The following is a 72,089-nucleotide window of genomic DNA, read 5'->3' on the forward strand; positions in this document are numbered from 1 at the left end:
GTTATTGGAACACACTCATAATCTATTAAGCCTTGTTCCGTTACTGATGAGGAATTGCGATCCCCTGTGGAGGGAGAGGCATTCTGATTTTGAGTATTCTCTGCCTTTTTACGCTGATTTCTTCCCTTCATTATATATTTATCCATCTGTTGTCTTTGTAATTACCGACTTTCTAACTAGGTCTCTGAGCAGACGTCCAACTTGTTGATTCCCAGTGCCGAAGTCTGAGCAATCCACTGCGCCAGCCAAAACAGCGGTGTTAAAATGGATGGTGCTTTTCTGCCCGGGAATCTCCAGACTCTGCACCAAAAACTGGCGCGCTAAGGCACCAGCTAAACTGCCGCGCTGGCCACAAGAGTCGCTCTGGCGACACGTGGGGATCCTCTGCTGGGAATCTCCTGAACCGTGAGCAACAAATATTCGTCTGAAAGTGTGGCGTCCTCTCGTTTTCTGTGCTTTCACTGGGAACTATGAGCCCGAGCTGCTAGTGATCAGCCATCTTGGATCTCTCTCCGACTTACAGTTATTTAAGTCTCCTCCAATAGGATTGTAAGGTCCTTTGTGATAGGGTCTACTCTTATTCATTTCTGTATGCCTTGCAGCATGAGTGTAGTGCTTTCCAGGTGGTAAATGCAAAGTAAATGGTTGAAAAATAAAGACATATAATAAAATTAGAATATGTAAGTCTCATTAATAGGATCAGTGTCTTATTCATTTACCTGCTATATATTAGTGTAATATTTTCCACATAGTGAAATACTTAGTAAATGTTTGAATAGTAAAGATAGAATTTGAGTATCACTTTTCCAATGTATATTTACTGAATTTTATTCTGCAAAATCAGCTGTCATATTGGTTTTTTGTGCTTGATTTTTCTACAATGTATTATTATTATTATTTTTTTTTATGGTGAGAGCAACTACATCTCTGTTAAAGTCAAATACTTTGAGTGCCCACTGTATGCTCTAACTGCTCGAATTCTTCAGGAGACACAAACATGAGGGATAAGATGAATCACTGCTTTCCTTATTTTTTTTCCTTTCACCTGCTCTTTTTGCATTTTGTTGTCTAAAAGAAGAGATATAGCTATTTGGGAAGTAGAGGCAGGAGGATCTCCTGAATCCAGGTTTGAGGCTGCAGCGAGCAATGATCACACCACTGCATTCCAGTCTGGGTGACAGAATGAGACCCTATCTCTAAAAAAAGATAGAGTCTTTTTATATGTTTATCATATATCTTATCATAGCTAGATCAACTACACTGCTTGATGCAAATTCAATCCTGCTGATCTCCAAAACAAGAAGAAAAGAAGAGAGAAGTCAAGTGCATGAGAATTATGAAACACAACACAGGGGAAGAGCTTGGGGAGATGCTCATCTAATGTCCTGGGAGGAGTGCTATGCTAGGTAAGGCATGTATCCAGCTGTGGGAACTCAGGAGGCTTTCTAGAGGGGTGGCATTTGAAATCAATGTGGAAGTATGGCCAGGATTTTGACTGAAGAACTAGGAGACCGTTGGAGAAGACAAGAACATGAGTAGAGATAGAGCAGCAAGATATGTCTAGAGAATGTCAAATGGGTTTTTAAAAATGAGGCTTAATGTACAAATAGCAAATGAGTAGGAGGTAAGTCTTACAAGGTCAAGGTAGATGGAAGACATACTATGAACTCTAGGGAACCTGTACTTAACTTGGAAAGACAGTGGCCAGCCATAACTGTGCGTGAATGTGCATGTGTGTAGTCGGGGGAGAGAAAGATGGGTGGTTGGGTGGGGGTGGGGGGAAGGCTCTGAACCATAGCAGATCATTATAATCACTTGAGGATTTTTGAGAAAGATACTGAATCATCCCAGATCTCTAGAGTGAGAATATCAAGGTGACTTGGGAAACTATACTTAACAAAAATCCCCAAAACTCCTCAGGTAATTTTTTTCCCCCAAGTTTGGGAGTCACTTGTGGATTATAGATTACTACTGGCGAGGAAATTCTGTTCACTCATTTATCAAAAGTCTGTTGAGGCCGGGCACCATGCCTGAAATCCCAGCGCTTTGGGAAGCCGAGGTGGGGCGATCACCTGAGGTCAGGAGTTCCAGACCAACCTGGAAAATATGGAGAAACCCCGCATCTACTAAAAATACAAAAATTAGCTGGGCATAGTGGCAGGCACCTGTAATCCCAGCTACTCTGGAGGCTGAAGCAGGAGAATTGCTTGAACCTGGGAGGCAGAGGTTGTCCTGAGCTGAGACTGTGCCACTGCACTCTAGCCTGATGACAGAGTGAGATTTTGTCTCAAAAAATAAAAATTAACATTAAAAAAATTGTACTGAACACTTACTCTGAGTCAGACATTGCGCGAATTACTGGAAATATGGAAAGGAAGACAACAGGCACCATCACTGATCCCATAGAGCTTACAGCCTAGCAGGATTAACCAACACTAAATGAGTAACTACACAAGTTATAACTGTACTAAGTACTGTTGAGGAGAAGCACAGGGTACCGTGAGGAAACACAATGATGGGCCTGACAATTCTGGTTAGGGGAGATGACGCTGAGGAGGTAAAATTTTAGTCAAGAGCTCAGGGGCTTAGATAGGTGAAAGGTTTGAAAGTCACTGCAAGTGATTCAGAGTGAAATAATGATGACTTGAAATGGGGACAGAGTGATGGGGGAGATGGACGAGCTTCTGTTTCTGTTTGCTTGGTCCAATAAAATCAAGGGGAAAAATGCTTCAAGAAAAACATCAAAAAGTGAAGCAAAACATGAGCTATCCTTTTTGCAGAACTATGGATTTCCCAAGTTTTTAATGAAATTGATGCCATTTCTTTTTCTTTTTCTTTTTCTTTTTTTGAGACAGAGTCTTGGTCGGTCGCCAGGCTGGAGTTCAGTGGCACAATCTCGGCTCACTGCAACCTCCACCTCCTGGGTTCAAGCGATTCTTCGCCTCAGCCTCCCGAGTAGCTGGGACCACAGACGCGTGCCACCATGCCCGGCTAATTTTTGTATTTTTGGTAGAGACGGGGTTTCACATGTTGGCGAGGAAGATCTCGATCTCTTGATCTCGTGATCCGCCCACCTTAGCCTCCCAAAGTGCTGGGATTACAGGCGTGAGCCACCGTGCCCGGCCGATGCCATTTCTTAAGCACTTAATGCTTGGTTTGGGGCTGTGGTCTTTGGAATTGAGTTTTTGTTAACCTCTCCTTCAGTGCCACAGAAAACTATATTTCTGCTGGAATAAGGAATTTAAAGTTTATAGACCTCTCTTGAACATTGCCAATGTACAAAAATACAAAATATATTTTTTCCCAATTTTAGAAAGAAAAGAAATGCCCAAGAGATCTCTTAGCTCTAAAATATTTCTCTAGGTGCAACTCCTCTCTTTATCTATCATTGAGTCTTAGCTGTCTAAGGAAGCAATAAATGTTTCCAGAAACTTCCATTTCTTTTCTTTTACATGTTAGTTAAGCTGCAGAGCTTTCTGGGACTCCTCATTTCTGTGGAAGTGACAAATGCTGCTGTTTAATCTGTGTTCCACCAGAAAGCTTAGATTACGTTTTGAGTTGATTTTCTAATTGAGTTAATTTTCTGATTTGTATAGGGATTTATTTTCCTGGAAATGGCTTAATGATTAGCTCTAGTATTTCCAAAATAACAATAATTTCGTGACCTGCTATTCAGTTTATTTGGTGGGTGGAAGGAAATGGCTGTTTTTGATATTCAATAGACATGCTAGGGTTCTACTATTAGACATTTCAGGGAAAATTCAGATTTCAGAATTGGAAGTGTCTTTCATAAAAACTTTACCTAGATTCACCTGACTTTACTTCTAGCCCACACTTTTCTCTCTCTCTCTCATCATCAAAGAAGTGATAACCCTTTTTAAGTTTCCATTTGGTTCTCAATGGCCCCTAAACTGCATCTGCTCCTGCAGCCTATAGCCTATCTTCCTAAATGTCAGTGAATTCAATGGGATGTCCACCCAGTGTCCGACCACAGTTGATGGGACCATAGCTGGGTCCCATTCAAACCAGCTGGGGTCCTTTTTCTAGGAATATGGAACTAGGACTAAAAATACATCTGTTTCTTCATGTGGTAGGTATCATCATTCCTGGAAAGTAAAAATGTAGGAGGTAGCTTTTGACATAGGAAGCTTGGTCCGAGAAAACTTTGCTCTTGATAATAGAAAAAAAAAAAAAAAAAGAAGCATAAATGGATACGAAAAATATTATGTTTGAAAATTAGAAGGAAAGGGTCACATCCAGCCCAGTGGTGTGGGTTTCCACCCACAAAACATGCCAAGCAGCCCCTGAGCTATAAGCAGCTCCTCCTGCCTCATCATCTCTGTGCACAGTGGGGCTGGTGGTAACCAGCTTTGAGAGGGCGTCATGAACCGTGTTTTGAATAGTTTGAGATACTCTTGTGATACCTAAATGGAAATATCAAATAGGCATTGGACATGGGCATCTGAAACAGTCTTGGATGAAAATGTAAATTAAAGATCATAAACCTAATAAAAGTTTACATAGCCTTGGAAGCCAAAGTAATGGATAAGCGAACCTTAAGTAAGTTTAAAATTTTACCACTTAACTCTTTTTTCCTTACATTGAATCTATGATTTTTTATAATAAGACTTTTTCTGAAATACACCCTTTGTATTGATAGTGAACAGATGGTATCAATTTATGCTTTTCTCAGCAATGTATGACAGTTATTTCTTTGCATCATCGATAGCACTGTGTATTATCTAAAAATCTTTGCTAATTTTAAAGAATGTAAAGAATAATATAACAGTATTTTAATCTGCACTTCTTTGATTATTAAGTTGGATCATTGAAAAATGTATTTATTTATTATTTGTAGTTCTTTTTTGCTAAATTGCCTCTTTATGTCTTCTTGACATTTTCTCTTGGGAATTCAATTTTTATGTTAAAACTTGCGAAAGCTTTTTATATAGCAATGACATTGTTCCTGTGGATGCCATTTATACTGAAACATTATTCCCAGTTGTCATTTTGCTTTTCATTAAATTTTTTGTATTGCTCCTTTGACCTACGTATTTAATTTTTCACAGTTCAATAAATTATTCTGCTATTTCCTGGGTTTGCCTTTGGTGTTTTTGAATAAAGTTCTCCTACTAGATTTTATTTAAATATTTATGTATTTCCTAGCAAATTAATGATTTCATTGAAAAACTTAACCCATCTTGGATATATTTTGATATATGGGTGAGATCTGGTTCTAACTATTTTTTTTAAGTAGCTAAATGTTATTCTATCACAGTACGATTCTGTTATGGATATTTGCTCCTGCTGGCAATGTAAGTCATCTAATAACTTAATATAAGGTAATCCACCTAAATAGGATAACATGCTTCTATTTGTAAATGGTATTAAAATATTTATTAATGACTTGGGAAATATATACTCTAGTTTTTGAGAGAAAAAATGAAGCCACTTAAAGTCTGTTCCTCTCTGACATAACTGCTATTTCTATTTTCTCATAGTTAGGGGATTAGCATCCAAGATGCCCCTGTGAGCAAACTCTAGTAAGTGCACTTGTGATCTGAGCCTTCTAAAGTCTTCAAACACAAGCCCTTTGTTCACCAGTTCACTGTTTTGGTACAAGGTGAGAGTGTGCACATATTTTTAAGACTCTAAGGTTACTCTTTATGAGTTACTTATTTATTGAAAGCAAGATTTTATACAAGAATTGTGTGATGACTTCTCCGTATTTCTTTCAAGCATGTTATACTTCTACTGAAACTTTTTTTATTTTATTCATTTTCTCCTTAGCTTTAAGTCTAGGAACACAGAATCAGCTGTCTTTTGGTAATTGATTAAATACCTACATCCATAGTTCTATTTTGGCAAATTAGAGCAGTCTGGAGTAAGCATAATTATTTACTCATTTATACAGTAGCTATGTCTGTCTATCTATCTCTGTGTACCTACTGAGATTGAAAATTGGCAAATCTATTAAGAGTAATAAGAAAATCTGTGCAGTGTCTCATGAAAATCAGTGGGTAAATAAACATTTGGAGTTTATTATAAATCATGAAGATAATGCTTATAAAATAAATATTTCATTATGATTTCATGGTCTTGGATACAGAGAAAGTAGATGGCTTTTAAAATGATTTTCGTCCTTTATTTACCTGATGATACCTTCCTCACTTAAATTTTCTCTTCTACCCCCTTTTATTTTCATTTGTAATTCTTTATTTATTACCCACTAATTAACAATTCACTAAGGTTTAGGTTTTCTTTTTTTAAAAAATCTTTTTATATCTCTTCTACAGTGAAACCTTATATCAACCCAAAGTAATATTTTTAGAGGAGAAAGAAAAAACTGCTAATTCATGAATGATACCAGAAATATACCATCATTCCATTTCTAGGTACATATTATAAAGGATGAGGTAGAAAAGCAAAATTAAATATTACATTAGGATGTAAGACCCAGAGAGACTTGGAGTCCATTTTTAAGTTTTCAAATAGTTTAGAGCAGGTATCTTTTCCTGAGGTCCAGGAATGACTTTGTGATGGGGAGGGAAGGAAAAGGCTGAGTTCCTAAACATTCTAAGACTCAGTGCAAAATTTTGGCTATATCTGATTATGTAAAAATTTTTTGGTAAGGGAGAGAAGTTTCATAGCTTTAATCACATATTGGTAAGAATCCGCACCACAAAATGGAGAAGGACCACTTACTGGGAGATCCTAGAGTTATAATAAATAGATATCTGCTCTTTCGAGTCACGTAAGGAAATTAAATTTAATGAAGATACTTCTTTTTTTACTTTGCCCTAATTCCTATTATGATGAATTCAATGTATTTGAGTCACTGTGCTAAACCTTACAGAAATGAACAATGTAGAAAATATTTGGATCTACGTGGACTCATGAATCAGCAGAAGGGAGCCGTAGTGATAAGTGTACAGCAGGGTTTTTCCTGAAGGGCAGGTGAAAACACAGAAAACAGCATGGAGTAGAAGCACTCTCTGTCCTTGACCCATGCTGGGCCTCACCAGCTGGCTTATTCTAGATCCTTAGAAGCCCAATAGATGGGGCCTAAAGAAGGTCAGCTGCCAAACATCATGGAAAAAACAGAGAATCCTTGCGGTATGTTTAAATCCTTTACCTAAGTTGACAAAAGATGAGGCCATACAAGAAGAGGGTGAGTCAGCGACACATATGAGTTACACTCTCAGATGATCCAATGCCTAGTCCACATACCTTCTCACAACAGCTGTTTGTATCGGCTACTTCAGAGAAGTTCGTAATGTATCTCATGAGTTACATTGACATTCTGGCAGAGGTAGTAAGGGGAAACGTGCTCCTCAGTTGGTGCCTTAGGGATAAGCTTTGATGGCCATCATGTAATTTTTGTCACATCTTTGCCCTTTCCATAATAGGACTTACAGATTTATATCTAGATGCTAGCATCCATTTTAACCTTCTTAAAAAATATGTGAACCATTAAGTCAAGTGTTTTTCAGATCCTTCCTGTGAAACTTACTTCTAAATTGCTTAATTTATTTTCAGAAAACATTTTTAAATGAACATCTTTTGCAAATGTATTTCACAACTTAAGCTCATATCTCTCTTTCTTTTGAAAAAGAAAAGAAAGCATAATGGTTCTCAAAAAGTTCTCAAAAGGTAATACTCCTTATAGTAGGATATTACCTTTTCTCAGTAGGGTAATTTTGAGAAAAGGTAATACCCTACTGTAAGGAGTATTACCTTTTGAGAACCTTTGATAACTTTATAATGAAAATCCTATCAATACGACTCGTGGAATAATAGGATCCTAACACAGGTATAAGTGTTGGAGGCTTTCTCAATATTTGGCAAATATAGAGTATCATACAAAGCTGGATTCCTTTGCAAAGAAGATATTTTATATTTAGAGGTTGCATATGGGTGTAGAGCTGATGTGTTACTTGACTCCATTGTATTTGTATTTATTTTTTTAAATCAATAAATTCTGGCCAGGAGCAGTAGCTCACGCCTGTAATCCCAGAACTTTGGGAGGTCAAGGCGGGCGGATTGCAAGGTCAGGAGATCGACACCATCTTGGCCAATATGGTGAAATCCTGTCTCTACCAAAAATACAAAAATTAGCCAAGCATGGTGGCACGTGCCTGTAATCCCAGCTACTCAGGAGGCTGAGGCAGGAGAATCACTCAAACCAGGGAGTTGGAGGTTGCAGTGAGCCGAGATCATGCCACTGCACTGCAGCCGGGCAACAGAGAGAGACTCTGTCTTAATAAATAAATTTTTGAATTGGAAAATTCAAAATTTTGGGGAAATTTAGAATTTTTATTTATATTTATTTATTTATAAAACAAATCAATTTTGATAAAAAATAAAATAAAAACAAATAATTTAATGAAGAGGATTCACCTAATTTCTAAGCCCCAAGTCAAGTTATTCAAAAGAAGTCTCTTAGTATGGGATTTAGGTATAAAACAAACACGGCCTTTGCAGAAAGGCTTCCTTAGACCAGTGAAGAATCTGCTTAATGTTTTTTGAGGAATTTTGCTAAAACTTACAGAAATGAACAATTGGACTTTGATCTCTACTACCTCAAATAAGATAACTAAAGTAAATCACAAGATTAAACGCTGGACACAGGATTTGTAGAATTCCCTATGTAGACATGGCTTTAGCAAAAATGGAAGGAATAAGTTCTAGTGTTTTACAGCATAATAGGGTGACTATAATTAACGATAATTTATTGTATATTTTAAAATAGCTAGAGGAGATGATTTTGAATATTCTCAACACAAAGAAATGATAAATATTTAAGGTAATAGATATGCTAATTACCCTGATTTGATCATTACACATTATGTACATGAATCAAAATATCACACTGCTAGCCTGGGCAAGATAGAGAGACCATGTCACTACAAAAAAAATTAAAAAACTAGGCTTGCATGGTGACATGCATCTGTAGTCCCAGCTACCCAAGAGGCTGAGGTAGGAGGATCCCTTGAGCCCAGGAGTTTGAGGCTGCAGTAAGCTATGATCGCACCATCACGTTCCACCCTGGGTGGCAGAGTGAGACCTTGTCTCAAAAAACAAACAAACAAACAAACAAAACACCACACTGTACTCCCTAAATATGTACAATTACTGTGTGTAAATTTAAGATAAAAATAACTAGCATTAGGTGAAGTGCACATCTGACTCATGGATTGCATTATGTTTCTATACGATTCTAAGCACAAAATGACTTCTTTAGCTTTTTTTTTTTTTTTTTTTTTGAGGCAGAGTCTCCCTCTGCTGCCCAGGCTGGAGTGCAGTGGTGCAATCTCACTGAAACATCTGCCTCGCTGGTTCAAGAGATTCTTCTGCCTCCGCCTCCCAAGTAGCTGGGACTACAGGTGTGCGCCACCACACGCGGCTAATTTTTGTATTTTTAGTAGAGATGGAGTTTCACCATATTGGCCAGGCTGGTCTCAAACTCCTGACCTCCTGATCCACCTGCCTCAGCCTCCCAAAGTGCTGGGATTACAGGCAAAAGCCACCAGACCCAGCCTTCTTTAGTATTTTTTAGAAACCATTCACTTGTGACTTCTCTTCCACTTTTAAACTAAAGATTCTCCACACAAACTAACTATTTGTAATAATGGCAGAGAAGCATTGTCCTTGCTAATGTGGGAAGAAGAAGTGAAAGCAATATCCAGAAGCATCATCTTCCTGTATAAAAGATAATCATTTTGATCACAGACAACACAAATGGTAGCAGTGTTGGGCCAGCATAACGATATTAAATCCGGTTGTCATCTCAGCTATATTTTATCTTCAGGAGTAAGCAAATGAATTTCTTAATATTTCATCTCCAGTTGCTCTTAGGTTGTTACATTTGAGGAAAATACTCTTGCAAGTGAAGTATTTAAGATTTTTAAATGTAAATGGAGTAGAAACTTAATGGTTTTAGAAACTGGATGCACAATAGAAAGAAAGAGATAAAATTATTTTATTGGTTCAAATCAACTGAAAAAAATAGACATACAAATCACTTAGCTGTAATTTTAAAGAATTCCACAAACTAAACTTGAATTTAAGCATAAGCTTATGCTTACAGATTACTGTTTTCTAGCTTACTGATTATTATTTGAATTAAGCAGTAAGAACTAAAATTTAAGTTTTTTAGTTTAATAGATTGATTTGAAGGCATGCTGTCTTGCTAATATGGAAATAAATTTATTTCTTAAAAAATTATTATTTTACTGGATTATTTCAGAAGCAGGGCTGTGTTCTTGAGGAAGGACAAGTTTTTTCTCTGACTCATCAAAATGAAGCTGTCACTGTTCTGCCCTTCACAGGTTGGGTTGGGCGGTTGTTGTGCTGAATGGGGACAGGGTTATCTCCTTCAACATTTGATAGAAGACTGCGGAATTGTGCCAGCTGGAAGGATAAAATATTTTAAAAATCAAAAGTTTTAAAGTTAGATAAACCATTTTATTTAGAGTATACTAATGCTCTGATATTTAGAAAACTGAGTTAGAAATTGCCATGATATCACTAATAGGAAGAGAGAAAGCCCCAGATCCTTTACATTCATTCCTTTGAACCAATCATTTTGCTTAAATTGTTGATGACTGGGTTAAAGTATCAACTTTTGTACCAACTATGTTGGGTGAGTGACTTATTAGCTTGGTACCTTAGTTTCCATATAGTACTTACTACACTGCGTTGTTGTGAAGATTAACTGGGTTAATACACGCAAAGCCCTTAGAATGATGCTTGACATATAGCATGTGCTCAATAAATGTCAGTTAGCAACAGGCACTTGCTTGTCCTGTAGGTTTGTTATGAAATTTAGCTAACAAAACATATGTAAGGCACCTAATAAACATATTGACCAATCAATGATACTGTAATCACCATTATAAACAACAGTTAATGAGATATTTTGTTGAATATTTAAAAGTTTAAGCTCCACAAAAATAACACAAATATTTTGCCAACTATCAAGGTATGCCAACTGAGAGCCACAATTCCCCAAAGTCTTCTTGAAATGTCCAGTCACAGTTTTTCCTTTATTCGTGAAACGCTTAAGAAGATATTTAACAAGGTCGGACTTTTCCTTATTAAGGAGGAAAGAATAGTGACAGTTCTGAATCTCATTTTTTTCTCATAAAGGCAAAAAAAGTATTATAATTCATTTTTTGGATAGTTTAGTAGGCCCATGCTTCAAAATTAATATTTTTAAGTTGGGAGGAAAAATGAACTCACAAAGCTAGTTGAAATATAATCTCTCTCTCTGATATTATCAATTAAAGTAATATTCCTGCCACACATAACCAGTTCCCATTCATTCACCTTTGATACTCTACCTGCTCTGAGCTGACACTGATGATCTCCTTACAGATGATCCAGGTTACACTCTCATAAAGAGGAGGATGGGTCAGAGAGCCAAAGTAGGTCCAGAAATCCAGGGATGAAGGAAGAAGAGTAGATGGGTCAAAATTTGTGAATGGGGCTCGTTTGCCCTGGAAGAAAAGTATACATAATTACAACATAATATAAAATGCTTATATGAATATATGTGACACACACACACACACACACACACACACACATGCTATATTATCTTGTTATGCATTATTTAGAGATTTTAGTTAAGAGTCATTGATTATTCTACTATTTAGTATTTCACGAATGATGTGTTTGTGGATACAAACAATAATATCAACAGAAGAAAGAAGATGAAAAATGTGCTACACGTAAGTTTTTGATCATGACATATTCTTCTTCATTTGGTTGCAGATAAGCAAAGTTTCAAAAAAGTATTTTACAATCTATATCTTTAAAAGATACTTGATTTCTAGTGTAAAGCTTTTGTTTTTTTTCTCTAGGAATGATGCCAGATTCTATTTTAGTGGCAAAGATCTTTATTGACATGCATATTGGTCATGTTTTAGTTTTATTCTATTTATTTATATCATTTTTTCTGATTAGTACTGGTGTATAGGAAATGTACTGATATTTATATGTGTATAGGAAATGTACTGATATTTGTATGTTAATCTTTTATGCATTCTATATTTTAGATGATTCTTTTGAAGTTTTCAGGTAGATGTTAATGATAATATCTGCACATAATTATAGTTTCCGTTTTGCTTTTTGAATATCTATCATAATATGTACTCTTTCATTATTTTGTTGCATTGATTAGGACCCTTATTATAATTTTCAATTGTGATGGTCACAGTGGCGCCTTGGTCTTGTCCCTGATTGAAATGAAAATGATTCAAGTGTTCACTATGAAGTTAAATGTTGATACAAGTTTCTAGGTAAGATTCTTTATCAAATTCAAGAAGTTTTCAGACAGTTTTCTTTCATTTTGTTTTCTCCTAAAGAAAGGGCATTAACTTTTATCAAATGGTTTTTAAGCATCTAACAAGTTGATCATGAGGTTTTCTTCATCTTTACTTTGTTAATATAATGAATTACATTAAGAATTTCTAATATTGAATCACTCTTGCATTTTTGGGATTCAACTCTACTGGTTCAGAAACTACTCTTTTAATACACTGTTGAATTTGATTTGTTATAATAGATTTTAGGATTTTCTTTAGCTATATTCCTAAGAAAGATTATCCTACTTTTTTGTTTTGTTTGGTTTATAGTTTTCATACCCAGTTTTGGTATCAGATTCCATTAAATTGATGGGAAGTTTTCTATCTGTTCCTTCATCTGGGCAGTTTAGTTAACACTGGCATATTTGTTCCTTAAAAGTTGAGTAACTGTTTTCCGTGAAATGGTCTGGGCCTAGTCTTTTCTTTTAATAGATACATTTTGAGTATCATTTACTTTTAAGTTCTCAATCTATTTTGGTATTCTAACTCATTTTGAGTCAATTCCCTTACTTCATGTTTTCTTGGAAAATTATCTATTTTATCTAAATTTTCAAATTTACTGATATAATGTTATAAAGAATTTTAACTCTTAAAATTTTCTTCTATAGCTTTAGTTACAACCTATTTATTTTGAATAATATTTTAAATGTATGGCTTTTTTTTCTCTTTATCCAACTTCCCCAAAGTCTGCCTTTTTCATTGTTCTTCCAAAAAATCAACTTTTCAATTTATTGATAAAAATTTCACCCTTTACTTATTTGTCTTATTTATTTATTTATTTGAGATGGAGTCTAACTTGTCACCCAGGCTGGAGTGCAGTGGTATGATTTCAGCTCACTGTAACCTCCGCCTCCTGGGTTCAAGTGACTCTCCTGCCTCAGCCTCCTGAGTAGCTAGGACTGCAGACATGAGCCACCATGCTCAGCTAGTTCTTTGTATTTTTAGTAGAGACAGGGTTGCACCATGTTGGCCAGGCTGGTCTTGGACTCCTGACCTCAAGCAATCTGCCTGCCTTGGCGTGCCAAAGTGTTGGGATCACAGGTATGAGCCACCACACCCAGCCATCATTTTTCTTTCTTATTTTATGCTTTTCTGCTTTTAGCTTCACTAATTATTTTCTTCTATTGTCTTTTCATATATTGTGTTTGATAACTCTTGAGTTGAGGGCTTATTTTTTTTTATCATTCATACCTTATAAGGCACTCATTTAAGTTTAATCTTTTCTAGAATCAGCATAAATCAGATTTATTTTACACAAAAATATGACAGTTCTCCACATTGCAAAAAACAACAAATCTCTGATTTGTGGCTTAACTACTTACCATTAAAACAGTAAAACTAAGGTTGTGTATATAAAACAAGCAATTTCTTTGAGTTGACAAATAGAAAATATGGTTATAAAAGATTGTATATCAATTGTATCTCTAAAGAATATCCTTTACTTTGAATTTTTGTACTGCTAAAAAAATAGAGATACCTTTATTTATCAAATGGAAAATCACAATTTAGATACAGTTTTGCAAGCAAATTTAAATGGCTATGTAATCTGTTTTTCTGCAGACCATATCCTGCTGAAATAAATAAACCATAACTATTAAAAACAAAAACCCCAAACAATTCCCTGCATTCGAGACTTTCTCAGAGGCAGGCAATATTGAATTAGCACCTTAATTTTCAGTTGGTAGCTTTTGCTATGGCCTTCCTACTTCCCAGTTCCAGTACTTTATTAAATAATTTCCATAGATTCTAGAAATTCTTGTCCCGTGATTTAGTGTATTTACCTTGGTTTTAATTGCATGGAGGGCATCAAGTACTTTCTGCAGCTTTGGGTTTGCCTCACCAACCTGGAGATTTTAAAAAAAAGTGTGAGATAAAGATTATTATCAATGGAACACTGCTTAACTAAGTTTTTAATTTTTTTCAATTAACAACTGATGAGAGGTAAGGTATCTTCTCTCTGCTTTAGAAGGAGAAATTTTTCAAGCTGTATGTCTTTGAGGACCTTTGTACTCTATAAATTGTTTATAATATGTACCTACAGATAAAGTAGCAAACAAAAAGCTTGATTTAAGCTTAATCATTAGCAATATGTTGAAAGTTATACGGGGCAAAATGTAGAAATTTAGCAAAACTGCGAGACAAAAACAATCTCTTACTTTTGATCTGTTAAATTAGTTAACATTACTACAGTATTTGGCATATTGTAAATGCTCAGTAAAGATTAAGTAGAAATGCTATAATTTCAGGAGTTACTTAGTTACCCAGGCATACCCAATTTAATAATAGCTTTTTTGTAGAACTTTTAAGGAATTCTTCTATAGAAAATTTGAGCAACATTTGCCATTTAAAAAAATCAATGGAACATTCTTTGTAAGAAAAAAAATCTCTTAATATTTCTTTCCTAATGAGATTTCTGTATCTATGTTTCAGGTTTTCTTATTAATATTTAGCAATATTTCTTCACTGATGAGATATTAAATCAATAAATTTCAGAATCTATAAGGTAGGATGTTTAGAGGAAAGGGAATTTGGAAGAGCTGGAAAATAGAAATTCCTTTTTCTCTGTGAATACCTTTCTGTTTCACTTCCACCTGAAACTCATTTCTCTCTTTAAGAGGGAAAACCAGAGATAAAACCAAGCAATAAAATACTAGGCACTATTTGTTCACCTGTAGCCATTGAATGGGAACTTTCCAATAAGAAATTCTAAAATATATGTTGCCTTAATTCCTCCTATTTTGAGGTCTGATTGGTAAGACAGTGGAAGCAGAGCTGTGTAACTATCTGTAACTCACCTTCAACAAAACAGCAATAATTGCCAAACCATCAGCCTTTGAGATAGCTTCAGCAATGCTAGAGTACTTTGCAGAATTCCAGTGAACTATGTGAAGCTAAAAATGATACTATGGTTAATTAATTATTTATACCAGTGTGAAGACAAAAGATAAATTATAAGTTAGCCTGTTAACATATGATGATGTATCTTGGCTTAGAGAGATAAAACTTATGTGAACCTTTCTCCAATGGGCTAGAAGAGTTATGTTCTCACTCTTAGGAAGGGTTATCTGTGTGCCAAGCAGAGACTGCAAAACCTGGAACCGGTAAGCAAAATTTCTTTTCCTACAATATTTTTATTTAATATCCTTTCAAAGTATCTCTCTTTGTTATGAAAAGATCAGAAAATATGACTAACTAGATTTTGGGAAAAAAATTGAAGTAATTTTCTCTCACATGAGGTATTTTATAGTAAATTTATGAGAAAGGGTTCCTGGAGTACCTGGGAGTCTTGGCCAAGAATAGATTTTTTTCAGGCACATTAGTGTCCTTCTTAGACACCTCTCTAACAAATATCTGCAGTCTAATGTCTCTGTGAACTCTAGATTTGTACATCCAAGTATGTATGTGTTCTTGATATCTCTACATGGATGTCTAATAGATGTCTCAAACTTAATATGGTCAAAATAGAAGTTTAGATTTCCTTCCTGCCAAACCTTCTTAATGTTACCATCTTAGAATAAGGTTTTTTAATTGCTCAATCAATAAGTACAACAATTGTCATTCATTTCTTACTTTCCTCACTGATCAACATTCACATCTTATAGATTATACCTCTCCACATGTTCACAACTTTGAGCCTTTGCATTAGCTTCTAATTTTCTCTGGAATTTCCTTCCTCATGATCTCCCAATGGCAGACTTCTGTCTTGAATTAGGGTTGAACTCAAATGCCGCTTCTTAAATAATTCTTTTCTGATTATCCAGTATAAAGTAACCACCGTAAACCAAAACAATTCTATCCATATCACTTATTTAATCTCTCTTCTCCCTATTTCCCTCTCTCCCTCCCTTCCTCCCTCTCTTCTACCCTTCCCTCCTTTCAGGGTAATTATCTCTCACTTACTAAATTACATTACCTCGCCAGAATATTTGACTCCATCCACTGTGTGTTCTGAACCGTACTCGTTTTTACTGCCCCAGTGAAAATGGAACTGGTGGAGCCTATAGCTGTCGGAGAGAGGACCACCTTTCAGCACTGGAAAAATAAAGGGAACCTATTGTTAGCCTTATGCTCCACAAGCTCTAGCTTATCTTTGCATTTAAGAGAAACCAACACTAAACTGTGTTGAGTAGAAGTGAAAACAAACATTAGTACCTTTCATCTTGGTTCCTCCCCCCACATCCATGAGGATGACAGTCATATGTATGGTGCACCCCTGACTATGGCATTGATGAAATATTCCATGAGTTATATACATTTCCCAGCACATGAGCTATAATTTTACCTATTTCTAACTCCTAGAAGGCATATTGCAAGGTGGGTGAATTATATCATTACAGGTTGTCCTTGAATCTTCTTTAATTTGCAAGTTTATTCCTTCATTCTTTCAACAAAGACAGTATGCATCAAAAATCTTTAGTAGTTTATTTTGAGTAATGAGCCATTCTTCACCTACTCTGTAACTGATGAAGACACAACAGTGTATATTGACAGCTTTGATGAGAATCCCTGGCCAGGGACCAAGAGAGAGTACCAGTGGGGCAGTGGGCCACTTTGAAAACTTTGTCTGGAGAACCTAACCAATGATAATATTAGTTAAATGCACATAATACCAGACCTAATCTAATATTAATAATGGACATAGCCCCAAAGTGCCTAAAATTTAGGCCTCAGAAACTCATAAACAAGTTTAGCATTTTGAATCAGTAGAAATGTTTTATGGAATTGTCATTTAATAAAGTATTCAATAAACCTTCATGAAAAGCTAATTCTGTAGCAAAATTTGTCCCAGATTCTGGAATATAAGGATAATCCAGTCACTGCTTTGTTTCCCTTTTTTCTTTTTTGAGATGGAGTCTTGCTCTGCTGCCCAGGCTGGAGTTCAGTGGCGTGATCTCGGCTCACTGCAACCTACAACTCCTGGGTTCAAGCAATTCTCCTACCTCAGCCTCCTGAGTAGCTGGGATTAAAGGCACACACCACAATGCCCAGATAATTTTTGTGTGTTTTTAGTAGAGATGGGGTTTCACCATGTTGGCCAGGCTGGTCTTCAACTCCTGCCTCAAGCAATCCGCCCTCCTCGGTCTCCTAAAGTGCTGGGATTACAGGCATGAGCCACTGCACCCGGCATTTGTTTATCTTTTCTACTGTGCTCATTCATCCTCATCCCAATTAAAAATATTTGTTATATTTGAATGACTGTTTTACTGGACCTTTCTGGATAAATACTGTTTATTCAGGGAGAGTGAAGTAACCATGCAGATACTAGAATGGCCAGAAGAGATGTGATGGTGACTTTGAAAAGAAAGACTGAAAATACAGAGCTGGGAGTTCCAAAAATTGTCTTTATCACCTGGGCGTTTTCCAGACGTCCAAGATGCCTCAGTAGACTGTAGCAATGCTACAAACAAGCTCAAAAGACTTAGGATGGGTGTCATGTTTCTTAAGCACTATTTAAAATTTCCCCAGTATACTTTAAGGAAAAGAATATCAGAAGGGTCTTTCAGCTCACCTGATTGGTTATTGTTGTCTTCAAAATTTACATGGAAGGAATGTCCCACATTGATAATTTCTTTGGCTGTGGCTGGGTTGTAGGAGACACTAAGAGGTTTCAGAGAGGTGTCATGTTTGGCTTCGCTGGTTTTAATATCAATCGGGGACTGGTTATTTCCATTAGCAATGGGGTACAGCTTGCCCCATTGTTCAGGACCTACCAGGACACACACATGTGTAAAATCAATAGTTTATCAAATGTTTGATTCCAAGTTTTAGGAGTATAGTCACCTGTTTGCTTGTTAGATTAGGGTTTATTTAAGAGTATTAAATGATATTCTGTTAAGATTAATAGAAATTCTGCATTTGAAAATGTCCCTTTTCTTTTCTTTCTTTTTTTTTTAGACAGAGTCTTGCTGTGTCACCCAGGCTGGGGTGCAGTGGTACATTCTTGGCTCACTGCAACATCTGCCTCCTGGGCTCAAGCAATTCTCATGCCTCAGCTTCCTGAGTAGCTGGCATTACAGGCACATCCTATCATGCCTGGCCAATTTTCTTGTATTTTTAGTAGAGGCGGGGTTTCATCATGTTAGCCAGGCTGGTTTCGAATTCCTGACCTCAAGTGATCCACACACCTTGGCCTCCCACTGAACCTGGCCTTCCTTTTTTCTATATTATACTGTAAAATAGTGTATTTGTCAATACTACTAATATAGATGTATACTTATAGTCTACAGGATCAGGCTATACATATTTTACTATTAGAAATAGATTTCTAATACAAGCATATCTCATTTTATTGCCCTTCACTTTATCGTGCTTTGAAGATATTGCATTATTTTTACAAACTGAAGATTTATAGCAACCTCGCATCAAGCAAGCTCATTAGAGGTATATTTTCAACAGCATGCGTTTACTTCACATCTCTGTGTCACGTTTTGGTAATTCTCTCAATATTTTAAACTTTTAAATTCTTCATATATCTATCATGGTGACCTTTGATGTTATTGTTGTGATAGTGTTGTGGTACCATAAACCATGTCCATGTAAGATGATGAACTTCATCTGCAAATGTTGTGTGTGTTTTAACTACTTTACTGACTGACTGCTCCCCATTTCTCTCCCTCTCTATAAGTCTCCCTGTTCCCTGAGACAACAATATTAAAATTAGGCTGATTAATTACCCTGCAATGATCTGTAAGTGTTCCAGTGAAAGGAAGAATCGCATGTTTCTCACTTTAAATCAAAAGTTAGAAATGATTAAGTTTAGTGAGGAAGGCATGTCAAAAGTTGAGACCAGCCAAAAACTAGACCTCTTGTGCCAGTTAGCCAAGCTGTGAATACAAAATAAAAATTCTTGAATAAAATTAAAGGTGCTACACCAGGGCACACACAAATGATAAGTAGAGCAGCAATATTGCTGATATGGAGAAAGTTTGAGTCGTCTAGATAGAAGATCAAACTAACAAACACATTCCCTTAAGCCAAATCCTAGTTAAGAGCAAGGGTGTAGCTCTCTTTAATTCTGTGAAGGCTGAGAGAGGCAAAGAAGCTGCAGAAGAAAAACTGGAAGCTAGCAGAGGTTGGTTCATGAGATTTAAAGAAAGATGCCATCTCCATAACATGAAAGTGCAAGGTGAAGTGGCAAGTGCTGATGCAGAAGCTGCAGACAGTTGTATAGAAGATCTAGCTAAGACAACTGATGAAGGTGACCACACTAAACAACAGATTTTCAGAGTGGGCAAAACAGCCTCCTATTGGAAAAAAAGATAGCATCTAGTACTTTCACAGCTAGAAAGGAGAAGTCAATGCATGGTTTCAAAGTTTTAAAAAACAGCCTGACTCTTTTGTTAGGGTCAAGTGCAACTGTTGACTTTAATATGAAGCCAAAACTCATTTAGCATTCTGAAAATCCTAGGACCCTTAAGAATTATACTTACACTACTCTATCTGTGCTCTATAAAAGGAACAACAAAGCCTGGATGACAGTACATCTGTTTACAGCCCGGTTTACTGAATATTTTGAAGCTCACTGTTGAGCTCTACTCCTCAGTAAAAAAAAAAAAAAAAATTCATTTCAAAATATTACTGCTCATTGACAATGCACATGGTCACCCAGGAGCTCTGATGGAAATGTACAAAAAGATTAATGTTACGTTCATGCCTTCTAACATAGCATCTATTCTTCAGTCCATGGATCAAGGAGTAATTTCAACTTTCAAATCTTACTTAATACATTTTGTAAGGCCATAGTTCCCATAAATAATAATTTTTTATGATGATCTGGGTAAAGGAAATTGAAGTTGTCTGGAAATAATTCACCATTCTGCCTAAAGGTTCGTAATTCATGGGAGAAGGTCAAGTTATCAACATTAACAGGAATTTGGAAGAAGTTGATTCCAAAGTCATGGATGACTTTGAGCCTTCCTAACCTTCAGCAACCACCACCTTGATCAGTCAGCAGTCATCCACATTGAGGCAAGATCCTCCACCATCATAAAGATTAATACGTGCTGAAGGCTTAAATTATCACTAGCATATTTTAGCAATAAAGTATTTTTAATTAAGGTATGTAGATTTTTTAGACATAATGCTATTTATTGCACACTTAATAGACAACAGCATAGTATAAATGTAACTTTTAAATGCCCTGGAAAACTCCAAATTTTATGTGACTTGCTTTCCTGTGGTATTTACTTTATGATAGGGATCTGAAAATGAACCTGCAGTATCTCTGAGATATGCAACGGCCATGCCCCAAAAGACAAGCTAAGAATACATCCAAAGATATTATAATTATTTAAAGCAGGTACTTCAAACAATTAACCTATGGCTCTACAGTTATTTTAAATGCTTAATATCTCTTCTATTGGAAATAAGAACAAGCTATCATTTAATTTGATACAACATTTATATTATATCATATAAACAGAAGAACTCTTACCATTTTTGCCATCATACCCCCAGTCTGTACTTGCCATTATCTTCTACTGAGTTTTCTTTCTGAAAACAAAAATAATACCTGGAATAACTAACTGCAACTGTGCATGCAGGAGATGCCGTATATCCCTGCTTGGGCATTTTTATGGAAACTTATTTGCCCTTAATAGCCCATTATTTCATCATCTCTACTTATCAGAAAGTACACATATCTAAGAAAAAGGTGTTGTAAAAAATTCTACAAGGGCCATGTTAGTTACAATTGCTTTATTTTCTTATATTGTAAAAGAGAATTATAAAATCCTAGATTTTATAAAGCCAAGTCCTGTTTCACTCATGTTAGTAGAAGATATGGCTTAATGTTATCATATATAATTCTTTAGATTTCCTAAATGAAAAAATACTTTGTACACTTAAAATTTCCAGTTCTACCCTTGTTAGTTATTTAAGCAATACAAGCAATTTATCAAGAGAATAATTTGTGTGTTTCCAGACTGATCTGAACTAGTATCATAATGTTAATTAAAAATCAGATAATTAAATTGCTAATCATTTAATAATATTATTTATAATGGTACAGTCTATAGATATACAGGGTAAGAATAAAGTCCATTTTGGAGCAATATTGGAATTCGTAAATGGAGAAGATTTTATTAATGCTAAAGTTAAATATAGCTCAATTTTTTTTTATACATCAAATAGGTCTACTAGAATAAAAGCCTTCTTTTGTAATAGTTCTATACAATTTATAAACTCCTTTCTTATTATTTTATTTCACCATCACACATGCACACAAATCCTATGTAATAAGAATTAGCATTTTGTAATTGAGGTATGTTGAGGTACTTTGCCATAACTAGCAAGAAGCCAAGACTTCAGCCTCCTAATCCAGTTGCCTTCTTCACTATACCTCCACCAAATGCCACACTAAATCTCCTTCTATGCTCACAGTACTCTTAAGTCCAAGTTAAGCCTGGACCAAGATGAGAACTGATGTCCACTGAGTGATGAGAAGGTACACAGGACTTTTCAGGAAGGCAAAGAAAACTGATTAGGATGTGCCAGTTCTACATGTTCAAGGCTCTAAACATGCTCAAAGAAAAGATAAGCAGAAAAGTAAGCTTCAATAGTGATGCTTTTCTCATGCCTTCATAGTCATTCCTCCTTTCATACTGGAAGATTTGTCTGAGCTGCTGCAACCTCTGAAAAAAGAAAGGGATCGGGAGCAATTTTCACTAAGGCTGACTGGAGACACGTTGTTTGCTCCTTTGCAGTTAATGATGGTGCATTGCCTCATATGCAGAGTGGGTTGTGGTCATGAACATCCACAGAGTGGGAAGAGGCCCAAGCTCCCACTCTATGGCTTTAGTGGGCATAAGAAGATATTGTTTAAAGGGAACTCTTTTTTTCAAAGTACTATTTGTTTAAGGCCCATAGGTATCAACTGCCGTGCTAAAAACTTTACATGTATTAACTTATTTAATTCTTATTGTAACAAAATTGGGTATTAAAATCTGTGTTTTAGGTTGATGCGGAAGGATCTCTTGAGCCCAGGAGTTCCAAACCAGCCTGGGCAACATAGTGATGCCCTGTTTCTGGCAAAAAAAAGTGTTTTACATTAAAAAAAAATTGAGGCTTACTGAGGTGAAGACACCTCCTCAGGGTTACAAAGCTTGCAAGTGGCTGCTTATATCCCATAAGCCTAGGGTTTAAACCTAGATCTGTCTAATTCCAAAGCTAATATATTTTCTTCACCTTCCACTGTCAACAACTGTCCACTGACCTCTAACTGATTCTATTTTCTGGAGGATTTGATTAGGTGATGTGGCTTGGTCTGGCTCAAGATGACTGAGTCAGGCTTCTTCCTTGGGCTTACTTCACTCCAGAAGCTCATAGAGTGACAGGAGCAGGCTACCCTTTGCCAGATAATTTGCTCCTAATATTGTATACTTTATAAAAAGTAACTTTAAATTGAACTACTCTGTTAATCAACAGATTTGAAAAACAGCAACCCCCTTTCATTACATGATTATGTGATGATTCATCACACGAATATTTGAACATTCATATGGAATGGTAATTCATTTAAAGGTTTAGGTGCAGAATGAATCTGGTGCCTAACTGTTATCACCTTTTATTTTATTATGTACCCAGGGTGGGTTAGTGTACTGCCTCAGGCAGAAAATTATATAGAGAAAGGATATAAAATTTAATGAGCCTTTATAAGGGCAAACACCCTTTATACCGTTTACCTTTATCCCTCTTTTTCTGCTTACAAACTTTGCTTCTCTCAGCTGAATATCTATGCTAAATCCAAGATGTTTAACTTTGTATTCACTTCACTTTCACCAACAGCCTCCTCCCAGTATACTTTGCCAGGAATGATCTTTGAGCTACTTTTGCCTACCAAGAAAAAGTTTAATCTACTCAGCCTCTGCTCTTCTAAACTAAAAGTTTATTTTCTAAGGCCATCAAATGTGTCAGCACATGTTGAAGGCTTTTTGATTTTTCTGATAATTTATATGTACTTGAAACTGATTCATGAGCAACTAGGCTAATGAAAAATCTACTTTTTAAGAAAGGTAATTCAAAAGTTCAGAAATAATTTTTTATAGAGAATTGCTTAATTATTAACAGAAGTATCAGAAGTGCCATACAATTTATTATTATTGTTAAGGAGAATGATTTCACACTGTATCCTTGCTAGGGGGTGTCAGTATAGGTTGGAAAAAGTCACAGTTTATTGAATGGTTTCCATCTGTTAGGTTCTTTAAAATAACTATCTAATTCAGATCTCACAGCTGACCTAGAGGTTAGGTTAGAATCAACACTTTATGAGAAAAAGTAACTGAGGCTCAGAAAATCCAAGAAGAACCAGAATTTAAATTCATTCCTGGCTACCTCCAAAGCCCATGAGTGCATCCTCTTTTCTATTATACCATATTTATAAGGTTGTCTATAAATAAACATTTACTTCAGATTTATATAATAGGACTGGGCACAGTGGCTCACACCTCTAATCCCAGCACTTTGGCAGGCCAAAGTGAGTGGTTCACCTGAGGTCAGGAGATCGAGACCAGCCTGACCAACTTGGCGAAACTCTCTGTCTCTACTAAAAAAAAAAACAAAAAAATTAGTCAGGCATGGTGGTGCACTCCTGTAATCCTAGCTACTCGGGAGGCTGACGCAGGAGAATCACTTGAACACAGGAGGCAGAGCTGCAGTGAGCCGAGATTGGGCTACTGCTCTCTAGCCTGGGCAACAGAGTGAGACTACATCTCAAAATACATATATATAATAGATTATTACATTTATTTATTGAGTAATACCAATTAATTTCACTGAAAAAATTGTTTAGTACCCTAAAATGTTTTTCAAGAAAGCATTTCTTCAGTGTCTTAAGTATATATTTAAGTCAGTTTTAAATTATATTTAAGAGCCTTAGTATTTCTTATTTTAACTTTTGTTCTTCTTTTTCCTTTGAGATTTTCCTCTAATTTTAATTTTAATATTTTAAAATTATTATGAACTCTTCTGGAAGCAAATAAATTCTGGTGAGTTTCTAATTTGAATTTGTACTTAGAAAATAACTCTCTGGTATAAAAGGAACAAAAAGTGAAGAAGAGTGCCATCCGTGCCTAGTTATGGACAAGATCTGCTAAATGCCACTGAAAGGAAAAATTCACACCTTGGGAGGACCAAATTCCAAAAAGCCATAGCTGTTCTACAATGCTTATTATCCACAACAATAACAGGCTTTCCTGGGAATCATATATTCCCTAAAATGAGAAAATACATATTGTGAAAATAAGTGTCATTTTGACTATTAAATTTGGCATGACTCTCACATTGTTTCCTAAATTCCCTGCCCCTCCAGAAATGGTATCACTTGGGGTGGCAAGATAAATCTTATTTCCAGTGGAGAAGCGGGTCATGGAAAATGGTGATATTAGCTTGGACATTTCTGCATTGAGACAACTAGAAATTCTGATTAATCAACTTAAATGGCAGGATGAGTTATCCGGATTTCACAGCTGTCATTTCCTCTCAGTTAGACTTTCTCATCACTTATAATAAAGATGTGTTGGTAACTTTATTCCTTCCAGTGTCTGTATTTGTCTCCATCCATACTGAGCTTCTTCCCATTTTAGCATCTTTGTGCTTGCTGTCCTGCCGTCTGGGTTGCTCTGTCCCCAGACCTTTGCATAGCCTCAGATATCTCCTGCTTAGATATAACTTTCCTGAACTCCAAATTCACATATCCTCCTTTTCCCAGTCACTCCATTATATTATTCTATCTTATTTCTTTCATAGCATTTGTCGCATCTTGAAATTATTTTGCTTGTATTATGAAATTAATTTATTTGTTTACTTGCACAATGTCTATAACCATCTCTAAAATGGCATCTCTATGATATGATAAGACCTTGATCAAGTTTTTCACCACCATGTTCTCTTCACCTATAACATGCCTGGAAAAAAGTAGTGCTCAATAGACACTTGTAGGGAGAATAATTAAGTGGTCATTTTAAATTTCAACTATTGTATATTTTTAAAGATGGAGAAGAGCAGAATGTTTAGCAGGGACTATACTTACCAAATGCACTGATGTGAACTCAGGTTGTGTGGTACATTGATATTTGGGCATGTGAATGAGCTTTGCTATAGGTAGGCTCATGCTTGTTTTTGGATGAATTTTTGGAAACTTTTAGAAAAACCTTTCCTCTCTTGGTTCTATTAATGGGAGGAATGAAGTGACCCGTCTGTGTCTGTCAGTCATTACTGGGAGAATGAGAACACTGATCTTTCTAAGTGTCAAGGTTTTTGACATTTTGTAAGTGTCAAAATCTAACTCTTCAAATATGGTTTGAACATTTGACATATAAATTTCAAAAATCCATAACTCTTATGGCTTTTATTACTGTAACTTAAGAAAAGTTTCAACGTTTTATTTCCTGTCTTGGAACAATTTATTTTTAATGCAGTTGTTAAATCTACTAATGACTGTTTCTTATTAACAACCAAGTTAACTCTGCATATGTTATCATTTTAATACACAGCATAGAGGCATTCACAATGTCTTACAATTTCATGCTTTTGAAAATATTAAATTTTAAGTTTATGTCGTTGACTGTTATGCTTATTGAAATTACTGGTTAGAAAGACACTGTATATTCAGAGACTGTCTTGTGAACTTTTATGCTAATGGTTAGGGAATGTCTTCTACTGCACGAACCGATAACTTGGGTAGGTTAATAGTACTATCTCCATATTTATTTTTTAAATTGAGAAAACACTATTTGTATCTTATCTTTGTATTGTATCTTATAACTGTTCGGGGAATTAATGAGTCCTTATAGAACAGATGATGACACTATTAAGCAACATTTTTCACCTAAAAAGAAAATAACATGTATTAATGTTTTGTAAATCATAAAATTCTGCTGGGTGCAGTGGCTCACGCCTGTAATCCCAGCACTCTGGGAGGCCAAGGCAGGTGATCACCTGAGGTCAGGAGTTTGAGACCAGCCTGGCTAACATGGTGAAACCCCGTCTCTACTAAAAATATCAAAATTAGCTGGGTGTGGTTGTGGGTGACTGTAATCTCAGCTACTCAGGAGGCTGAGGCAAGAGAATCGCTTGAACCTGGGAGGAAGAGGTTGCTGTGAGCTGAGATTGCGCTGCTGCACTCCAGCCTGGGCAACAAGAGCACAACTCTGTCTAAATAAATAAATAAATAAATAAATAAATAACTCATAAAATTCTGCGCAAATATAAATGATCAACGTAAGCCTCAAAAAAAAAAGTTTGATTTTAACTCTCAGGCAAATAGATGATGATATAAAACAAAATAGTTCAAATGATTTTATGTGGCCTGAAATTAAAACACTTGCTTAACAGATACCTGTTTGCTGTAGATTAAACTAAATCCTACATGTAAATATGAAAAGAGGTAAGTTCTCAAGTGTAAAATATTAAGAAAGGTGAAGGTCAGTTATATTAATCACCTTGTTGTAACATCCTTCATGCTCCTGTTTGGGGGTTCTAGCTACCTAAAATCATTTTAAGATTAAAAAAACATGTCTTCTCATTCCTGAAATCAGCTTTGTTAGCTCTCAAATCCTTTTATCAAAGACTAGATTTCTAAAATACATTTGTAATTAAATGTAGCTACGTCTGAAGAGGGCAGGTCCTGATTAGGACACTATCAAGCATTCCTATTAGACATTAGATTATATGAACAAATGTTATTTATACTGAAGTGATATATAATTATAACACTACTGAATCAAAACCTCTGCTTATAAGACCTGGGAATTTATGTTTTTAACAAACATTTCCAGGTAATATTTTAAAAACGTTATTTGCGGACTTTTACAAATATTTTTAAAGATCCTAGATGCTGTTTTCTTGACATGTTATCACCTTCAGGAAGAATACTGAATTAATATTCACTTCAGCAGCCACTTCAAAAACTACTCACTGTTATTCTAAATTAGATTTCCCTTCATAGATTTCTTAAAATTTTAATGCTTTTACTAGTATCTAACTCCAGCAAAGATATTCTTTTTTTCATTCATTTTTTTGTGATGCGTTTTTAACTATGGAGTCAGTATGTGAAATACAGGGTGGTGGCTGGCTGTGCAGTGGTCTTTAAATCAAATGCTTAAATCAGAGTCATGATTAAGTAAAGACAGTTACAATAACTAGATGCCTTCTAGTACTGGAAATATGAATTATTTCATGCAGGAAGTTGTCATTTTAATTTACTCTTGTCTGATCTTTGTCTTAGTAGATCTATCAAAGAAAAGTGCCAAGAGCACTATTTGAACTAGTGATTTGCAGAATGACTCAGTACTTAAGGGCAGAGTTCACAGAAAAAGTACATTACAGAGGTCCTCTTTACTGATCTTAAAAAAGTAAACAAAGACATATAATGAGGATGAAGTAATATCTACAGCACTCCTTTAGTCTCTAGACTCTCTTTTGCTTCACAGTTATTTTTAAGAATTAGCATTAACTGTAAAAATTTTTTACCTAACCCAATTTCTTTGAGTAATGCTATTTGTTTATGATAAACCTGGGTTAATAAGTATAAAACACCTAAAAATATTTTCTAAATGAAGATTAGCGATAAATGCACAAAGCGGATGCACAGTAAGAGATGGCTTTTATTTTTTACTGAGTGTGCTACTACTAATAGAAAATAGTGTGGGTTACGGTTGAAACTTAAATGTAGCCAGGTGTTAAGGTGTTAAGGACACAAGGCTATGTCTGAGCTTCCAAGGATTTGATGATGTACATTAGCTAATTAGCCTTGAAATCAGGGGACGTAATTCCCTCTTGAGTTTTTCTAATAAATGGATAAGGAATAAATGGAATGATTACAGGTACTTTCTGATTTTAAAAAATCTTTATTTTTATCCTCTACATTAAGGACACAACAGGTACTTTTAAAGAAAGAAATAGAAATAGTTTCTTTTAGAATAGCCCAATAGAATGAGACCATTTGACTCCTGCACATTTTTTTTTACTCAAATGATCTTAATTTATAACTCTTAAAAGTTATAGAGGCTGAGTAAAACAAATATCAGTATTTCCATTTCAAAAGGAAGAAAGAGGCTTTCACAGATGTGAAGGTTAAGCCACTTGTCCAAAGTCAGATGAAAGTGCTAAAAGTGGAATGTCAAGTCTTTAAACTCTGGGTCAAGAATTCTTCCCACTATGATAAATTATAAAACCAAACTAACAATATCTTTTTATCATTACTTTTTTACTTATTTTCACAAAAGAGTTTGGTCATATGGGAAGCTATTACCTCAAAACAGCCGTTGTAGTTTCCCTAAGACAGACTCTTAACTTTGGTTTGATTTTGTCCATGGGCGCTAGTGATGGGTATGGATCACCGTCATCTCTGGAGTGGATGCATGCTTTGGTTTTTGCATCTCCACAGCCAGCCTGCCCAGCCCAGGAAGCTATCACATGCATCCCTACTGAGTTTCTTTCAGAACCTACCATTTCTACATTTCTATGGAGAGACCAAGCTACGTGTGATTTATGCTTCCTGATTCCAGTGTAGCTGGTGAATGCAAATTCTACCTTCCCACAAAAATCTACTTTATTTCTTCCAGTCCTAGATGTAAAGGATCAGCCCGCAGGATGGAACAAAATACGTCCTCCTCCCTTCTATTTCTAGAATGAGAAAGAGAAGAAAACAAAATTATTTATTAGGGTGCCCACAACAAAATTTCAGAAAAGAATTCTGTCGTCTTAGCTAAAGGCAAAATAGCCAAGTTTGAATGAAAGTCCTTCCTGATCTCTCTCCTTTATGCAAAAGATTACTCGGGCAATTAATTTAGCTGGTCGAGGCCATGTGTTATTCTAAATTTCTTATTTTTCTTTCTAAATTTTTTTTTCAAGTTGCTCCAAGCGAATGAGAGTTACCTAAACATATAAAATAAGTGGATTTCTAAGATGGGTTTAGCTCTAAGTAAGTGAAGAATTTTAAGGCCTCATAAAGATCTCTGCTACAGTGTTACTCTTCTATCCATAGTGACTCCTAACTCCCATAGAAAGAGTGCAGGGCAGCTTCTCCTGTGGTTTCTTTTCTTTTCTTTTCTTTTTTTTGAGACGGAGTCTCGCTCTGTCACCCAAGCTGGAGTGCAGTGGCACGATCTCGGCTGACTGCAACCTCAGTCTCCCAGGTTCAATCAATTCTTTTGCCTCAGCCTCCTGAGTAGCTAGGACTACAGGCGCACGCCGCCACGCCTGGCTAATTTTTTGTATTTTTTTTTTTAGTAGAGATGGGTTTCACCGTGTTGCCTAGATTGGTCGCGAACTTCTGAGCTCAGGCAATGCACCCGTCTCGCCCTCCTAAAGTGCTAGGGATTACAGGTGTGAGCCACCGCTCCTGGCCTCTCCTGTGGTTTCTTAAGGCTCTTTTAGCTTCTGGAATCAGAAAACTCTGGAGAGGCTGCTTAGGCAACAGTTTTCAAGTGTGGCTTGAAAGGCTCTGCGTTTCAAAACCCCGAGTGAAAAGGTGTTGAATGAAAGGCTCTTAATTGCATCCCCTTCCACCCAGTTTATCTGGCCCTGTGATGGAGTTCCTTAATATGCAACACTTGGACATTGCAGTAGTCCTAATTCCTTTAAGACTGCCCTGGACTCTGCCTTTAACTAGTTGGTAAAGTTCCACATAAACTTTGTGCAACTGCCTAAGGGTTGCAAAACGAGGGGATGACATGTTGGCAAGTGCCTCAGTTTTCCATCATCACCCAGGAGGCAGCCAGAACCAGTCTGGTGAGAAAGAACTCCAGGAAAAACACCTCCCCAGGTTAGTGGCAATAACGCTTTTAAAATGGAGATTCACATAGTCCAAAGGAGTTCTTATGGGCCTCTGGCTAAAATCCAAGCTCAGTTAGAATGAAGCTTATGAACCTGGACCTCTTAGAACAAATAGGGCTGTGTTTTTTTGCAGTGATTCGACCCGGGGAAGATGAATTCTTGGCAATGTTCTCAATTCCTCCTGTTGGTAATTCCTAGGGGTGCTTGCTAGCCAGGGTTCACGTTCGATGTTCTTACAATGTGGCCTTTGTCGCTCCTGTCTCAGGCTCCAGGAGTCCTCATACAGTCCCCTGCAGAGTTGGACAGGATTTTACTGCATGGTTGCTTGCAGCTGGCAACAGCTGTTGCTACACTTTTTTATCCACATTTATTTTTGTGTGCTAAGATTGTGTTTCTAGTCCTCCCCCAACTTCTGATACTACACAGTGCCAAATTGTTTGCTGATGAACATGATATTATTAGTAAAGGCCAGTAGCTTCTTCCAAGGGAGCATTGACTGTTTATGCAGTGGCTTTATGCAGCCACTTCTGGGTATAGCACTCACTGTGTCGTTTATTTTGGTTAATATAATGTTCTTAAAAGACTCGTTTTAACTTTAAAATCAGAGGTGGCAAATGAAACTTTGCTTAGAGTCACATCCCTAAAATCTAATGTTGGAGTGGTAAGAAGAAAGGGAATCATCTTGTAGCAGCAGCTAGGTATAATGAAGTTTGCAGGAAAGAAAAATAGGGTGTCTTTTATTAGATCCAATATTGATAGCACTGCTCTAGCATGATGGACATGCCTTGTGTATGAGATGAGTATGACATCCACTCAAAAAACAGCCCAGTTGGGAGAGAAATGCCAGCCATATTAGATGTGACCTTTTAGTGCCTTGGCCATTGGCATTGACTGAGGGTAATCCTAGATCACCCATTTTTCCATTTGGATGTAGCTGAGACTGACAGGGCAGGTGTCCTGCCTAAAGCAACTGATTTACTGATTTACGATCAGCTTTCAGTCTCCTTCCTACTTGCCTCTTCCAAAGTGAGCTTGAAAATCCAGTGCTTTTCACTACCTCTGCAGAAAACCTAGAGGCAAGCACAGGATTTATTCCTTGTAACTTGTAAGGCTGCTGTTGAACTAATGCAAAGATCGATGATTCGGTGACATACCATAAAGATTTTAAGTATTGTTATTAATCTCAGTAGGATTAAAGTGCAGCTACTGATGGAAGACTTGATCTGCAGTGTCTAGATGAAGCTAATTCGAGCACAGCTTTATCCCCTCATCATAATATGAAGAAGGAAAAACAAACGGTACCATGGCAGTTGGGCACTGTCTCAAGCACCATAACTTCTAGTTGTTTAAATTAGCTGTGGGTTGATTTTGTAACTCATAGTTACACATTACCATTAATATCACCAACTTGTCTCCTTAAACAACAGGTCTGCAACCAGAGAATTCAACCCAACCCTCCTCCTACCTAGTTTATGGATGGAGAAAAAGTATGTTTTGAACTCAGTGATCCATGGCTTCTTAGGGTGTAAAATTTGGACTAGACAGCACTGAGCATGGGAGGGGAGAGAATCACGTTTGGCCTTGCTACATGTTACAAGTGGCATGTGCAGAATCCTGCTTCCCTCTCTCCATGTTCTCAGTAGGAAAAGTGCTTAAAACCATGTGAGGGGGCATCCCTTAGTTACATCCGGGAATAGACATGTATGAACCTCTTTTCTGGAAGCTAGATTTAGGTTAGCTTGAATGTGCAACCTGTACCTGTGTGCCTGGTTTCCATTTTGTTCTGTGCCATCTGGAGCAACTTGGCTCTCTGGACCTTAGCCCCAGTCTTCCAGTCTAGACTGTGACCTTGCCTCTCACCTGTGGTTGGTCTTCTATCACAGTTACTGACTGCTGCCTGTGTCAGGATGCATGCTTGTGCCCGGCCCATACACTTCCTGCCAGCTCAGCCCTCAGTTCCATTTTTTTTTTTTTTGGAGACATAGTCTCACTCTGTCACCCAGGCTGCAGTGCAGTGGCATTATCTTGGCTCACTGCAAACTCCGCCTCCCGGGTTCAAGCAATTCTCATGCCTCAGCATCCAAGTAGCTGGGACTATAGGTGTGTACCACCATGCCTGGCCAATTTTTGTATTTTTAGTAGAGATGGGGTTTTGCCATGTTGGGCAGACTGGTCACAAACTCAGGCTAGCTTCTAATCCAGGACCCTCTTATCCCACCCTGTTCCATGGCCTGAGGCTGACCACTAGTTGAGTTCAGGTTCAAGTGACTGCTTAGACCAAAGGCTGAGAGCTTAGACCTCGGAAGAATACTGCCAAGGGTCCCAAGTCCTAGAGGGGAGAGTACAGGCTGCTTTGAGCCAGAAACAAAGGGCACTGTGTGCTCTCCAGTGGTCAAAAATCTGAGGAGAAATATCTGGCTCAAGCGGGAGAAAAGTGAAAGCAAGAAGAACATGGGCCATTAATCTTGTGCCACACTAGTAACTAACCTGAGGCTGTAGACTTGCAACTCAGCTCGCTTGGGTAGCATTTGCATCTTGAGTTTCTCACACATTGTGAAAAATCACCCAGGGATATTTTTATTTGTGATCTTAATTTAATTTTGTTGGACGGGTACCATGTACATGTTGCTTCAAATTCAAAGGCATAACAGGGTACAAAATAAAAAAAAGTTCTCCCATTTTCTGACCTAGAGAAAACCAAAGTTATCAATTTATTTCATACATTTAAAAAGATATTTGGTGCTTATACATGGGTAGAACTGCATGTATTATTTTGCTCTTTTCAAATAAATACAAATAAAACATACTGTATACACTTTTTTGTCCCTTACTTTTCCTTCTATGTACATTATCTTGGAATTTGGCCCTATTACTACACAAAGAGCAATTTTTTTTTTCTTTTTGCTTTACAATGTTCAGTTTTACTTTTTCCCCTTAACACATTATCTTGGAATTTGTCCATATTTCTTTTGTTTTTTATTATATTTTAGGTTTTGGGGTACATGTGAAGAACATGCAAAATTGTTGCATAGGTACACACGTGGCAGTGTGATTTGCTGCCTTCCTCCCCTTCACCTATATCTGGCATTTCTCCCCATGCTATCTCTCTCCACCTCCCCACGCCCCGCTGTCCCTCCCCTATTTCCCCGCAACAGACCCCAGTGTGTAGTGCTCACCTCCCTGTGTCCATGTGTTCTCATTGTTCAACACCCGCCTATGAGTGAGAACATGCGGTGTTTGATTTTCTGTTCTTGTTTCAGTTTGCTGAGAATGATGGTTTCCAGGTTCATCCATGTCCCTACAAAGGACACAAACTCATCGTTTTTGATGGCTGCATAGTATTCCATGGTGTATATGTGCCACATTTTCCCTGTCCAGTCTATCATCATGGTTCCAGGTCTTTGCTATTGTAAACTGTGCTGCAATGAACATTCGTGTGCATGTGTCCTTATAGTAGAACAATTTATAATCCTTTGGATATATACCCAGTAATGGGATTGCTGGGTCAAATGGAATTTCTATTTCTAGGTCCTTGAGGAATCACCACACTGTCTTCCACAATGGTTGAACTAATTTACACTCCCACCAACAGTGTAAAAGTGTTCCTATTTCTCCACATCCTCTCCAGCATCTGTTGTCTCCAGATTTTTAAATGATAACCATTCTAACTGGCGTGAGATGGTATCTCAATGTAGTTTTGATTTGCATTTCTCTAATGACCAGTGATGATGAGCATTTTTTCATATGTTTGTTGGCCTCATGTATGTCTTCTTTTGTAAAGTATCTGTTCATATCCTTCGCCCATTTTTGAATGGGCTCGTTTGTTTTTTTCTTGTAAATCTGTTTTAGTTCGTTGTAAATTCTGGATATCAGCCCTTTGTCAGATGGGTAAGCTGCAAAAATTTTTTCCCATTCTATTGGTTGCCGATTCACTCTAATGACTCTTTCTTTTGCTGTGCAGAAGCTGTGGAGTTTGATTAGGTCCCATTTGTCTATTTTGGCTTTTGTTGCCAATGCTTTTGGTGTTTGGGTCATGAAGTCCTTGCCTATGCCTATGTCCTGAATGGTTTTGCCTAGATTTTCTTCTAGGGTTTTTATGGTTTTAGGTTTTATGTTTAAGTCTTTAATCCATCTGGAGTTAATTTTAGTGTAAGGTGTCAGGAAGGGGTCCAGTTTCTGCTTTCTGCACATGGCTAGCCAGTTTTCCCAATACCATTTATTAAACAGGGAATCCTTTCCCCATTGCTTGTTTTTGTCAGGTTTGTCAAAGATCAGATGGTTGTAGATATGTTGTGTTGCCTCTGAGGCCTCTGTTCTGTTCCTTTGGTCTATATCTCTGTTTTGGTACCAGTACCATGCTGTTTTGATTACTGTAGCCTTGTAGTATAGTTTGAAGTCTGGTAGTGTGATGCCTCCCACTTTGTTCTTTTTGCTTAGAATTGACTTGGCTATGCAGGCTCTCTTTTGGTTCCATATGAAGTTTAAGGTGATTTTTTTCCAGTTCTGTGAAGAAGGTCATTGGTAGCTTGATGGGGATAGCATTGAATCTGTAAATTACTTTGGGCAGTATGGCCATTTTCATGATATTGATTCTTCCTAACCATGTACATGGAATGTTTCTCCATCCGTTTGTGTCCTCTCTTATTTCGTTGAGCAGTGGTTTGTAGTTCTCCTTGAAGAGGTCCTTTATGTTCCTTGTTAGTTGTATTCCTAGGTATTTTATTCTGTTTGTAGCAATTGTGAATGGCAGTTCGTTCTTGATTTGGCTCTCTTTAAGCCTGTTATTGGTGTATAGGAATGCTTGTGGTTTTTGCACATTGATTTTGTATCCTGAGACTTTGCTGAAGTTGCTTATCAGTTTCAGGAGATTTTGGGCTGAGATGATGGGGTCTTCTAGATATACAATCGTGTCGTCTGCAAATAGAGACAATTTGACTTCCTCCTTTCCTATTTGAATACACTTTATTTCTTTTTCTTGCCTGATTGCTCTGGCTAGAACTTCCAGTACTATATTGAATAGGAGTGGTGGGAGAGGGCATCCTTGTCTAGTGCCTGATTTCAAAGGGAATGCTTCCAGTTTTTGCCCATTCAGTATGATATTGGCTGTTGGTTTGTCGTAAACAGCTTTTATTATTTTGAGATACGTTCCATCAATACCTAGTTTATTGAGGGTTTTTAGCATAAAGGGCTGTTGAATTTTGTCGAAGGCCTTCTCTGCATCAATTGAGATAATCATGTGGTTTTTGTCTTTGGTTCTGTTTATGTGGTTAATTACGTTTATAGACTTGCGTATGTTGAAGCAGCCTTGCATCCCCGGGATGAATCCTACTTGATCATGGTGGATAAGCTTTTTGATGTGCTATTGCAAAAGACTTGCCAGTATTTTATTGAAGATTTTTGCATCTGTGTTCATCATGGATATTATATATGAATGCAAATATTATATATGAATGCCCTTATCAAGGTCTGGGGGAGCACCTGGTAATTTAACACATTACTGTTTTTGGAGCAAATGTATGAATAGTCATACTGATAGGAATAAATAATGACTATAAATAGCTTCAAGTCAGGTCAGGTTATGCCCACAGATGAGTTCAGGTCAAATCAGGTCAGGTGTTTGCAGGAACATGTTTGGTTTTCAGAAATTTTTGGAATTCAGAGCTGGAGATAAGAGAGGGTGGAGCTGTATTTTTATCCCCCAAGTTGAGTGGGTCAACACAAAGAGAATGAGTCTGGTAGGAAGATCATCATATCCTGACTCAAGTAGGCCTGAACACCTGATCTACCTTTTAATCCTGATAATTATTGTAGAAATTACTTCATCTCTATTAGCCTCTGTTTCCTCATCTGAAAAATGGGGAAAATAATTGTACCTTGCAGAATTGCATTGAGGGTTAATGATAATATAGGCTAGGTGTCTAGTTACCTGGTACTTACAGTATGATTGATAGCTGTGATCATTGTTCATGAGAGGTGATATCTAATGAAATAGAATAAAATCTCTCTTTTTTGTTGTTATTTCAAATTTGAAAGTAGCAGGGAAAAGTGGTAGGAATTTTGTATACGAATCCCGGCAGACTTCCTAAAGGGAAAAGGAGGAAGGCCCCAAAGCTTTGTCTCTGGGACTTAACATTTATTGAAACCCACTAGGCTAGACAGGATAGCAACTGACCTCAGAGCCCCTGAAATGAAGGCCCCAGGATGGTAAAAAGAACTTGCACAGTGGGTCGGTCCCCACTGAGAGACAGGCAAGCATAGTCCATGCCCATGAGGAATTAGACATAGAAATCTGTCTCACCCTGAGCATTCGTGGTCATGCTTTCAACCTGCACAAGTGACTATGTGAATGCATTTATTTATTCATTTAGCAATTGTTTTTGGATGTCCACTAAGTATAGGTCTATGAAAATATCCAAGAAACGTACAGACACAACTCTACCTTCATTAGCATTATAGTTTATGGGGACTTAAACAAGGAAGCAACAGAAAACCACTCCGAATTGTGATGCATTTTTTAAAGGAATAAACTTGCTTGGCAGTAGTAAGGCCAGGAATGGGCTACTTACAAGGAGGAAAGCAGGAGGAGACAGGACAGCCACAACAGAGGTTGAGGTATGGCCAGAACACTCCTCTTCTGTGACACCTCGCCGCTGTGCCTGCTCATCAACAGCTTTTCGACTGAGTGCCATCCCCTCGGAAGGCCTTCCTGACCTCGCTAAACTTCACTTCTCCACTCTCCAGTCACTTTCCACCCATTACCGCAGTTTATTTTTTCGGAGCTGTTATAATCATCTGAAATTATCTTTTCTAGTTTTGCACATATTTATTATGTGCTTGCCCTCTTGAGAAGGAAAGATTCTTGAGAGCTCTGAGCATTTTGTCCAGTGTCTGAGGGTGACTACATATTTATTGAATGATTAAAAGGAGGACTATGCAAAGACCTTAAAGTAGAAAAGAGCCCGATGCATTCGAGGAAATGAAACGAGGCAACTGGATCTCGTTGATGCTAATGGCTTCCAATGAATTCTGCCTCCTGGTATCTACGCCCTTGTGTAGTCCCCTCCAGACTGACTCGGGGCATGGCCACATGACTTTTTTGGCCAATGGGACATCAGCTAGCAACACAAGCAAAGGCTTGATGAATACTTGTTAAGAACACAGATGAGCCACATAGGAAAGTCCTGCCTTGTCTGGTCTCCTTCAAGAGGATATACCACTTGGAGAGCAAGGTGCTGGCATTCCAGCTGTTCCAACTGACATTCAGCCACCCAACTGAAATTCACTCAGTGACTAAGTCTAGTAAAACCAATAGAAGGATCCACCCATCCACCCTATGATAATGAGAAGGAAAAAAAAAGTTGTCATTTTAAGCCACTGAGTTTTTGGGTGGTCTGCTATGTGCACAAAACCTGAAAGAGAGCTGGGGCATAGTGAACTGGTGAAGGTAGTGTGACGTGGTTTAGAAAGGAAAACAATCATTCAGAACCTTACACATGTAAAGTTACTGTATGTTAAATGCAGTGGAAATTAACAGGTTTGAAGGAAGGGAAGAGTTATTATTGAAAAGATCAGTTAGGAGGCTATTCCAGATATCTTTTGCTGCTTTGAGTAATAGAATATGGTGGAAAAGATCCTGCACCAGTTCCCAGCCTCAATCCTTATCAGACTGGCAGCTTCTACTTCCCTTCTTTAGGAACAGTCTCTGGGAAGCCTGAGCTTCTGTTCAGAAAGCAGATTACTCTGCTGGAGCAATTACATGGAGAGGCTCTTAATCACAGACCTCCCCTCACCCAGCCCCATTCTACCCCCAAATTCATGAGGAGGAGATATACCTCATCTTTCTATAGGAAGAGTGCAGTCCACCATAATGCCCCAGACATTATCTCTTAATCTTCACAATAACATTATAATGTCATTAATATCACTCAAATTTTTACTGATGAGAAAAATGAAGTTTAAATGATATATATAGCTTTGTTCAAGCTTTCACAGAAGTAGAGGCAGCACTTTGACTTAGGTCTTCCTAATTCCAAAAGCAAGGTATTGCCAGTCTAAGATCTGGATGGGCTCTGGGTTGGCAATATATGAGAGTTTTGGTGGTAGAGAGAGAGGAAGTGAAAAGTTGCGTTAGGGTTAGGGAGAAGACAAAAGGAAAGAAACAGATATTCCAGGAAAGCCACTTTTTTTCTTCTATTCTTCTCCCAAATTGTAGATGACCTTCAGTGATAACCATAGCTAAGTATGAACTCTGAAGAGCAACACATCCTTATTCTATTTGGTTGGTGTACAAGGGTAATTGTGGTTTTTGCTATTACTTTTAATGGGAAAACCACAATTACTTTTGCACCAATCTAATAAGTTTTCCAAACTTATTATTGCTTCAAATTCATTTAAAAGGAAAAATACTTATTGAAGCATAGTCATTAATAGCTAAAAACTAGAAACCTCTTAAATATCAGCTAACAAGAGAATGGACAAGTACGTTGTGGCATTGTTATACAGTAGAGTATAAATAGAACTATATGCTCAACATACATAATTCTCAAAAACATAATTAAGCAAGAAAAGTTAAACTGGAGAATAATATATATAGTATAATACCAATTGTATAGTGTTTAAAAATATGCATAGCAGTGCAACATGTAACTTACAAATTCATAAGAGGTAGCAATCACATAAACAATACACTTGAGAAAAGTAACTACCCATTCAGGTGATCGTAGTTGCCTCCAGGAAGGAAAAAATAAAGAAAGAAAACGGGAAATCTAGATTAAAGGCTTTAATGGTATCATTTACTATAATTATTTTTAAATTAAGCAAACATGGCAGGGAGAAACAAAAGGAACTATCTTCAAGACAATTTTGGTGAGATCAAAGGCCAAAGCAAAGTTTTGTGAAGCCTTAGGTGGCAATTTGTGAAAATTTTAGCTCAGTTCACGAAGTACAGTAAAGGACCTTGAACACAGGGAAAACTGAAAGAAATGAAATGTCACCTTGTACTTTGAAGCTGTGCATTGGGAAGGCACCCACACACTGCACCCTATTCTGCAAAGCCACATTCTCTTAATCGTTTTCAGAAGGCAAGGTAGAGGGGATGTGCCTTTTAAAAATAGCTTTTGAGGCAAGACAGGCCGTAACAGGAAGGCCAGATGGAAGAACATGAGCAGACTTGTTTCTGAGCACATGAAACATCCAAGAATTAACATGGTGAGGTTTTGATTGGTGTGGAGTGTGGGGAGAGTCTATTCCTGCAGGCCAGATCTATGAGTCAGTGACTTCATTCGGTGGATGAGTCCTAGGGAAATTCAAGTAACTCTTAAAGACAGAAAGACCTGGAGTTCCTAACACATGAAAAATAAGATTCAACCACGTGTAAATGATGATATCAGGACCTTTCTTGTGTTAATTGGTGGAGAGAGTTTGGAAGAAGAGACACAGAGTTTCAAATGAAAAGAAACCCCTGCATGGAGATGACGTGAGGCAGACAGGGCAGCTGGAGAGACAAACGACCAGTTTCATCAAGAGTTATTTTCTGTTTGTCTTTGTTTGTGCAAGAGCCCAGAAGAAGCTGCTTGCAACAGTCCTTCACATATTGTTGATAACTTGGTAGTGGTTATAATAAAGGCTTATTCCACTAACGCCCCTAAAAATGTGGGCACATATCTTATCTCTGAGCACTGGCCTCTTTGATGTACCCTGGGACATCCAGATACCCTGAAACCTGAGTCCCAGGGCTTAAAACTCACTGACTGGTATTGCGTATAATTTACCAATGAGGAGACTAAATTCCCTGGAAGAACATGGAGAACATGTGCTGATGTTCCAGACAAACTGTGTTTCCTGGTTGTAGCATTTGGTTAAAAAGAAGACACTTAAAAACAAAACAAGCTATAAACATATAGAAAGAACGGATCAAGTCCCATTAAATCTTTGTTAGCCAGTCTTTGGGAACAAATTCCATAGCCCTTCTTCCATAAATCCTTCTAGAAAGATAAAAATAGGAGATTTCATAGCCTTTTACCTCCTCTAACCCTAACTTGCTTGAAATGAATATTTCAAATCTTAAATAGAAAAATCAAGCCAGCCAGATTTTATTTATAAGAAGATGAAATACCAGTTTTCCCTGAAAGTAGCCCTACAGGTAAACTAAAGATACTGCTGAGCTTTCCTTGTCATTCTAAAAGGCAAAAGAAAAAAAAATCAAAATGGCCTGGGCACTCAACACTAAAGCCTTTTTAGAAGACAATACAAGCGTTGGCTGGATGCAGTTATCAGGCCTGTAATCCCAGCACTTTGGGAGGTCAATGCAGGAGGATCACCTGAGCTCAGGAATTCAAGATCAGCCTGGGCGACATGGCAAAATCCCATCTCTACTAAAAAATACAAAAATTAGCCAGGCGTGGTGGCACGTGCCTGTAGTCCCAGCTACTTGGGGGGCTGAGGCAGAAGGATCGCTTGAGCCTGGGAGGTCAAATCCACAGTGAGCTGTGTTCTCAGCACTGCACTCCAGCCTGCGTGACACCACCTGTCTCAAAATAAATAAATAAATAAAAATGACACAAGTATAACTCTTGTTTCTCATTTCTGGTAACTGTCAATGGCATTATACCATTCTTATTTCTTGAGGAAGAAATGTAGGAGTCCTCATTGAATATTTTCTTTCACAAAACCTATTTATCAAATCAGCAGCAAGTTTAATAGCTTTTTCCTCCTAAACACAATTTAAATCATCTACTTTTGCCATTGTCTGCAATCCCCATTTCTCTCTTGCAGAACCACCAGGCCCTGGGGAGGCCACACTCCTGGAGAGAATGTGGGTCCTGCAAGAAGTATTCTGTCCCTTCAGAAAATGCACCTTTCCCCTGTAAACACAAAGCAAAACCCTCCACATCTGAGAGCTGGGCCTTAGAGGCACATGTGGTCCCATTCTGAGAGTGGATGCCAGTAATAACTCTGAGGCTCAGGCCGCTGGGAGGGGAAATTGGAATCTGTGACTCTTCTGCTCAGAGGCTTTCAAGGGAGCTGAACTGGTTCATGGTTGCTGATGACCACTGGCTACCGATTTCTTTAAGGAAAGATTGTCCAGTTTAGGAATTTAGGACTCTCCCAAATCATCAAATAATGAGTTCATGAAGACCACCAGATACCCAAGAAGATAAGCACTATATGTGCCAAAGATGTTTACAGAGATAATGAAGAAGAAAATGTTAAAGAGATAACAGATGTGGCCAGACACTGTGCCTCACACTGTAATCCCAGCACTTCGGGAGGCCAAAGCAGTATGACAGCTTGAGGACAGGAGTTTGAGACCAGCCCGGCCAACATGATAAAACCCTGTCTCTACTAAAAATACACAAGTTAGCCGGGCGTGGTGGTGAATGCTTGTAATCCCAGCTACTTGGGAGGCTGAGGCAGGAGAACCGCTTGAACCCAGAAGGCAGAGGTTGCAGTGAGCTGAGATCACATCACTGCACTCCCTGGGTGCAGTGCGAGACTCTGTCTGCATGACAGAGCAAGATTCTGTTTCAAAAAAAATAAATAAATAACAGATGTGAAGTATTGAGCATGATGTCCAACATGCAGTGGGGCTTACTATGTGGAAACTCCATCTGTATTGCACCTCATCCTTTCTTCACTGAACCAGTGTTATTAGCACCAATTCACCAGCTACTAGCATCTGAAGGTACATGTTGATCATGCAAGTTACCTTTCTCTGGACAGACAATCCACATCTTTATGGTATTGAGTTGATGGCAGACCATATAGTGAGGTAATATAGTAGTTTTCTCCTGCTGCTGAAACAAATTACCAAAATTTTAGCCTCCTACAACACAAATGTATTCTCCTGATACTTCCGGAGGTTACGAATCCAAAATACATATTGTAGGCTAAAATCAAGGGGTTGGCAGGGTTGCATTCCTTCTGCAGGCTCTAGGGGAGCATTTGTTTTATTGTCTTTTCCAGTTTCTATAAGCCTCCTACGTTCCTTGGCTTATGGTCTCTTTTCCATCGTCAAAGCGAGCGGTATAAAATCTTCTCTCACTCCTCTCTTCTTGCTGCTTCCTGTAAGAATCTTTGTGATTATATCAGGCCCATCTGGACAAATCAGAATAATCTCCCATCTCAGGATCGTTCATTCAGTCACATCTGTGAAGTCCCTTGTGTTGTGTAAGACAACACTTTCACAGATTCTGGGGATTAAGATGTGGACATCATTGGGACCAATTATTTAGCTTACTACAGGCAGGAAGCAGGGGGAAACTTTTCAAGGAGTCATTTAGTGCTGGTGGAGATTGAAGGTGGTGGTGGCTGGGATATTGAGGAGGAAACAGGCCAAATGGGAAATAAGAGATGATTTCCAGCCCTAGGTGTAACTGGATTGGCATATTTAGAGGGGGGAATTCAATGACATTAGCTTCATCGAGAGCTGCAAAAGATTCAGAAATTTTGCTTTCTAAAAAGCAAAATTGTGAGTATAATTGTTGGAGAGAGAGCAAGGGGAGTTAGTAGTGGTTGAAATAATATAATGAATGAATAGTTTCATTACTAAACCATATCATTCTCTGGATATTGATGTGTATCATTCAGTTGGTTGTAGATGTAGCAGAAGAGTTCCAATTGGTCATCCATCAATTCTATTGATTCTATTGAAATTTCTAGGCAGATAACATATCATGTTATTTTGATGAAAATATTAATGCTGATGTCAGCAGTAGATACATTAGAAGAAGCAATTAAAAAGAACTAAAGATGTATGCTTTGGTAGAATGATTATCAATACATTCATTTGTGTGAACTGCTTACCTTTAATTCCCTTGTGGCACAATAGCACGAAAGTGAGTCAGGGTAATGTGAGTTTTATTTTATAAGGGCTGTTAAGTCTACATAGGTTTGCTTAGTCATCATGGTTGCTGTTTTGTGGCATGTCCATTCACTTATAATTTAAGGAAAAAGGAAAGGGAACAGGTTTCTTTCTCAACACTTTTGCTTCAGGCAACCCTTGGTAGCTTTTACTACTAATGAGAGAAACTCTAGTTCTTTAAGAGTTAATTTTAAAACAAAACTTTGCCCGTATCTTTCCAACCCCTGGAATACCATGCACAGGAGCACAGCACAATAAATAATTCTGTTCACGCAGGTGATGAATGCTTCAAGGACTTCACTTGCCAACCATTTAAGAAATACAGATTTACATACATACTTTCAAGGCATATCTGTGAAAATGCCAGTCCTTTAAATACTCATCTACTCAACCTTTCTGCTAAAGGGAGCACCACCTGAGTGACTTGCCCACACTCTGAGCTCTTCCTGCCTCCAAATGAATTGGTGATTTTCCCTTCCTGCCTCCAGTGTGTTGGTTACTATTGCCATTCTTATCGAGGGTAAGGGCCCAGGCCCACCGGCTTGGAGTTACCTGTCTCCTTCCCTTTCCTTAGGCTCTCGTAGTAAATGCCACCAATTCTATCTTCACAACCCCTCTGGTGTTCTTTCCTTCCTTCGCCTTTCATCACCATTGCCTCTCACCTGCTGACATAAAATCACATCCTAACTGACCTCATTGCCTAAGCCTTTGCTCCCTCATATCCAGCTAAAGACCTACTGCAAGAATGATAGCCCCGAAGCCCTGTTCCAATCTGCTCATTCATGGTCAGGGAATTTCAACAGCTTCCCACTGCTTTCCATAAAAGGCAAACACCACCACCTAGCAGGCAAGGGCCTCAGATCTACTTCCCCAGATTTTTATTTCAATAGTTTCCTTTATACTGTTTATTTTTTGGTAAAGCAGGACAATATATTGTCCCCAAATTTATCTTCTTTCCTTTTTTTTTTTTTTTTAAATAGAGACAGGGTCTCACTATGTTGCCTAGGCTAGTCTTGAGCTCCTGGGCTCAAACAATCTGCCCACCTTGGCCTCCCAAAATGTTGGAGTTATAGTGTGAGCCGCTGCACCTGGCTGTTATCCCCAAATTTATTCTGTGTGTCTCTCTCTTTACCTTTAGGCTTTGCCATGTGTTGCTCTTTAATGTGAAATGCCCAGCTCTTGTCCCAAACTCACATATTCACTTGTGAAAATCTAACCTATCATTCAAAGTATATCTCAGATGATAGGTATTTCTTGAATAAAGTCTTTCATCTTTGCATTGCCATAGAGTTTGTTTTATATCTTTCTTATGACACCACCCACATTCGAACCTTGCTTATATTTTTGTGTATACTTGTCTCTCCACCAGATAGGTAGTAAGACCCTTAAAATCAGAAACCAAATTTTGTCAATCCTCGAAAACTTCCATTCTCTTTAGTTGATAGTAAAAATAAATTGTTAAATATCGGAATGAATAAGCAAGTGAATTGATTTTGCTGATTTATTTCTACAGAACCTAAATTAGTGATGTTGTGAACAAACACTTCAAGCACATCCAAAATAAAAACTATCTGGAACTAGAATAACAGAATCTTTAATCACGCTGCACTGCTATAATACACACTGAGCTATGAAAAATCTCATGCTGGAAGAGATGCCAGAATCTTAGTACACTATTTTCAGGAAAGAGTTACCATTTCTTTCCCTAAGACGTGACCTTGTCTTAGTATCAGCAATGTGAAACCTAACTGGGGAATAAATAAGTTTCAATTTTTAAGAGGTCATAAACTCTGACAGGGCTGGGAGTATCAAGTTAACTTGAGCATTAGCCACCCTGAAGTGCCAGCCGAGGGGCATGTGGAGAGAAGGGTACTGAGGGTGGGTGTGGGTGCTCGGCTTCTAGACAGTACTGGCAGCAACAGCTGCCGCTGGGTTCTGGAGGCAGCCCTCTGCTCTCTCTCTGTGGGGAAGAGATCCAGGAGGAGATGGGGAGGTCGGTCTCAGATGGGGCAGGGGCCTAAGAGGAGGCCTCAGGCCCTGGCTGGAGATATAGCTGGGCTATATGAAGCAGAATACTTAGTTATGATATCATTGGTGAATAAAAAGCTGAGGGAATCTCAGAACTGAGTTATAATACCTGCTTGTGAGTCTATATTACATTGGTGATGACAAAAGGTAACTTCTATGAACTTACAGAAACAAAGGATTATCTGGGGAGTAAACTTAACAGTGCTTCATTTCAGAACAACATGAAACGATTACAGGCACATAAATCTAGAAGTAGATAGCTTCATCTCTACCATAATGAATGATGAAAGGTGAGATTAAATGATTCTGAACGTTGCCTGACCTGATAAACCTCTATGACTTAAGAAAGTGAACCCTGCTTGGCTGGACAGAGCCTCCCTAATATTATTATGGTAAAAGGAATTTCTCACATTGCAGGCTGGGGAAGCCAAATATGGACTTTGTGCCACAGTGTTCTGCACCCATTCGTACATAGGGCTTTTGCTTTAAAATGAACATTTAGAAGAACTGGTAAATCATTTTATAAACTTTGCTTGTGTTATATTCTAAGTAAATTTATAAATAGTTGATCTTATTTTAAAATCATCTCCTCTTCACCTTCAATATAACCTGGGCTTGTTAATTTATTTTTAAGTTCAGGGAGAACAACTGTGGCATACACACAAAGAAAATGCCAGATACTGGGAAAGATGACAATTTCATTGCATATCCATGAACCCCTTTTCTTGCCAATGCCCTGCAGGTGAGAGTCAATCAGTAGAATAAGCAAGGCCCAGGACCTCCAAAATGAAGACTTTTATAGACCCAGGCAGAGGGCAGTGGCTCCCGTACGTACAGGGTTGATGTTTTGCCCGGGAATAAGGAACTCGGAACTCTTTGTGCCCTGAGTGGGTGCAATCAGTGAAACCCAGTAGATGTCTCTTGGTCTTTGGAGAAAAATTGCCTTTGCTAATATCCAGCGTACAGCTTGCTTCTGCAGGTCAACTTGAGCGGCCCTGCCCTGAAGAGGAACTGCAACTTTGAGCAGAACTATTGTTAATCCACACAGTTAAGGAGTTAAGGAAGAGAGAAGCCCCACCATACTCTTTTTTCCCTTTTTTTTTTTTTTTTTTTTTAAGAGACGAGGTCCCATTATGTTGCCTGGGCTGATTTCAAACTCCGGAGCTCAAGCGATCCCCTCAACTTCAGCCTCCCAAAGTGTTTGGATTACAGGTGTGAGTTACTGTGTTCCACCCATCATGCTGTTTCTCATCTGGAGCTTCAAAAGTTTTCTTTTCCACTTTTGCCTCCAGGGAAGATTGATTTTTGACCGTTTGCTCACAAAATCACCAATGGTAACAGTGTGAGAAAGGATAATCTATGTGACCACCATTTAGAGAAATGTAGATCAAAACAATGCGAGACAATGGGAGTGGGAGGCAAAATTCAAAAGACTGATAATATTCCTGTGGAAACATTAAGTACTCCAATAATTTATTTGCAGCACTTAGTTAAATTATAAATGGACATAGAGTTAGATTCAAATATCTCACCTTTAGCAGTCTCTGCAATTGAAAAATTAGTAAGAGTAATTGGAAATAAATGTGCAAGGATGCTAACTGAACCGATGTTTGTAAGAGCAGGCATTTCAAAGTAACCTAAAGGGGAATGGATAGAATAGTGATTCCGGACAACTGCATTTGTGATATTTTAAGTGTAAAAAGTGAGTTGAAGAGCAATGGCATAATATGAGCCTGATTTTGCATATAAAGTTTTTTCACATCTACACGCTTATGCATTCAGTGAAGAGAGTAGAATGAAACACCAATCTGGTAACGTTTGTTGCCTTGAAGAGAATATGACTGTAAAAGAGGACAGATTGTTAATTTTTACTCGATTTACATCTGTATTGTTTGATAACTGCAAAGAACATATATTATTTTTGTAACCAAATTATTTAAATTTTTTTCTTAAAAACCTCATATTTAAAAGTTTATAAGATTGTGAGATATTAATCTGAAGAATTTCAAATGAGAGATCATAGAATTTAAAAATTAAAAATTTCTTGCCTTAAGAATAAGTCAATATTTTAATAAAATCTTGTTCTAACCAATGAAAAAAGTTTTTAAGAGAAAAAGAACCATTTCTGTAGTTTTGACATGTCTACTGACAAGTCAATATAGCTGTCGTGCCCCCTTTTGGATACTATTTTATTGCCTTATAAAACTGGAAATCTCCTAACCAGATGAATACATGGAGAAGTTATTTTTCTTTGTGTGATCTACATGGTGATTATACTCCTACGAGGAAAAGAAATGTACTTGTTTGAAAAAAACCAAGGGAGTCAGGGGAATCTCACTCAACCCTGTAGCATAAGAAAAAACATTTAAATTAAATGATTGGAAAGAGAAAAACAAAGCTAGGGACAAGTTCTGAAGCATGTAAAAATCTTTACTTTGTGGTACCTTTAAGCGAGCGGTTCTTGAACATTTCTGTGCATCAAAGAGCTTTGTTAAAACACAGATTGCCCAGCCTCACCTTCAGAGTTTCTGATTCAGTAGGTCTGGGATGGAAGCTGAGAATTTACATTTCTAGCAAGTCTCAGATGAAGCTAATACTGCTGCTTTGAGGACCACACTCAGAGAGCCACTGCTCCAGATTTATTCCTTGTATACCCTTTGTCAGAAATGGCTAAGATTTCTAGAAGCAAGAATAGAAATAAAGGCAAGATGTACACAAGTGACATCTGGAACTGGGGTTGAGATTATGTATTATATACAATTTTTTAAAAAGTAAGACTACGACTAAGCTGTCTATTACACTAGATGTGCTGTTGTAGTATTTTGTATGTTGTGTAAAACAAAAGCATTGAATAAATCAAAAGTATTTAAGAGTAATAGAAAATTATTTATATGTATTAAATCTCACTTATTTTCTTTCCATTGCTTATAAGAGAATATGAGCTGTATAATTTTCCAGCTAGTTATCCATATTAGAAAATGAATAAAAATAGGATATTGAAAGAAGATAGAATGTTTATAAATTGTTTGTAATTTTAAAATTAGAAAATTAAATTTAAAGTTTAAAATTTAAAAATTCTACTTCTCTTTGGTTGTGGTACATGATTGCTTTAAAAATATGGATTTTTAAAAACATTTTCTTTGCGTGAAACAAACATAATATCTTTCTTTATGATCATTTCATTGTGACTGAGGCAGTTGAAATGCACAGTGTGCTCTTTTGTGTTTCCCTACGATTTTTCAGGATTTATTCTTCACTGTTCCTCAAATTAAACTTTTTTATTTGGAGAAAGAGAAACATGTAAAAAAAGAAAAAATTCAGATAATTGTAACTTTTTCTATCTTGGGGGCAGTGCCACATTTCTAAGGGGGTCTAAGCGCTGTGTATCAGAGCCAAGAGGCTACAGACTTGTCACTGTCATGCCAATCTTATGACTTTTCAACAGGTCCTCCTTCCCAGAAACCAAATCAGACTTTTTACTTGAACCAGTACCAAGCCTCTGGACACAGCTTCAAGGGAAGGATTTTGGGGTCATGGGTTTTTTCCAGGAAGGCTCAAAAAAAGCTTCCCTTGCAGTTTGAGTTTGAAGGCTATGGCTCAGTGGCAGATGTGGACACCTAAGAACATTTCCAAGGAAGTAGCCACTTCTCTCCCAGCCCTGAACCCTGATCTCTGGGTTCTTCCTTCTGAGATTCTCCCGTCTCAGTTAAACTGTGCTTTATAAGTACACGGCTATTTGAGATACTATTTTTAAATAATATGTTTACTTTGTGAAAGCTCTTACTTTAGGGAAGCCAGAGGTCAGCATTGCAGTGTGTTGACAGATCTGTGAAGTGGCTTTGCCCTACCACCCTCTTATTTATATCAGATTTCATCTTTCATGCTACCCTCTCTTTTCTAACTACTGTTTCCTAATGTTCTTGGTTACCCCACTTTGGAGATCACCCTGGATTACTTAGGACACATCTCTCCAACTTTCAATGCCTAACCTTGGCTAGTTAACCATCTTGAAACAAATTCATATCAATGCATTAATGACAGAAAATAGCTTAATGTGATAACTTCTAGTCACATCTTTGCTTTACATGGTGATTTTAAACTCCAAAGATCTAGGTAAAGAAATGCATTTTGAACAATGAAATGCCATCGACCGGTACAGCCAACAGGAAAGAGATATTTAACCAGAACAGCTTCCCATGGTCCCTTGCATCATAATAGCTAGTACATCTTTGGTTAATGCAAAAGTTGACTTACGAGAAAGCGTGTGAACAGGGTTGTCTTTTAAAAGTATACTCTAAATGGATACCTGAAGGGGAAATGAATGGGAACCTTGGCACTGTGTTGGGTTAATCTTGATATTCTCCATTCATCCCCTATGCCTGTTACCCATGTTAGTCTGTTTCTTATTAATTGGAAATTACTTTTACTTATGATTAAGAAACTGTTATAGTTCTGGACTGCTATGTAGAGGGTAGGATTACAGTTGAACAAATAGCCAAGTAATGTATTACCAACGAAGTTAAGATCCCTGGGCTGTGGCTATACTGGGTTTAAGGGGTCTAGCAAACTATTTCCTGTGTAGTGAGAAATAATATGACACCACACCTTTCAGAATCAGGCTAGGAACTGAAATGGGGGGAAGTTGAACCAGCTGTCTTTCAAGCTGAACCACATCATTAAGGGCTAGATGGCACAGCCATAGAATAGATTAGGACTATTACAGAGAACTAGTGATGTTTGTATATTAATATCTGTAATTTATAAACCCATAAGGATTTAGGCTTCTTGTACTTTTTATGTTTATTTGTACTAGTTTTCCTTCACTTTGACAGTCTCAACCTATCTCAGATTGGCAGGGAAATCAATTGAAGTAAGCTTTGTTCAGACGTTATTCAGACCTCTGGGGATACAAATGGTAGTGACTGTTATCATGGGAAGAGTGAAATTCAGAGGAAACTGAATCAAAACCTCCCAACTTAGGCATTTTTAAATAGGACTAAAACCTTGGAGTTTTTTTTTTAAAAAAAAACTTTTAAAGTCTTTTAGCTTTGTCCTATTTTATTTTAATTTTTTAGAAAGATATATGGGAACTTTATGATCACTTTGGATGCTTTTATTGTAGTTAGAGAGTAAAACATTCTAGCTCATTTCTATAAATATCGAACTCAGTAACCATGTCTCAGTAGAGATGCTTTTTATTTATAGAGAGTAAATAGAAAGTAATTTCAATTTTCTAAAAATGACTACTGTCAAAATTTATGACAACCTGTAGTATAAGTACATACAGAGACACTATTTTAAATGTAAGTCTTGGACTTTCTTTTCTCGGCTAATATTTATTTTTATTGACTTTTCTCAGAAATTATTTTAATCAGTCCTGTATTAAAAGATGCACAATTTCAAATTTCTTCTCATCAGATTAAGACACAAAATAGGTTAAAATATAAATTTGCCGTTGTTATGTTTACATAGATCTTAGAAATGTTATATTTATGTTTTCGTACTATTCTGGATACTTCTAGGAATTTTAAATTTGATGTCATAATTCTTCTGTCACCTTTGGTTGTCTGCAGTTAACATGTGACACAGAGTGTGATATCTGACTGCCTCTCTGAATAGCTCCCAGCTATAATGACTACTGCCATCTTTAGGATTGATCCACAGATTCTGGATCTAACTTGTGTGCAGGTAGAGGGAGTTTAAAGGAGGTTTAAGTTACCCTGCCAACTCTAGTGACTCTTCATCCTTGGAGTCTGGTTATCTGATTCTGTGCCTTGTTCCTAGTAAATGGGGGTTCTAGCTCCCCTAGGATCTGAACTCATACCACAAATTGTGTAAAGATCAGTTTCTTTTCCCAAAGGTAAGACTTTGGCTTGATAATGATTCTGGTGCCCTAGGCATTCTAGGTTTGTTAATCTTAATTCTTTTGGTCATGCATTCCTTTGAAATTATGATAAAAGTGAGGTTTGTTTCCTTTGAAAATGCACATAGTCTCAGGTGCGTGTGCACATACACACATGCTCACAATTTTGAATACAGTTTCTGGGCTTTCATGAATTTTAAGGCAACCCCCAAAGAATGAGATCTCTGAATATTGCAGGCTTTAATGTCACGTGTAGTACACCCAAGCAGAAATCAGACCAGCTGAGACAGCATCCTAAATCACATGACATTAAGCCTGTCTTGCCCTTTGGTGCACCATAATCTTGTCAGCAGTAGTCAGGTAGGGTCCACCCAATACAAATATTTGTCCAAAGCAATACCCAGAGAGGTACAATGATTTACAACTTAATGAGAAAAATAAAATCATTTGTTGAGCATAAATGAAGCTACTTTAGAGAATGAGAATGATAAAGATTTTACTGTGTTGATAAAGATTTAATTGCACTCAGTGAATTACAGAGCAGCAAGTTTCTGATATTTACTTTCAGTTCCTTTTCACTGAGGAACTTTTGAACTAACATCCATTAAACACCAAGTATATGTTAGGTCCTTAGCTGGATGTTGTGGATAAAAAAAATGAGTGAAGAGCTCATAATGTTGTACAGGAGAAAGATGTGTAAGTGAATAACAATGAAAGGCATTGCTACTTTTTAAGCGTAGACTTTGTGCTAGCGGTTTCACATATATTATTTTACCAAATCTTTAAAATAATCCTAGAGGCATGTGTATTTTTATTCTCATTTTACAAGTGATGAAGCAGTATCATGGACGATGGACCATATGCCATGGTAGAACTAAAGTTCAGACCTGAGCACAGGGAAGACCCAGGTTTTCTGGAGGCCCTCTTTAAAAAAGAATATACCTTGTACTCATCAGAAGGCTACTATGAAACAAAAAGAAAAGCCAACCAGACAAAAATCCAGCAGAAAACAAGTGTTGGTGATGATGTGGAGAAATTAGAACCCTTGTGCATTTCTGCTGGGGATGTAAAGAGGTGTCACCATTGTGGAAAACAGTATGGTGATTCCTCAAAGAATTAAACATAGAATTACCATATGGTTCAGCATTCCACTCTGGGTATATGTCTAAAAGAAGTGAGAACAGGGACTTCTACACATATTTGTACACCTGTGTTCATAGCAGCATTATTCACAATAGTCCAAAGGTGGAAACAAACCCAGTGTTTATTGTCAGATGAATGAATAAACAAAATGGGGTACTACATATACAGTAGTTTCCCCACTAACCAAAGCTTTGCTTTCCTCTGTTTCAGTTACGAATGATCTACCACAGTCTAAAATTATTAAATGGAAACTTCCAGAAATAAACAATTCATATGTTTTCAATTGCATGCCATTCCAAGTAGTGTGATGACATCTCACAGCATCCCACTCCATCCTGCCAGGGGCATGAATCTTCCCTTTGTCCATCAAATCGCCTCTGTACACGCTGCCCTCCCCTTAGTCACTTAGTAGCCTTCTCCGTTATCAGATTTTCTGTTGCCATGCTGCAGTGCTTGTGTTCAAGTAGCCCTTATTTTACTTCATAATGGCCCCAAAGCCCAAGACTTGTGATGCCGGTAATTTGGATATGCCAAAAAGAAGCCATCAGTCCTTCCTTTAAGTGAAAATTTGAAAGCTCTTGACTTAATAAGGAAAGGAAAAAAGTCATACATTGAGGTTGCTAAGATCTGTGATAAGAACAAACCTTCTATCAAGGCAATTGTGAAGAAGGAAAAAGAAATTTGTGCTAGTTTTGCTGTTGCAACTGAAACTGTAAAAGTTACAGCTAGAGTACATGATACATGTTTAGTTAAGATGGAAAAGGCAGTGAATCTGGGTGGAAGACATAAATAGAAAACGTGTTTTGATAACAACTTGTTGCACCGGAAAGCACTAAGCATGTGCGAAGACTTCAGCAAGCAAGAAACAAGTGACCCCAAGCCATTTACTACTAGTAAGGGCTGGTTACACCGATTCAGGAATACAGAAGGTCAATAGCAGCCTATGGCTATATCACAATGCTTACATATTCACCTCCTGTCATCTCATCACAGAGGCATCGCACCATCTCCCATCACCACAAGAAGGGTGAGTACAGTACAATGAGATATTTTGAGAGAGAGACTACGTTCACATACTTTTATTATGATATATTGTTATAGTTGTTCTATTTTATTATTAGTTATTGTTGTTAATCTCTTCCTGTTCCTAATTTATAATTTAAACTTTATCATAGGTGTGTTTGTATAAAAAAAACAGGGTTTGGTACTATCCATGGTTTCAGGCATCATCTTTAACATATCCTCACAGATAAGGGGGACTACTGTATATACGAGGGGATATTTTTCAGCCTTAGAAAGGAATGATACATGCTACAACGTGGATGAAGATTGAAGACACTATTTTAAGTGAAGTAAGCCAGATACAAAAGGACCAATACTGTGTGATTCCATGTACATGGGATAGCTAGAATAGTCAAATTCATAGAGACAGAAAATAGGGTAATTGTTGCCACGGCTCAGGGGAGGAAGGAGTGGGGAGTTTTTGTTTAATGGATATGGAGTTTCAGTTTGGAAAGATGAAAAAGTTATGGAGGTGGAGTGTGATGGAGGTTGCACAGCAATGTCAATGTACTTAATGCCACAGACCTGTATATCCTAAAATGTTTAAAGTAGTAAATTTAATTTTACCACAAAAAAGAATGTAAACTTAATAATAAAAATTAGTGACAAAGGTGAATATCTATTTAGGACAAGGAAAATGATTTATAATAAATCAAATAATTTAAAAAGTTAAATATCAAAAATATTACAGAATCAGAAAAAAACCACATTTCATATTCAGCAACTGCCAGATGCAATTCTCTAATAGCTTTTATCTATAGTTTAATTTCATAATTCTGGATTATCTCTTCATATGACAACAATTTTATATATTTTTTCTTATTAATATTGGGATTCATAAAACTTCACACATATTTGAAGTACAGCTGTAGGTTTGTGTCTTAATTCACAGGATTCTTTAATTTTGTATTATTTTCATCAAAAAATGTTTTAACATATGTGGTTTTAATTGCATATAAGACATTATCACATAGATTCCTGAGAGAAACCTCTGTCTTGACTAGGTTTTCTGGTCAAACTCTAAAACCAAATTCTCTGCCTACAGTTTTACACATTGGATGATTGAAATTATTTCCCATGGATTAGCTCTGTCTCTGTGAATTTCACCATTTGTTTCTCTTCAATAACCTACAAATTTCCGAACCTAGGAGTAATTTCACTTCTCTACATGACTTCTGGCCCTGCATATTTGTTTTGGTATAGTGGGTGCTACCCTGAATGTCTAACAATAACTTATCAACATACAGAAATGACTGATAAATTTGTCCCACTAAAGCTAAACTAAAATTATTCTCAACTCAACTTCCCCCATTTGGGTTTCAGAAATGCCTGCAGCCCCTCCAGCCACCTGATACAGGAAATATGATGCCGGAAAGTCACAGCAAAATGATAATGGAGTTGACTGGTTGTGGTTAAATATCTTTTGCAAATTTTATATAAAACATATGATTGTGTGAACATATTTCTTGTGCGCTTCCGGGATATTGGAAGTAAATCAAGCAAGTGAGTGGTCTTAAAGCTTAAGCATCATTTTTACAATGTCGCCACCTCTGCCTAAGTCTGTCTCACTCGGACAGTTTTGCTTCTCTCCACTGTGCTATTCTACCTTAGATAATTGTAAAACATTGAGATAAGGGCAATGAGAAAAACCTAGTTAGACAGTAAGGGCACACTAAGGAAAGACACATAGAACATCCTGGAAGGAAGGCTTTGGAGGGAAGATCTCATCTATCTCACGCTGGCCTGTCCTGGCATTGCATTGTTTTATGTTATGTATTTTGTTACCACTTTCAGAAAATTAACAGCACCAGCTCTGCTCACCTAGCACATCTAATGCCATATCCCACCCACCTGCCCTACACTGACCAGTGGTGTCATAAAAGATGTTTTTTCCTTTTATTTTTGAAAAAAAAAAAAAAAGATTAGAACAAATAGAAAAATTAGAACCAATGTTGGCATAATGGAAACAAGGAACAAACTAGGTAGAAATATCCCAAGGGAAGATCTACATGCTCTAAATGAGTTTGTGTCTCTTGGAGAGGAATAAAATCCAGAGAAGGAAGCATGTTCAGATAAGATGGATGAAACTCAAAATAACTTGAGGTATAGTGAAGTCTCAGGTAGAACAACTGTATCCTGGCACATGCTATCCCACATTTCAAAAATAGAATGGTGGATGTAGGTGAGCTATAGATCATGAGCTTGATGCAAATTTAGGTAATATTCTAAGATAAAGTATTCAGTAGATAGTGTTAATCATGTAGGGAATAGTCAATAAAATGACAATAGGATATTGATATTGAACTGGATATAAAACATGTAAAAAGCAATAAAGAGATTCAATTCAGTTAAGTAGTGAATAATATCCTGTAGAGGGAATTTCAACTATCAAATTACACAATTATAAGTTATAAAAGAAGCTGGGCCATGGTGGCTCACACCTGTAATCCCAGCACTTTTGGAGGTCAAGGCTGGTGGATTGCTTGAGGTTAGGAGTTCAGGACCAGCCTGGCTAACGTGGCGAAACCCTATCTCTACTAAAAGTACAAAAATTGTCCAGGCGTGGTGGCACATACTTGTAATCCCAGCTACTCAGGAGGCTGAGACACGAGAATCTCTTGAACCAGGAGGCAAAGGTTGCAGTGAGCAGAGGTCATACCGCTGCACTCCAGACTGGGTGATGGAGTGAGATTCTGTCTCAAAAAAACAAAAAAGTTATAAAAGAGGCAACTTTAAAAATTGGGTAAGGGTACACATGATATACTAGACGGCATGAAATAGTGTGAGTTTGGAAAGCTCTGTTACCTCAAGGAGATGCCAGCATGTTGACCTTTGGGTCATGGAGAGGCACCCTGGGCATGTGTGGTACCTAATGAGGTCCCTGCTCCTCTTTCAAATTCTTTAATGGACACTGCAACCTCAGCCTTGTTTCTCTGGTATAGTAACCTCAGCCCAATCAGATCATACCTCTGTTCTCTTTATTTGCCTAAGTGACTTTACAATACTGGGAGAAGAGAGAAATAACTATAAGAATGTTGAAGTTAGTCAAAGCTACAATAGTAACATATTTGTATTAGGTTTAGAAATTTAATTATTTAATCATTGGATAACCTTTGAAAGATTGTTTAAGTTGCTTGAAGCATTTAATAGAACTTGATATATTAGAAAATTAGATGTATGAACCATATAATTATAATTTTAAGGATATAAGAGCATTTTCTTCAGTCTGTATACAGTGTTTGAATGTTTTAAGAGAACGTGACTTACTACTGCATACATTTGATTTATGACTTTTACTGCAATTGCTTGAATTATTAGAAACCCCCTCCCTGCTTTTCAAAACTTGCAAGATATATAAAAGATACTAATATGTCAGGCATTTGAAATGTTTGAGAGATTCAGATAAACTAAATTTGTAATTGATATAATATATACATTTAAAGGAACTTAGTTAACCAAGTCTATCAATTGCATTAATTATTTAGGGGAATTCATGTCAAATTGAGCATTAATCATGGAGTAAGTTTAATGGTAATTTATGTTATCCTTTTCAAATTTCCAGATTTACAGAGATCTACTTGATAAATATAAAAGCTTTAGAAAAACTGGTTTTTAATATTTGCAGCTTTCATTCATTAAGTAGTAATTAAGATGTAAGTAGGACTGTATTTTATAAGATTTAAAGATTCTTTTGGCAGTCAGACAAAACACTTCAATGCTCGGCTAAAGTCTTTGTTACTTACAGCTCCGAATGAGAGAAGGCTGCCACAGAGGACCATGCAGTGGGTTGTGCCTGAGGACTGGGTACCGCAAGGTTCAAGGGGAAGGGGCGGCTTATGTATAGCAAAAAGGGTGGGGTTAGCTAGGTTTGAGTAATTTGCATAATTTTGGCGGGCTTTGGGACACGGGCGCTGTCCTTAGTTGTCTGATGTCTGGCCCTGTGGTGATTAGAGTGGGTACACAGTGGCCCCCATGTGTGAGGCCCTGATAAGAGAAGTGGTTGGGGTGTGGATTTAATCAGCAGCTCAAGAAAGGAACTGACTAGCCTCTAGCCAAGGCCTCAAAACCAGGTCAAGACAGCACAATAAATCAATAAAAATACCATGTATGAAATATATTTAGTCACTAATTCCTTTATATCATGATGTCCATTTTGAGCTCAATTATTTGGGGTATTTGAGTGGCCTGAATAGTAGAGGAGAATTCTAGAGAATAGGGCCTAAGTTGCACTAAACAGCATAGAAAACATTTTATCATTACAGTAACAAGGAAGAAACCAAGTAGAAACATGACAAGTCCCTGAAGGCTGACTTGTAACCAGGTTCCCACTTATTTGGTGTTAGCCAGGAGAATACATCAGTTATGGCAAGGGCCTTTAGTCATATTTTGACTGAATTTTAGAGTGTGTTAAATATATAAGGCATGTTTTTTTAGGGTGATGGTTTTGTGATCCAGGCTTTCTATTAGAATGACCTCTTGATTGGTGGTATTAACCCACCTGCAATAAGAAGCTCTAATAATGTTACAAACACCTCTTTGACTACTTAATATGTTATCAAGGACAAATTTACTGTTAAAAAACATTTTTTGCAAAAGATCCCTGATCTAGCAGGACTATTATTTGCTGGATACATATAGGGTAGTGTCAGTGATTTTTGACTGTTGGGCTAAAGCAATAGTCCTTGTGGCCATCACAGCAAGTCCCAGAGCAGTGGTGAGTCCCAGGATTATAGGTATGAATGTGGCACATCAATGACATTTGGCTGGGTGGGGAAAGAATTATCAACATTTATGCAAATAGGAAGGCCAAGAGAGGCCAGAATGCGTCTTGTGGTTTCTAGTTTCAGGATAATGGAAGGGCAAAGTAGAGGGAATAAGCACACTTGTTTGTTGGTACATAATATAGTTTCATGGCATTACCGTTAGACTGGAAAACTGTACCTTGATTTAGGTAAACGGAAATTACTAAAGAACAGGACTGGAGGGAGACAGTGGCTTTTGCTGGGCGTATGGTGAGAGTGTGCAGTTATTCATTGGGTAGCCCATATGTGGTATGTATTGAGGAAACATTAGTGCAGTTGCCACTTGCCATGAGGGGGCACCCTGATACAGGAGAAGAGGTAGTTTGGAAATGGTTTTAATTTCTCAATGTTTTTCATCTCTAGGGCAGTTATCAGTTGGGTAAATGTATGGTGTGGGCTATGTGGAAGCAGGCTGATGAGTTATGGATAGTCAGTGCAGAAGAGTCTACTGCAATCAAATATGTGTGTATTTTGAATGTATAAATATCAGAGAAGCTGGGGCAGTGGGTTTGGGTTTTACTTATGTAGATTTTAGAGGGCAAGAGGAGAAAATGCTGTTAGGTTGGAAGAGATGGGGGTGGGAGTAGGGATACTGACAATGAGAAAGAGAAGGGGAAGAGGACGGAAGGGAATAAATGGTTTGACATTGAGAGACCAGCAGATGCTCCTTTTATGCCTATGACAGCACACAGAGTGGATACTTCAGTTAGGTTACCCTTTAAACAAGAGAAATGAGTGGTATTAGCAGGAACCTGAATCTTAGAAGCATTATGGAGGCATTGGACTTGGTCTCATAAGGGCTTAGCCTGGTATAGAGTGGAATTACAACCACAGGGAGCAGAACGTAGAGTTTTACAGGTATCTGGAAAGTTTGGAAAGTTTTGGTGCATCTCACTCTTTAAAACAGGAGTCAGCAGTATAACTAGCTACTGGAAAACCAAGAGTCTCTGGTCTCTTATGAATGGCAAGACATTCCATGTGTCAGTGTAGTTAGCATTGCCCATAGTTGGTTGGGAGACAGGGGGCATGTCATCTTTAATGGCGTGGTCTTGGGCTGGGGCAGTGTGGGAGCAGGGTATCCTTCCCACATGGTTACCCACTAGGGTTGATGTGGGTTGTATTTTTGTGGCTCTATGGTGTTATAATGAGGCTAAGTCATTTGCAGAATTTGAATACAATGTTGAGTTCTGGGAATTTGTTGAGTTCTCAGAATTTGAATACAATGTTGAATATAAATGTTGATTTGCAAATGTCTTTTAAGTCAAAGGCTTTGTGGGTGCACAGCTAGCAAAGATGCTGGCATCCAGGATACTGCTGTAACTGGACTAAAGTGCCAGAATCTGCATGGTATAATCAAAGTCTCAATTAAAGGCAGCTGAATGTCCCTGCAAAGGACAGGATCTCATTTTTTTTTAATGGATGCATAGTATTTCATGGTGTATATGTACCACATTTTCTTTATCTAGTCTATCATTGATGGGCATTTGGGTTGATTCCATATCTTTGTTATTGTGATTAGTGCTTCAATGAACATACTTATGCATGCATCTTTATAATAGGATGATTTATATTCCTTTGGATATATACCCAGTAATGAGATTGCTGTGTCAAATGGTATTTCTAGTTCTAGGTCTTTAAGGAATCACTACAATGTCTTCCACAATCGTGCAACTAATTTACATTCTCACCAACAGTGTGAAGACATTCCTTTTTCTCCATAGCCTTGCTAGCATCTGTTCTTTCTTGACTTTTTAATAATCACCATTCTGACTGGTGTGAGATCATAACTCATTGTGGTTTTGATTTGCATTTCTGTAATTATCAGTGATGTTGAACTTTTTTTTAATGTTTCTTGGCCACATAAATATCTTCTTTTGAGAAGTGTTTGTTCATGGACTTTGCCCACTTTTTAATGGGATTGTTCATTTTTTTCTTATAATTTTTTTAAGTTTCTTATAGATTCTGGATATATACCTTTGTCAGATAGATAGATTGCAAAAATTTTCTCCCACTTTGTAGGTTGCCTGTTTGCTCTAATGATAGTTCCTTTTGCTGTGCAGAAGCTCTTTAGTTTAATTAGATGCCATTTGTTAAATTTTCCTTTTGTTGCAATTGCTGTTGATGTTTTTGTCATGAAATCTTTGCCTATGGCTATGTTGTGAATAGTATTGACTGGATTCTCTTCTAGAGTTTTTATACTTTTGGGTTTTACATTTAAGTCTTTAATCCATTTTGACTTAATTTTTGTGTAAGATGTGAGGAAAGGGTCCAATTTCAGTTTTCTGCATATAGTTAGCCAATTCTCTCAGCACCACTTACTAAATAAGGAATCCTTTCCCCATTACTTGTTTTTGTCAGGTTTGTCAAAGATCAAATGGTTGTAGATATGCAGTCTTATTTCTGAGATCTCTATTCTATTCCATTGGTCTATGTGTCTGTTTTTGTACCAGTCCCATGCTGTTTTGGTTACTGTAACCTTGTAATATAGTTTGAAGTAGGGTAATGTGATACCTCCAGCTTTGTTCTTTTTGCTTAGGACAGTCTTGGCTATATGGGCTCTTTTTTGGTTCCATATTAATTTTAAAGTAGTTTTTTTCTAGTTCTGTGAAGAAAGTCGATAGTAGCTTGATGGAACTAGCATTAAATCTATAAATTACTTTGGGCAGTATGGCCATTTTCATGATAATGATTCTTCCTATCTATGAGCATGAAATGTTTTTCCATTTGTTTGTGTCCTCTCTGATTTCATTGAGCAGTGGATTGTAGTTCTTCTTGAAGAGGTCCTTCACTTTCCCTGTTAGCTGTATTGCTAGGTATTTTATTCTCTGCAGCAATTGTGAATGGGAGTTCATTCATGATTTGACTCTCTGCTTGTGTATTGTTGTTATATAGGAATGCTTATGCTTTTTGCACAATGATTTTGTATCCAGGAGCTCAAAGCCATTATCCTCAGCAAACTAACACAGGAACAGAAAACCAAATACTGCATGTTCTCACTTATAAGTGGGAGCTGAACAATGAGAACACGTGGACACAGGGAGGGGAACAACACACACTGGAGCCTTTCAGGGGGGCGGTGGTGGGGGAGGGAGAGCATCAGGATAAATAGCTAATGAATGCAGGGCTTAACACATAGGTGAAGGGTTGATAGGTGCAAGAAACCACCATGGCACACGTTTACCTATGTAACAAACCTGCATGTCCTGCACATGTATCCCAGAACTTAAAATTAATAAAAATAAAGGCAACTGAATATAAAAGCTCTCAACAGTCCCTGGTTTTTTTGATGTGTGATGAGAGGGGCTCTGCTGTACATAGATTTTAAATGATATGGCCTAATTTGAGTGCATATGATTAATAGGGTGTCAGGTTGTTTGTCAATTAATGTATCTATGGTTGAGGCTGGAATTCTGGATTAGTCTGTAGAAAGTCCTCCAATTTAACCAATTCCTATGTTCCTTTATAGTTCCTTTATAGTAACTGGTTAAATTGGTCAAGTTGACAACAAGACCTGGGTGCCATTTCTGTATTGTGGGAGAGCCCAACCAACACTTCCCTCCACAAGTGTTTACCTAAAATAATCAGACAAACAGGGTTCTGCTCCACATAATAATAAAGAAATACTGATGCCAAAGAAGTTACAGACTCCTGGAACAGGCTTCTGCCAAACAGGCTGTGAGCAGAAGCATGGGAAATGCAGACCCCACAAAGTGCAGCTTAAGTGTCTCATCACTCCTAATGCTCTAAGGTGGGCCCCAGCTGCACTAGTAGATAGCTCTGGAGCTTAGCCAGTCAGCACTGCTCATTTTTAGTATTCCAACACAGGAAAGTGGATTAAGGAGGGACTTGACAACCACTGGCAGGCACAGCAGCCCCAGCTAAAGTGCAGCTCACCAACAGGTAGCAGTTGCATCCCTAGTTGTGCTGGTGGGTGTCTGGAGCCAATGAGTAAGTTGAGAGTAGACCCTCACACCCTGCACCCTGCCCCCACAAGGAGCTACCCAAGAGTCCACAGTCATGGCCACACCTTCCTGCTCACAGCACCACTTGTTTATAAGATTTGAAGACTTTTGATGGTGGACACATACAGGACTTGCATCCATGGACTGAGTAACTGAATAACTGCAAGCTATAGGGGGCAGTTTATGTATGGCACACAGGGTGGGGCTAGAACAGTTTCATAGGCTGTCTGTGGATTGAATGATTTGAATAATTTTGGTGGGCCCTGGGGTTTAGGGACTGTCCCTAGTTGGTTGGTACTGGGTCCCAGGGCAGATTAGGGCAAGTGTGAAAGTGAGAGAGTGATAAGGAAAGTCATCAAGGTGTGGACTTAATTAGCTGCTGGAGAAAGGGAATTTATTGGCCTTTAGCCAGGGCCTCAAACTGGGTCAACATAGCACAATTAAAAAATATAAAAGAAAGAAAAAGAAAAACAGAAAAAAAAAAAGAAAAGAAAACCCTATATTGTAGACTAAGAAACTCTTTCTGTGCATAAATATCCTCATAAACATTATAAACCAAAAGATGGAGGTAATCACCAAGAGCCAGCGTTGGTTCACTGAGAATAAATGATGCAAATTTTGTGTTTTGGATCAAGAGTCCTCTGATCTAACAGGCCATGGTACAGGTCCTTGGCCTGTTAGGAACTGGGCTGCACAGCAGGAGGTGAGTGGTGGGCCAGTCAGGGAAGATTCATCTGTATTTACAGCTGCTCCCATCACTCATATTACCGCCTGAGCTCCATCCACTTCAAGTCAAATCAGCAGTGGCATTAGATTCTCACAGGAGTATGAACCTTACTGAGAACTGCACGCAAGGGATCTAGTTTGTGTGCTCCTTATGAGAATTTAATGCCTGATGATCTGTCACTGTCTCTCCTTACCCCCGGATGGAACCTTCTAGATGCAGGAAATCAAGCTCAGGGATCCCACTGATTCTACATTATAGTGAGTTGTACAGTTATTTCATTACATATTACAATGTCATAATAATAGAAATAAAGTGCACAATAAATGTAATGCACTTGAATCATCCCAAAACTATCCCTGCCCCCACCTTGGTCCATGGAAAAATTATCTTCCAAGAAACTGGTCCCTGGTGCCAAAAAGGTCGGGGACCCCTATTTTAGATTACCATGTACTCTCTTGTGAGCTTGTGAATTTCCTGCCATTCATATTACATTAGATAAAGCTAAAAGATTACTAATTATGAGTAACATTTGTAATGTAATAGACTATTTGTATATCAATTTCGCATACTTTATTTCACAATTTTCTTTCCCAGCCCGATTCACAGTAAATTCAATGACCGTATTTTTAACTTATTCCTTTGTAATTCCACAGGTATTTATTGAATATTAAAGATATGCCAGTCAGGAAACAAATGTTGGTACAAAACTATGTCAATTCATTAAAATTAAGTGAGACATAGCTCTACAGAACAACATAGCTCATTTTGAAAATACATGCAAACAAAAAAATACATATAGTTGCATTATAGTGGAAACTTGTGCAGGGGAGAAAAGTAGGAGATGGTTATAGGGATATAAAAAAGAATAAATTTAAAAGTAATATAACAAAAAGGGAAAATAAGAAAGGGACTTTCATGGGGATAATGGCAATTTCCCCTGAACTGAGAGGTGTAATTAACTTGACCTTCTGCACCTGCAGAAAGTACATAAATTAAGGAATAAAGCATGGTCCCTGTACTCAAGAAACTCACAGTCTGGCAGGCAGACGTAGGTAGAGACATGATTGTACCACATGATTAATTTGGTAAGCACATAATGCTTAAAGTGGGTACCTTAGACAGGCTTCAGGTACCTGGGGTAGGAGGCTCTTGTCAGGAGAGAGGTACTAGTTAACCAGGTGCAATGGTGCAAAGGCAATCCCAGACAGAATATAGAATATGCAAAAGCACAGTTGGGAAGAAGAGAATGATTTGGAAAATTGCAAGTACAACTCTGAGAGACTGATGTTGTTGTCATGTTTATTCATTCAGGATTATTTATTAAGCACTTACTATGTGCTGGAGCTAGGACTTAGGCCCGGACCTTCTGACTTCAGAAATATTGTGTGCTCTTTTTACCCAGGTCCCCTTCCACTAATGCTGGATAAAGAATTTATTTAATTACATAGAGAGTTGTACTAGATGACCTGCAAGCTTTGAGACTGTGTTCCATGAATAACATCACTAGAGTGCTTTGACTTTGCAAATAATGCTTTGATGGTTTCTGACGCTCTTGGATGGCCCATTTATGACACCTGCCTGCAGACACTTTAAAGATGGAGCAGTTGTTCTAAAAAGTTTCTGAAATAACTGTGCAGTGAATATCAGCTTCAAACACGCACAGGGAATGTTTTAATATCCTGTTCTTACGTAAATGCCAGGACCAGGCTGGCTGAAGGTCACTAGGGAGGACACAAGCTAGGCTGAGAGAATTTGACCTGGGCAATATTTGAGAGCCATAGACAACTGCACTTGTTAGGGGTAATGATAATGCGTTGGTCTAGGACTGAGACAGACATTCAAAGGACAAGAAAAGTTCAACACCAACACAGTAGGAGTCAGCAATGGGGTGGAAGAGTAGTTCCAAATTTACTTTAACTGATAGGCAGATTGAAATCCCCTTGTGAGAAATTAGATTACTGATCCATTTCTCACCAAAAATGAAAAAGGACTCTGACTCAATTCAATGACTTTTTTCCCATATTTTTTAGTTATTTCCCTGTTGACTTCTTAAAGGGAATTTGTGTGCTCATTAAAATGCATCTTTATATAAATTTATTTACATTTTAGGACACAAGTTTAGATATATGCTTAAGGAAGTCTCTCTCAACTTCTTCAGAGGTTTACAGGAATAGGCAACCAGCACATGGAACATTTAATCCATAAATAATTGGAATGCAATCATGTTCACTTCAAGTTCTTTTCTTTTTAAAATTAATACCTGCAAAGCTATTTTCTCCTACTCTATGCAGCTTTTAACAACTAGCCAAAAGCCAGGTAGAAACCATAGGAGAAGAAACACAGAATTTAGATAATTTGGAAAATCTATGTTCAGCTTTTACTTTAGTTAAAGTTGGTTATAAATACCCAGAAGGTGATTTATCCTACTTTTTTTTATAATTATAATGCTTTAAATATGTGTTATTATGTAAACACATTGAAGACTTTAGTGTGATTTTCTGAATTAGGTCTGAAGTTACAGTGTCACTAAAGCTAAGCATCATTCTTCTGTAAGTAAAAAACAAAACAAAACAAAACAAAAAACCTCCAAAACTAAATATATTCTCCATGAAGAGGTGAAAGTTGATTACCCTAAATAATCATCTCAAAAGCTGCCAAGCCTTTTGAGATCAGTCAGCCTTGCTCTTGGGCTCGGTGCCATGACTCGGTAGAATTCAGTCTAGGCTCTGATCTCAGATTTTAACCAACCATTTGGAACTATCACTCAGAACTCAGGACTCTGAAGCTAGGGCCTAAAAATCCCTATCAGCAATGATGGCATTTCTCTCTGCAGACAAGTGACTCCACCTGAAATTTAAGTCGGGTTTAAGGCTATATTTAATGTCCAGTATCATATCATCATTACTGGCTTTCTCTGACCACCTTGCCTTTTGGGAAATGTGATCATATTTTTATATAACACTGAGTTTGCTTCTGACAAAAGAGAGACAGGTGAAAAATGATCAGTCAAATCTTTTAGAAGATAAATAATGAATTAAATCAACCTAAGATAAATAATATGGTGAAAATGTTACTCTTTTGTATACACAATTTTACATTTTAATTATTTTACTCATTGATAACATGTTGACAAATATTAATTATTGGGAGCCCAGCTATGTGAAAGCCAGTCATCTGCTAGAGTAACAAGCTCAACCATGGACTACCTGTGGTTGTGGACCATTGACAAAGATCACGCGTCTCTCACATTTAGTTTCCTTATCTGTAAAGTAGTGGTTATAAATAGAAACTGCATTAGATGCTTGAGAGGCTTAAATAATACAATGTATTAAAATACTAACACAACACTTAGAACCTAGCGAGTTCTCAATAAACTGTGGCTACCATTACTTTTTAAAATATAAAGACTTTGTATATTTGCATGCATGACTTTTGTGTTTCACTAGTTTTTCTTTCTCAAATATTTGATGAAGAAAGGCAGTTTTTCACAAACAATCACAATTTCGAGGCCAGAGTCCATTTAAAGATTAAAAAATTCCTACTAATTTTCATTTTGTTTGTCAATTTAGTGATTCTCACATGATTCTTTTCTTACCTTCAACAAAATCTCCTGAAATCTGATCTACTACATGTTAATAAGACACTGTATATTTCTAGTTTAAGTAATTTAAAAGAATTTTAATTGTAACTGTTACCATAAATATGCATAGGATGAAATATTTGTGTTAAATTCTTCAATAGCTCTTTTTATAAAATTTCTTTTAGACTTTCAAGAGTTTAGTATCAGATAAAAAGAATATCTTCCCAGGAACTGATCAACTTGGTCCTTTCTTTTTTTATTTTTACTTTTGAGGTGGAGTCTCACTCTGTTGCCCAGGATGGAGTGCAGTGGCACAGTCTCGGCTCACCACAGCTCACCTCCTGGTTCAAGTGATTCTCCTGCCTCAGTCTCTCTAGTAGCTGGGATTACAGGTGCTGGCCACCATCACTGGCTAATTTTTTTTTTTTTTTTTTTTTTTCAGTAGATATGGGGTTTTACTGCATTGGCCAGGTTGGTGTTGAACTCCTGACCTCAGGTGATCTGTCCTGCTCGGCCTCTCAAAGTGATGGGATTACAGGTGTGAGCCACTGCACCTGGACACGTTGCTCCTTTCTGAAAGTCAGAACTATGCAGCAGATCATAATTTCCTTTCTGGCCCTGGCTTCCGTATGTCCATTCCATAAATGTATGGTTTTATATCTAGATTCTCAGTTCTATTTATTTGATATAGATGTCTGTTCTGGTACCAGTATTATACTGTTTCCATTACCATTTCTTCATAGACCATTTTGAAATCAGGAAGTGTGCTGACTTCTTCTTAAAACAAATAGATTTTTAAGGCTCAACGTTGTTGTAGATTACTTCCCTTCAACTCTAAATAACATCACATATCTTTGACCAAAGTATAGGATCCTCAATTAGGCTATGTCATCTGTCAGAATGTTTGTAGTATGTAGCTTTCAAATGCATGTCCATGAACTCAGATAATAAAACAATTCAGTAATGTAGCAGGATATGAAATTAATATGTAGAAATAGCATTTATATACACAAAAAATATCCAGCTAAAAGATAAAATGATACAGAAAACTTCATGTACATAGCAAAAGAAGATAAAATCCTTGGAAGTGAACACAACAAGAAATGTGCAAACTCTATATGAGGAGGACACAAAAGCAGACTTGAACAAATGAAAAGATATCTGTTAATTTTGAGTAAGATGACTCATCATAAAGATGTCATTTCTCTCTAGGTTAGTTTATAACTTTAATGCAATCTCAATAAAATACTAAATACAACAAAATAAAGAAGAAAACAACAAATCAGAATAGCCAGTAAAATACTGAGAAAAAAAAAAAAAGCTGTGAGGAGACCAACTTTCTTTACCAACTATTAAAACACACTAGAAAGCCTCTGTAATTAGCATAGTGTGGTACTGTCACATGAGTAGGCAGACAGACTAGTGAAATAGAATAGAAAGTCCAGAAATAGATCCAAATATAAAGCGAAATTTAATATTAATGAAAGTAATGTTGGCCAGGTGCAGTGGCTCATGCCTGTAATCCCAGCACTTCAGGAAGCTGAGGCAAGTGGATCATGAGGTCAGGAGTTCAAGACCAGACTGGCCAACATGGTGAAACCTCATCTCTACTTAAAAAAAAATACAAAAATTAGCTGGGCACGGTGGCTTATGCCTCTGATCCCAGCTACTTGGGAGGCTGAGTTACGAGAATTGCTTGAACCAGGACCCAGGAGGCGGAGGCTACAGTGAGCAGAGATTGCACCACTGCACTCCAGCCTGGGCTACGGAGCGAGACTCCATCTAAAAAACAAAACAAAACAAAACAAAAAAAACAAAAAACAAAGTAACGTCTCAAATTACTGGAGTAAAGATAGACTTTCCAATAAATTGCTGGAGAAAAGAAGAAAGTTGGCTGGGCACATTGGCTCATGCCTGTAATGCCAGCACTTTGAAAGGCCAAGGCAGGCTGATCACCTGAGTCCAGAAGTTCGAGACCAGCCTGAGCAACATGGCAAAACCCTGTCTCTACAAAAAATACAAAGAATTAGCTGGGGGTGGTGGCATGTGCCTGTAGTCCCAACTACTCTGGAGGTGAGGGTGGGAGGATCGCTAGAGCCTAGAAGATTGAGGTTGCACTGAGCCGAGATCATGCCACTGTACTCCAGCCTGAGCTACAGAGTGAGACCTTGTCTAAAACAAAATAAAAAGTAAATAAATAAATAAATAAAATATGCAGTCAGATTAATTCCTTACCTCTCACACATGAAAAACAGAAAAAAAGAAAGATTCTGTGAAAGTACTAAAGGATGGATGAATTCTTCTATAATCCAGGTATAGGAAAAGACTTTTAAACTATGATTAACAATCCATATTCAAAAGGAAAGACTGATGAATTCAACTACATAAAAATTCTGTAAAGGCAAAAACACCATAAATGAATTGTACAAAAACCAAATAGCAAATTGGAAAAATATGGATATCAGTAAAAGTAAAGTAATTTGAGTGGGAAATTATTGAAGCAAATTCTTATTTTTATTTACTGTATCTACCACCTCTTCAGAATCTTTTGTCTTAGGTTTGACTCATGTCAACATGATTGCTCTGACACATGTTTGCAGCATTTGGATGTCAGCTTATTTTATAGGACTATAGGAATTTCTGTCTGACAATTGCCCTCTCTCAAGGTCGTCTTCGAATCACTGCTGTGCCTCCCCAATAGGAAGCTGAGAGTACCAGCCCACCCTGGGCTTTTTTCTGGCTCATAAGGTTTCTTTCTCTTCTTCCTGAAAAGCCATTGTTCCTTCTCTCCTTCAAATGCTTTCTTCTCATACAATCTTTCCTCAGCGGGTGGGGTAGGGGGGAGGGAGAAAAGGTGAAGTGTGAATAAGAAATATAATTTATAAGATAGATATGCATATGTTGAGTTATGAGATGATATAAAACAAACAGCTTCATATTAATTTTAGATATAAAAAAGTAAAATATGAATAGAAATTCTTATTAAAATAAAATTATATGTGAAATCATATGTAAGTGTGCATTTCATTCTGAATTGAATTGTTTCATATATAAAAATAATATTTTATATTTAACACCAGAGAGAGCTACATTTGCACATTTAATTCACTATAATTATGAAAAAACAACCACAATAAAGCAGGATATATTCTTAAATTTATGAATAATAAAGCATATTATTTGATCAGTTGAATAGCAAATAAATTGAAGGGTGATTAGGGAAGTTTCAGGAATTAAAGTGTGTGTTTTCTTTATTCTTTATTTTTTGAGATAGAGTCTCCCTCTGTTGCCCTGGCTGGAGTGCAGTGGTGCAATCTTGGCTCACTGCAACCTTAGCCTCCAGGGCTCAGGTGATCCTTCTGCCTCATATGCCTGGGCAGCTGGGATCACAGGTGCACGTCATCATGCTTGGCTAATTTTTTGCATTTTTCATAGAGATGGGTTTTTGCCATGTTCAAACTCATCTTAAACTCCTGGGCTCAAGCAATCCATCCGCCTCGGCCTCCCAAAGTGCTGGTATTACACGTGTGAGCCACTGCACCCAGCCTGTGTGTTTTTTCAAAGGATGAATTCAGTTTTATAAAAATATGCTGTATTTGGGAAAAATAACTATTATTTTCCAGAACATTTTTGCATAATAGTTTATTTTTATTCATTTTCCTATTACTGGTTGAGGAAAATGAAACTTCACTTTGCTCATTTTAGATAGTTGCTAAGAAAGTTTTCCTTACCAAATTCAATTCAGTTTTGGCTTTAATTTCTGGAATACACATTATTTACTGGATACCTCCTTGACAGGTTACTGAAGATGAAACATACCGGTTCAAAATTTCAGTCTGTTTGCTCCTCTTAAAGTGAAATCCCATTAAAACAGTGATTTCCAAACTCACTCTACAGATTTAAAAATACTAATGTGGATTCTAGAACCTAGGCATCATGAAAACCTTATTATTTTAAATGTGTTTAGGTCAGAAATGAGCATTTCTGTTTATAACTTCTATTCAGGGAATTATAACAGTATAGGTTTTTTATCAAAAAGCAAATAAGCCAAGCATCTCTTGGGTCTTTTCCTCCCTCCTAAACTCCCTCCTTCTCTTTCTTCCTTCCTTCTGTTCTAATTGTTTCTGGAAGCAGAACTCTATTAATTAGATTTTGACACCTGGATGAGATCTGATTTTTCCAAAGTATTTCTAAATATAATACATCTTAATTGCATAAGGAACACACATATTTGGGAACAAAAGTCTCTTCTTTCCCCAGATTCAGTGCCTCTTATACCACAATGCCTGCTCACTTGTCCTGAAGTATTGCTTCCTTGTTCATTAGTCTCTGAAGAAATGCATAGTTTTTGTTTACTTATAAAATTAAGTCGTCAACTCCTCAGCCTGATTAATTAGAAATTGATCAATTCAAAGATCTTTAGAGATAGAGCAATACAACGTTAGAACATGTCAGGAACACTACTACATTTAGTGATGGGAGAACGCAAACTTTGCAGCAAACTTATGGAGTAGGTACTCTTATAGCCCTGTTTTGTGCATTATAAGGTTAAGCAGTTTGCCCAGATTAAACACTTAGAAAGTAGTAGCACTGAATTCAAAGCAAAGCAGTATGACTTGACAGTCAATTTCTGTATGAATACTTTTCATAGCTAGAGAAGTCCACAGAGGACCTCCCCGACCAGGACAAGACATAGATTGGGTTAGAAAATACATATGAGTTTCTCAACTGGTTGAACTGAAGACTCTGTCTGATATTTCCTCCTTTTGATGCCAAAGGGCCAAAAAGACAAATTTTAGATTCATATTTTGCAAAGGATCTTAGAAATTGTCTACCAGACAGAGTCCTCGAGAGGCTTAATGATTAGTCAAAGTCACCAAACCAGTCAGTTGAAGAGCTAATATTGAAATGTACATTTTGGGGACTTTCTTTTTACCACTTCATTGTAGTATACTTTAAGTATCAACTGGGACAAGAAAAGAATGTGCAGAAAGAATTTTATGGGAGGTAACAAGATTCAGTCTGTGTTAGCTGAGGAAGGAGAATGAGTTATGAACATGACTTTGTAGAACAGGTAGAATATTTACAAAAAAAAATGTGGAGGGAGATTTCAAGCAAGAAAAAGCCCCTTTCATTCACTACTCTACTCAGCAAACTTATAATACAATCGTAGATACCTTCTATAAATTTCCATTCTATAGTCTTATTTGACTATCCACTAAGAATGCTTTTATTCTTTCTGTCACTTTGAATCCTATCCCTTAAGGTCCACCTCAATTCTTTCTTCCATGAAATCCTGCCTAGTCCATTTTAACCCTAAATGTTTTTTTTTCTTAACTGAAATTTCCCCAACCCTCATGCTCAAAAGTGGTGGACTATCATCTTGTATATTACTATTCACCTTACAGTAGCTCTCCAGTCACACCATGTGTGAGCTTTCTGTAGTTCTCTCTTTACCTCTTTTGTTTCTCAAGATGTTCTTGTTTATGTGTTCACAAACCATTTATTGTCTCCTAGAAGCCAGGCACTGGCCCAAGTGCTGGATCCATGAAGGTGAATCAGACCCTGATTTGGTCCTCAATGAGGTGTAGAGAAGTGGAAGGGACAAGAATGCAAATAAATTATTATGATTCAGTTATGAAAAATTTTATTTTGAAGCTATGCTCTAGAGACAGCAAAGGGAACAAATAAAGAAGTAGTCAACTCTACTTTTTCTGTAACTCTATGCTTCATGATAGGTCAAGACACAAGAAATATTTTGATGTGAATGATTTATAAAGTGAATATAACCATCTGTTTATATGAGGTTCCACGTAAATTCACCAAAGTATAATATTGGAAGGATTTTGAATATTGTTCACAAAATTACAAAATTTGTACTAGAAGATCTCCCAAAACCTATACGATTTCTTTA

The 72,089-nt window shown here is 37.4% G+C and overlaps 1 protein-coding gene across 5 annotated transcripts; it reads right to left on the minus strand.

Moving 5' to 3' along the window:
- Window positions 1-9,964: 9,964 nt before the first annotated feature.
- CA1 (carbonic anhydrase 1) lies at window positions 9,965-56,931 on the minus strand. 5 transcript variants are annotated; one of them, XM_012471021.2, is made up of 8 exons: window positions 56,848-56,931; window positions 20,806-20,864; window positions 17,881-18,078; window positions 16,285-16,403; window positions 15,167-15,262; window positions 14,153-14,215; window positions 11,346-11,501; window positions 9,965-10,413 (listed from the first exon to the last, which is right to left on the minus strand). In XM_012471021.2, the coding sequence occupies exons 2-8, from the start codon at window positions 20,840-20,842 to the stop codon at window positions 10,297-10,299; spliced, it is 786 nt and encodes a 261-aa protein (XP_012326444.2). In that variant the 5' UTR covers window positions 20,843-20,864; window positions 56,848-56,931; the 3' UTR covers window positions 9,965-10,296. The 5 variants fall into 5 exon arrangements, with proteins under 5 accessions (XP_012326444.2, XP_012326446.2, XP_064240408.1 ...); XM_012471023.2 differs by lacking the exon at window positions 17,881-18,078; XM_064384338.1 differs by lacking the exon at window positions 56,848-56,931 and having other exon boundaries at window positions 20,806-20,926.
- Between the last annotated feature and the right edge of the window lie 15,158 nt (window positions 56,932-72,089).

The sequence above is a fragment of the Aotus nancymaae genome, unplaced genomic scaffold (genome assembly GCF_030222135.1).
Source record: "Aotus nancymaae isolate 86718 unplaced genomic scaffold, 86718_ANA_hifiasm-v0.15.2.pri h1tg000036l, whole genome shotgun sequence".
NCBI lineage: Eukaryota > Metazoa > Chordata > Mammalia > Primates > Aotidae > Aotus > Aotus nancymaae.

What these genes read in the sequence shown, in the direction of transcription:
- CA1 (XM_012471021.2), bottom strand. Translation starts at nt 20,842, where the DNA reads ATGGCAAGTACAGACTGGGGGTATGATGGCAAAAATG. An exon ending in GGGGTATGATGGCAAAAATG is followed by an intron (nt 18,079 to 20,805) that starts GTAAGAGTTCTT and finishes GTGTCCTGGTAG; the next exon opens with GTCCTGAACAATGGGGCAAG. An exon ending in AGACAACAATAACCAATCAG is followed by an intron (nt 16,404 to 17,880) that starts GTGAGCTGAAAG and finishes TTATTTTTCCAG; the next exon opens with TGCTGAAAGGTGGTCCTCTC.